The sequence below is a fragment of the Microtus pennsylvanicus genome, chromosome X (genome assembly GCF_037038515.1).
Source record: "Microtus pennsylvanicus isolate mMicPen1 chromosome X, mMicPen1.hap1, whole genome shotgun sequence".
Lineage (NCBI taxonomy): Eukaryota > Metazoa > Chordata > Mammalia > Rodentia > Cricetidae > Microtus > Microtus pennsylvanicus.
In genome coordinates, this window is record NC_134601.1 from 28847489 (window position 1) to 28919577 (window position 72089).

At 41.0% G+C, this 72089-nt stretch overlaps 2 protein-coding genes across 2 annotated transcripts; both read right to left on the reverse strand.

Moving 5' to 3' along the window:
- Nucleotides 1-15316: 15316 nt before the first annotated feature.
- LOC142841346 (protein BEX2-like) lies at nucleotides 15317-16899 on the reverse strand. The gene is made up of 3 exons (XM_075958184.1): nucleotides 16767-16899; nucleotides 16366-16444; nucleotides 15317-15953 (listed from the first exon to the last, which is right to left on the reverse strand). The coding sequence occupies exon 3, from the start codon at nucleotides 15946-15948 to the stop codon at nucleotides 15562-15564; it is 387 nt and encodes a 128-aa protein (XP_075814299.1). The 5' UTR covers nucleotides 15949-15953; nucleotides 16366-16444; nucleotides 16767-16899; the 3' UTR covers nucleotides 15317-15561.
- A 5192-nt stretch (nucleotides 16900-22091) lies between these two features.
- On the reverse strand, nucleotides 22092-36307 carry Nxf3 (nuclear RNA export factor 3). The gene is made up of 19 exons (XM_075958498.1): nucleotides 36304-36307; nucleotides 32106-32280; nucleotides 31769-31919; nucleotides 30089-30172; nucleotides 29896-30006; nucleotides 29523-29622; nucleotides 29262-29350; nucleotides 28757-28866; nucleotides 27216-27252; nucleotides 26841-26909; nucleotides 26716-26771; nucleotides 26464-26571; nucleotides 26278-26336; nucleotides 25924-26039; nucleotides 25781-25823; nucleotides 25110-25182; nucleotides 24452-24625; nucleotides 23818-23878; nucleotides 22092-22361 (listed from the first exon to the last, which is right to left on the reverse strand). Exons 1-19 carry the CDS (start codon nucleotides 36305-36307, stop codon nucleotides 22092-22094), a joined length of 1890 nt encoding a protein of 629 aa, XP_075814613.1.
- Between the last annotated feature and the right edge of the window lie 35782 nt (nucleotides 36308-72089).

Below are 72089 nucleotides of genomic sequence, written 5' to 3' on the forward strand. Positions count from 1 at the left end.
CCTAAATCTATCAGCCCTGATAAGCAGCTATGTGACATCATAAACTTCCTTAAATTTCAAACCTTTTTCAATCAATTACTCTTCAATACAGCTAAAGCTGCCTTCTGCTATAACCACAGCCTCTACACAGGTGTCTTTTGTGACTGTCATGTGGGATACAGTAATAATCATAGAATTTCCAGTATGTATGTATTTACAATTTTTAAAATTTTGATTAAAATCTAATTATAGCACCTTTTCCTATCACTTTCCTCCCTCCAACTCTGTCCATGCCCCCTTCCTCCTATCTCTCTCCTGTCTCCCCACCCTCTCAAATTAATGGCCTCTCCAGGATATAGTCATATATTTATGAATTGTAAAGCTTTTTGTTTTATTCTGTTTTGAGACAGGCTTTCTTTGTGTAACAGCCCTAGCTGTCATGGAACTCACTCTGTAAACCAGGATGACCTCAAACTCACAGAGACCTGCCTGCCTCTGCCTCCTGAGTGCTGGGTTTAAAGACATCTGACACCACCGCCCAGCTTCATTGTAAGGTTTTTAATACACATTCCCAAACTATCTTCCTGAAAAGCTACATGAATTCTCACTTACCATTGTACTGGAAAGTGCTCTTTTTTTTTTCTTTCAGAATCATAACCTTCAGTAGTTGCTCAATAACAGCATGAGGAGTAACACTATCTCTGTTCAGGCTGTGACTTCTGATGTATTTTAATATCTGTATATGCATAAGTCACAGATGTATGATGAAGGAACCTGAGCAACATAAAGCACTTCCAATATAAATGGTAAGACAATGTTAGCTATTCTAACTGGCTTCTGTAGGTCACATATGGAATCCCAGCACTCAAGAGGCTGGGGCAGGAAGATCAACATGAGTTAGAGACCAATGTGTTCTAGGTAGTAAGTTCAAGGTCAGCTTATCCTAAGGAGTGACATTGTGTAGAAAGAAAACAAAAAGGGAGAAAGAAAAAATACGAGCTGTTAACAATGCTTTTCAAATCTGATACTTGATAATGTTTTTGTTCTCATTTGCATTTTCTAGATTATTGATTTATATGGAGTGAATGATTAACTGATCGTATCCATCCAAACTTCCTTACTTAAGGCCCCAACTCCCCTTAGGATGATATTAGAAGCCAATAGGTCTTTAGAAAGTAACCAGGGTTAGATCAGGTCATGAGCACGAGACTTTCATGATGTGATTACTAAGTCGTAAAAAATAGAAGAAAACAGGAAATGGCTTTCTCTGCCTATAAGTGTAGGGCAAGAACGGAGCCAGTGAACAGAAACAAGGAAGAAATCTTTCACCTGAACTGGCAGGTGCCATGTTGGCACCACGCTTAACCCTCAGCATCTAGAGCCATAGGAAATTTCTGTTACTTTAGTAAGAAAATTCTGTTACATTAATGACCCAATCTATGGGATTGCAGCCTGAGTCAAGCCTGAAACTGACTTTTTTTGTTTTAATAGGCTGCTTGTTAGTTCCTGGCTGCTCACCCCAAAATAATTACACAGAAACCATATTATTTGCAATACTGTTTGGCTAATAGCTTAAGCATATTTTTGGCTAACTCTTATATCCTAAACTAGTCCATCTCCATTCATCTGTGTATGGTCACTTGGCTGTGGCTTACCGGGTAAAGTTCCAACATCTGTCTCTTGCAGAGCTACATGGCATCTTGCTGACTTGTCCTTCTATCTCCCAGCATTCAGTTTAGTTTTCCCTGCCTACCTATATTCTGCCCTGCTCAAGCCTAAGACAGTTTCTTTATTAACAAATGGTATTCACTAAATACAGAGGGGGAATCTCACATCACCTCCCCTTTTCTGTTTAAATAAAAAGGAAGATTTTAACTTTAACATAGTAAAAATACACATAAAAAGACAGGTATCAAGGAAGAATTGTATTTATAATATTTATATCTACTTTATCTTTTATTATATCTAAGGAAAACTATAAAACTCTACTGTGTCCCAGAGGCTTTGGATTGTTGTGTTTTCATTTTCATCTAGTTTCCATAAATTCTTGATTGATTTCTTGATTATTATAGACAAATTCATAATTCAGCGATGAGTTGTTTAATGTACATGAGTTTGTATGCATACTAGAGATTTGCATGCTGTTGCTTTTGTTTTATTACATTATGGCCATATAATATACAAAGAATGATTTTAAACTTTCTAAACTTAAGATTTGTTTAGTCTCCCAAGATTTGGCCTACTTTAGAGAAACTTCCATGGGCTTCTGAGTAGATTGTCTATTTTCTTTAATATTTGGGTGGAATATTCTGTAGATATCTGTTAAATTCAGATGATGTATACCATCAATGAATTCTGATGTTTCTCTGTTTACTTTTTTGTCCAAATGACCTGTCTATTGAAGAAAGGCATACTATTAATGGGTTGGTGTTAATCTGTGTACTTAACTCCAGTGCTACATTTTTTATGAAACTGGGTGTAGGGCTGGAGAGATGGCTCAGTGGTTAAGAGCATTGCCTGCTCTTCCAAAGGTCCTGAGTTCAATTCCCAGCAACCACATGGCGGCTCACAACCATCTGTAACGAGGTCTGATGACCTCTTCTGGCCTGCAGGCATACACAAAGACAGAATATTGTATGCATAATAAATAAATAAATATTTTTAAAAAAAGAAAAAAGAAACTGGGTGTACCAGAATTTGGTGCATGCATGTTTAGGAAAGCAATGCTTCCTTGACTAATCCCCCCCCCCAATTAGAATAAAGTATCCCCATTTACCCCATCTGATTGAATTCAATATAAAGTCTGTTTTGATCAGATATTAGGATATCAATGCCTGATTGCTTTCTGGTCCTGTTTTATTGGAGTACTATTGCCCATCATTTTACTCTAAGGTTGTACCTATCTTTAAAACTAAGATGCATTTCGTATAAGTGGAAGATAGGCAAATTTTGTTTCTCTATCCATTCAGTCATTCTGTTTCTTTTCATTGGAGAAGCGAAGCCTTCAATATTTAAAGTTATATTAAAAGCTGTATATTGATTAGAGTCGTTGTGTTGCTGAAATTTGGTAGTGTTTGTATTCTCAGTGGTACTTTATGTTAGTATGGCTTTGATTTTCTTTTTACAGTCTCTTCCTTGGCTTTGTTTGTTCTCTCTCTAACCTGAAATATTGCTTCCCATATTTGCTTTAGTGTTATCTGTTGAATATAATTTTTAGACTGTTTATATCAAGGTAATATTTGCTTTCTCTTTAAACTCTGACAGATAGATTTCCTGGGAATATCAGTCTAGGTTGGTCATCATGCTCATTTAGGACTTGGATTGTTTCTGGCTCTTCTGGCTTTCAAGTTTCCTGAAATCAGCTGCTATTATGATAAGTTTTTCTTTATGTACGATCTATGCTTTTTTTCTTATGGTTTTCAGTGCACTTTCTTTGTTATGCATACAATGGGGATTTTCTATTTGAGTCTTGTTTACTTTTTGTTCTGTATGCCTCTTGTATTTGCATGGGTGCATCTTTCCTTGGTTTGAGAAAATTTTCTTCTCCTTGTTGGTCTTTTTGAAAATAAAGTCAAAAAAAATTTAAAAAAAGGAAAATAAAGTCAAGGGGGTGGGGTACAAAAAAAAAGAAAAGAAAAGAAGGTTCATGTTGTTAACTTGGGAGTCTTCTCCCTTATTATTTCTATAATCTGAACTTTTATTACCTTTCCTTGTGTCCCATATTTATTGTTTGCTCCTTTCCTGTATTTTAAAAAATATTGTTAATATTCATTGAATATTTTGTATAGATCTTCTAGTTTATCTTTCAGTCCTAATATTTCATCTTCTTTATATTTTATTTTATTTTATCTTATTTTTTACATACTAATCCCATTCCCCCCTCCCTCCCCTACCTCTCCTCCACCTCCCCCCTACCCCACCCCGTCTACTCCCATGTAGAGTCCATTAATTCTGTCACATCACCAAGTTGAGGCAAGGCCAAGGCCCTCCCCCTCATGTCTATGCTGAGCAAGGTTTCTCTTTATAGAAAATGGGCTCCAAAAAGCCAGACCATTCATTAGGGATTGTTCTTGATCCCTCTGCCAGTGGTCCCACAAACTTTCTAAGCCTCCCACTCTCACCTGCTTTTAGGGGGGTGAGATGACTATTTTGTCTTCTAGTTGATCCATTGAACTTGTAAGGTGTTGTCTTTAGTTTTCTAATTGTTTCACTGGGTTTTACAATTGCATCCTCATTTCAGCTTGAGTCATCTTCAGTGTTCTTATTTCTGTATTGAGTTCTATTTTCAAATCCTGCTTTCTTTTCACCATTTCCACCAGCCTTATGTTTGAGCATTGCTCAGGTGTTTATTCTTGGGGTCTGAGATAGCGATTTCCAAAAGAGCAGGACTGAGCCAGCAACCTGGGCCAAAACAGGCTTCGGACAGTGAACTCCATGAGAGCAGGAACGGATCCAGACCAGGGTCATTTGCGGAATCGGGTGTTTATTCTCCTTCAATTCTTTTTCCTTAATTTCATTTAACTGTTGTGTCTTCTTTAAATTCCTTGAATTCTTTTATGACATGTATGATCATTCTTTTAAATTCTGTGTCCTAGAGTTCATCAAGGAAATTTCATTGATAAACATGTCTATATGACTTATGGTTTGAGGACAGGAGATACTTACTGCCTTGATCTTTTGTATTGTTTGCATTTTTCTATGTGATTTGGGTATGTGAACTTTGTTTGATAGTTCTTTGTCTGACATTAATAGAGCAGACTGGAGCAAAATACCCAATGTGTGGCCTGGAGTAGGTCTGCAGGATGGATGTGGCTTATTTGGAATGAAGTCAGGTGGACACTGGAGGCTGCTCTGGTATGTATGATGTTCATCCTGGTTTAAGTCTGAGGAGTAGTTTGGGGGCTGGGGAAGGTGTGTCAAGGGCAGAATCATACTGATTGACCTGTCCAGACTCTGCTAAGGTTTGTGCAAGGTCTGACTGGGCAAAGAGGTTTTATGCAAAATGGTAGGGGCATGTAGCTGGGTGGCAGACAGGGAGGGTCCAAGCAGAAGCCTAGAAGTTAGGGGTCATGATGGGAGCAGTGGCCAAAGTAGGCCAGGACACTGAATGTGGTACCTGGGAGCATGAGTGAATGTACAGAGGTTAGGATCAGGCTGACTTTATCAAACCAAACACGACTGAATGAAAAAAATAATGTCAATGTAATGATTGCTAATGATATTCTGCTATACTCATAGATTGGTACCTAGCCCATTTGTAATCAGAGAGGTTTCATCCAGCAACTGATCAAAACAGATACAGACCCACATCCAAACATTAGGCAGACCTTGGTGAATCCTGAAGAAGGGGGCTGAGAGAGAAAGGATTGTAGGAGCCAGAGGAATCAAGAACACCCCAAGAAAACCCACAAAATCAGGGAGCCTGCATGCGACTGACCTAGGCACTCTGCCTATATGGGACAGTTGTGTAACTTGGTCATATTGTGGGATTTCTAACAGTGGAAACAGGGATGTCTCTGACTCTTTTAATGGCTTTTGGGACCCTACTCCTCATACTGGGTCACCTTGCCCAATTTTAATACAAGGGGAGGTGTTTAGTTTTACTACAACTTGATATGCCATGCTTTGTTGATATCCATTTTGTTAACCTCCCTTTCCTGGACAGAAACAGAGGAGTGGATTTGGGGTAAAAAAAGGATAGGGGCCGGGGGAAGAACTGGGAGTAAAAGAGGGAGGGGAAACTGTAGTCAGGATATAAAATGAATACATACATACATACATATATACATAGATGATAGATATAAAAATGTGGTTTTCAGAGACATAGACTATCTAACAAAAACCTTGTGCCACACATGGGAAACATCCCTTTAGTTGTTGCCTCCAGGAGTCCAAGAGACTCCTATAACAATATAGGTTATTACCATTGTTGTTTGCTGTTCAAGTTCCCAAAGCTTAAAGGTAAAACCTATTGCTGAAGGCACCACATACTTTAGAAATGGGACTTGAAGGAGTCTAACTAAAACTGACCTGTAATCCCTCTTCCTGAAGACTGGATCTCATAGTATCTAAATGTACTATCTGAGCTGCTGGTGCAGGAGAATTGTCTGTATTCTGTCAATCATGTTATAAATAAACGCTGATTGGCCAGGCAGGAAATATAGGTGGGAAAACAAGACAGGAAGTAGAAATGATGTAATGAGAACAGGAGAATTCTGGGAAGGAGGAAGTTGATTCCTCCCACTCCTGCCCAGACCACGGAGGCAGCACGATGTGATCTGCCCCACTGAAAAAAGGTACTGAGCCACATGGCTAACATAGATCAGAAAAATGTGTTAATCAAGATGTGAGATTTAGTCAGTGAGAGGCTAGAGCTAATGGGTCAATCAGCTTATAATTTATGGAGACCTATATGTGATTTTTCTTTGGGGCTAAATAGTTGTGGGGTACTGGGCGGGACAAAAACCCCAACAAACAAGCCAGTCCTCATGTTACAAGCTGCCAAAGAGAAAGGCATTCAGCAGTCATACCCAAGGGTAAAGCCAATAAACCACAAAATGAACTGTATGGCAAGATTCCCCCAATGGTGTAATATTGTCACTTAGAACTTGGTGGTGATCAACAGCTGTTTAATTTGACTTAAGACTTGTAAAACAGGAAGGGACTCTTCTCTGACATTGTAAACCTAGCCAATTGTGTGGCAGTGGATGGTGAGTGAGATCTTGGACCCTAGAGAGTATTCTACTATGAACACTTTCCTAAACCAATATAAGCTTTACCTGCATTCTAAACATGTTATTTTTGTCCACAAATAAATGTGTCTTCCTCCTATCAAAGAATCTTCATTTTTACAGAAGATGGAGATCCATAAGTGGTAAAAATGCAGAAAATAAATGACTGTGGGGAGCCAAGCCCCTGTTGATACATCTATAACACAACCCTATACCTAAGGTAAAGGAAGCATCACAGAAGAACGAAGGGAAACATTTCAAGAACCAGAGGACTAGGGTTTCTGCAGCTAGATAGTGTCTTCTATATATGACAGGGAAACTGGACCCATGGAATCTCAACAATATGTTCACCTAAAGAAGGCCTGCATATTGACTACATCATTGTAAATGGGAAAAATACCATAGCCCCTCATGCATAAATGAAGAGCGATAAGCTATGAGACAAAGAAAATCTATTTTCCTTAGAAGTGAGAGTACTGATAGTTATATAATACCAAGTAGTCAGCCTTAAATGCATATGAGCAAAACTAGATTGACTCTCTGTATATATATATATATATATATATATATATATATATATATATATATATGCATATACATGTAATTTGAAAAGGGGCAGTCAATTATATGAGGGAATGGAAGGACATGAAAAGAGCTGGTTAACAGGAAGAAGGATAGAAAAGTACTACTCATATATGATATTCTGAAAAAAACCATTTAAATGAAAAATGTAAAGATAATCTCAAGGAAGAAGTACATAATAAAATAACAAAATAGAAATTTTTCAGCAATAAAATTATATTTGCCACAGAAGAAACTTGTATATTTAGCAAATTTAGGATTTTACTACTAACATTTTAATATTTTATCTTTAATGTAGTTTTATGTTTTAAAATGAATATATATCATTCATATTGTGACAAATTTTAAGAATTGAGGCTGGTGGTTGCTCAATGGAAATATATTTTGAGCCACATGTCCAATTTTTAGTTTTGTGGTATAAACAGTCTTTTAAAGGAATAAATATTCAAATGAAATTAATTTTAATAATAACCAGAAGCTGGGTGGCTCAGAGACCTAGGTTGGAACCAAACACAATTGCCAAAAATGTCAATGAAATGATTCCTATAATATTCTTCTGTGTTAATAGATCGGTGCCTAGCCCAGTCATCATTGGAGAGGTTTCCTCCAGCAACTGATAGGAGAAGATGCAGAGACTCACAGCCCAGTATTAGACAAAGCTAGGGAAACCCAAAGGCAGAGGTAGGATTGTAGAAACCAGAGGGGCCAAGGACACCCGGAGAGAGGAGAGCACAGCCTACAGAATTAACTAAGCAAGATCCATAGGGGCTCACAGAGACTGAAGGGGCAACCACAGACCCTGTATGCATCTGAGCTAGGTCCTCTGCATATGTTATGCTTGTGGAACTCCTAAAAGTGGGAGCAGGGGCTGCCTCTGACTGTTGCTTGCTCGTGGAACCGTTTCCTCTCCTACTGGGTTGTCTTAGCTAGCCTTGATATGGAGGGTTTTGTGCCTAATGTTATTGTATTTTGCTATGCCATATTTGGTTGATGTTCCTGGGAGGCCTGCTCTTTTCTGAAGGGAAACAGAGGAGCAGTAAATCTGGGGAAGAGGAGAGGTGGGGGAAGAGACTGGGAGGAGGGGAGGCAGAGGAGACTACAGTTGTGATGTACTATATGAGAGAAGAATAAAGAAAACTTCTGACAAAATTTCCAAAATGGCATGATATTTAACAAGTATTTAATGATCAACAAGATATTAATGACTTTTGAAGTTTTGTGTGCATTTTACACTTTTGGCACATCTTTAATTACATTACACACAGTTTGAATTCTCACTAGTCACACATGACTTATGGTTACTGTAGACTTGAGGGGTAAATATCTTGAATACTGAAACAGTCTCAATCATTTGTTACCTTACTTTGGAATTATAGTTGATATGACCTAGACCTAAAAATCTCAATTTTCCTAAGCAGTTCATTAATTATTCAAATAATATACATCACTCTGTGAGACAAATTATTACACCTGGGATCAATAAATACTTTTTAAATCCCATAAACTTTTTTAACTTTCAAACATTAAGCATTCATTTTAGTGAATGAAATACTTTTGTTTTCATTTTGCATGTTTTACACCACTCCAAGCTAACATTTACTAGAACTTGGTATATGTTATGCATCGCAATGACCATTCTCTGGGTTACAGCTAAGTAAATGCGGCAAAAGGAGGGTTATGCAACCTTGTTCAATATTTGAGCTACGGTTTGCCTCCTCACTCCAAAGTCTACGCTTGTTCAAACATTTCTTCAAAGGGTTGTTCTGTCTGTGTAATCTCATCCCCCGCCTCGCCCTGCCCCATATATACACTTTGTCCATGTACCATGTGCTGTTTCTTGTGGTCATTTCTCCAAGACTGCAGCAAACATCTGGTGTCCTCCAGTCTGCCTTGATCTAGTTTCCCCTTAGATTCTCTTTTATGCCTATCCTAGATCTCCTTTACAAATGATGTTTCAGTTTCTTACTTCTTCTCTCATTTTTCTACCATGGCATTGTGCCTGTTTTCATCACCTTTATGTGGAAGGCTGCTGAAATGATGGTGCACTCCGGCTAGATAACCGTGTGCATCTCCTCTCAATTCTGCATTAAAGGACGCCATATTGCTAGCATGAAGTCAGCTGGCACAGTATTTACATAGTGGAGATAGCTTAACAGTACAAATGCTTTACTCAAAGCTCCGTCCTTAACTTTTATCATTACTTACTGTTTTGCATCTCTTGAATTTTTTTTCATGACTAAAGATGGGTATAATATATTTAAAAACACATCTTTCTATATGCCTATATACTTGTTCTCATGGTGGCATAAATATTACATTTTTATTCAAGCTTTTTTTTTTTGAGACAGGGTTTCTCTATGTACTCCTGGCTGTCCTGAAACTCACTCGGTAGAACAGGCTGACCTTGAACTCACAGACTTCTCCCATCTCCTGCCTCTGCCTCCCAAGTGCTGCAACCCTCCCACTGCCACTGTAGCCAACACTTTTACATAGACTTCTTCTGTTAATTACAATGTTTCTAAGTATGTGTGGTACATTTTATTCCTCTGAAACTCAAGTCAATTTTATTCTCCAGTTCTATTGGAACATCTTACTATAAATTTCTCACTGACTGTAACTCTTAGTTCTATTTAAACCTGTACTTTAGTACCTTGAATATTCACTCATTAATGTTTTTTTCTTAATGAGTTTTGCTTCTCAGGCCAGCTGGATATTATGGTCCAAAACCAGGAATTGTTTTGTTTTCCTGCCCTGTGTTTCCATCTTCTCTTCTCTTTGCTGTCTCTTGCTCTACATTTCTGGCATCCATTTTACAATTTCCTCACTAACATCTAACGTTTGCCATTCAGCTTTTACCTGTTTCAATCTCAAGCCACTTAAAATAGCTACAATAAGCCTGCTGCTGTTGCCATCATCATCATCATCATTTTTTTTCTCTAAAACCCTTCTATAACTATGCCTACAAGGCAATAAAGATGACATCGATTAAATATTTAATTTTCCCAATTTTTTCAGATTTGCACTAACAGAGATTTTACTGATAAGTTATTTATCAGCAGAAATGGAAAATAATGTATGTTGTCAGATTCACCAATTTATAGTCCTAAGAGGGCATTCCCATTTCTAAGAACAGAGATCCCCTAGAGATTATAGCCTCCATTTATTCATATTAATATCCAAAATCTGAGCTTCTTGAGAAAAACCCCAAAGGTCTTTTTGCTAAGATGCCATAGCTTACTCAATCAAATCAGATGATTAAAGGGCTTCAAATTCCTGCTCTTTCGTTTTTCATCCTATGGTTTCACTCTAGCATAGAATAAAATATAACTTTTCATTGTAGATGTTTACCACAAGTGTGACAGGTAGTCTCACAACAGATGCCTGAATATTTCTAAATTCAGTCTTCTGTGTCTTCTAGCATTTTTCTTCTTTAAGGGATAAACAGGTTATTTTAAGAAATATTGTTAAATGTAAGTTTTTATCAAACATTGACAAAATAAGATGATATTATAAAATAAATGAATTTTTTGTTTGGTTGATTTGATTTTTGGTTTTTAGAGAAAGGGTTTCTGTGTAACCCTAGCTGTCCTGGCACTCACTCACTCTAGACCAGACTGGCCTCAAACTCAGAGATCTGTGTGCCTCTGCCTTCCAAATGCTTGGATTAAAGGCGTGTGCCCCCAATACTGGGTCAAAAGAATGTTTTTTTTAAATTATTCTGTTATTTATGTGAAAGCCCTCACTGACCCTAAGTATATAATTAATTTTCATCGCATATAAGAGATTGGCTTTTCTTCTAGCATTTGCTAGACTTTCTGAGCCTATAGCTCCAGGTTTATATTAAATTGGAAACAGCTTTTTTAAGTTACTTTTTTTTTAAAAAAAAGCTATGAATTAGTAGAAATATTTACACAGGTTGCTCCTAATATTTTACAACCTGATAAGGCAAAAAAATATTCCTTAGACTCCCATAATTTATATCAATTTAAATAGTTTGGGGTTAAATTTTATGAGACTACTGAGAATTTGAATACAGATTGTACATTGTTAATTTTAATATGCAAAAATATTTTTAGCTGTTTTATTTTATTTTAATAAACAACATTCTCTTTTGGCTGGAGAGATTGCCTTGCAGTAATGGGGACCTGCATTTTATCCTCAGAGCCAATGTTTTATAAAATATGGAAGTTTGACATGGCGTCAAGTGCTTATAAACCTAGCACTGGGAAGGTAGAGATCAATCTCCGGAGGCTGCTGGCATCTCCCTCGACTCTGCCTTTTTCTCCCCGTATTCATTTTGGATTTTTCTCCCTAGCTATATTTTGCTCTGCTATAGGTCAAAGCAGCTTCTTTACTAACCAATTAACTAACTAAAACATATTCACAGCATATGAAGGGACATCCCACATCAGAGAGATCCTGTCCTAAAAAAAAAAAAGTTAAGAATATTGACTGCTCTTCTGGATGACTTGAGCTCAATTCCCAGCACCCACAAGCAACTTACAACTGTCTATAATTCCAGTTCCAAGGGACCCAATGCCCTCTTCTGGCCTCCTCAGATACCAGGTACAGCCATAGTGAACAGATATATCTGCAGGCAAAACACCCATTCACATAAAATAAGTAAAATTAAAAATGAAGAAGTGAACATTATATGAAGAACAACACTTAAGGTTGTCCTCTGGTTTCCACAGGCATGCATATATACATCTTCACACACCTGTACACACACATAGACATGCACAACTCCCACACACATTCATAAAAAGAAAACCATAATGTTTTATTTCCTATTCGGTATCTAATTTCAAACATAGCATGTAAAACAATCTGACTTTATGATCCCAAAGATCTGAAGTCATGAGTCCAGGGTGATTCATCTGAGTCCTCTGCCTCAAGATCTTTTACAAAGTTGTAATCAAGATATAGACCGGGCCTAGTATTTTACTGCTCATTTTGGAAAGTTCCACCTCAGTATATATACTCCAGTTATATACACCTGACTGGAGTATATAAGAGAGCCACATGAGTAAACCATAGGGAAAAAGCCAGTAAGCAGCTCTCATCCATGGCCTCTGCATCTGATTCTGCCTCCAGGTTTCTGCCCTGAGTTCCTGCTCTGACTTCCCCCAGGAGTGGACTTATAAATTATAAGATGAAATAAAATCTGTCACCCTCAAGTTATGTTTGGTCATGGTGTCCTATTACAGCAGTAGAAATGCTAACTAAGGCAGTATTTTCACAAATACAGATTTACAATGGAAAGATTGTGTCAACATCTATTCAGATATTGCTGGAGCAATGATGGCTAAGAAAGGTAGGCTTGTAGGAAAAACAAAGGGTTTTGTAATAAGAATATTATTTTTAACCACTGTATAATCCACTAAAAAGCATTTGAAGTTAACTATAGTTCCCCTTTAAGAATGGGGATAATACACATATATATATCAGTAACTTTTTAGACATTAATGAGCAGCAAAATCACCAAAGATGATGTTTGTCAAAAATGAAAGTTCTAGACTCCTATTTAGTAAACCTAGGATGGGACCTTACATTCATGTATAAACTCATAATTTAATATACTCTAAGTGATTTTTGTACCACTAATAGATTAGCATACTGTCAAGAACATTTAGTCATTTATAAATAAGTCCAGTCATTTTAGAAATTGCAAACAATCTCTTCTAGTAAAGGAAGTTATACATTCAGAGTTACTTCTGTCGCTAGGAACTGTACTCAGACAAAAAAAGAGCTCCAGACTCAATCATTATTTTTGTCCTTTTGAACATGCCTGCTCCTAGCCAGGCAGAAATCATAGCATGATCAGCAGAGACTGCATCCTTGATCAGAAAATAGAAAGTATGCAGGACTACTGCCACCTGCTCTTGGAACCTAAAAGGAAGAATTTGCAGGTAGGGCTCTTGTCTAGTAGGTGAGGAGGGCTGAAAACTAGGTAAACCATACCCTTGTGGCCTTGCTTCACTTGCGTCAAAATAATATCATTCTCGATTTGTAAAAAATATTCTTTTTTTGAGGTTTTTTTCCCTTTATTTTTGTGCAAGTGGAAAAGTAAGTTTAAAACTTGAAGTGAAAAAGAAAATCAGGGGAGCTCTGGTTACTGTTCAGACACGGCCAAGGCCAAGAACCACACCATATACAACCAGTCCCGAAAAAGGCAAAGAAATGGCATCAAGAAGCCCCAATCACAAAGATTCGAATCTCTCAAGGGGGCCTACCCCAAATTCCTTTGCCAAAAAGCACAACAAGAAAGTCCTGAAGAAGATGCAGGCAAATAATGCAAAGGCCATGAGTGTGCTAGCAGAGGCCCTCAAGGCCCTGGTGAAGCCCAAGGTGGTTAAACCCAAGATGCCAAAGGGCCCCAGCTACAAACTCAGCTGTCTCGCTTTCATTGCTCACCCCAAGCTTAGGAAGCAGATTAGAAGCTTTATGTCCAGGGGTCATAGGCTCCAAAAACCAAAGCCCAAGGTTCAAACCAAAGCAGAGGCCTCAGCTCCAGCTCAGCCTCCCAAAGGTGCCCAAGCCCCCGTGAAAGCCCCATACAAAAGATCTTAGTCTGCCTATGTGAAGACAGATGGACTGGTGTGAACACCTACATAGTATTTGCAGGTGTGTAAAAAATATTCTTTGGCTTCTCTGTGTGGCTACAAGCCTTAGTTTTTGCTAATGAATATTAAGTGGCCTTGCTTATTTTATAAAGTGATTTAAAGTATTGTATTTCTTCTCCCAAGTACAGAGAAAAATAAACCACCCAGGCTTTATCAGCCTGTATTTCTCACAACAAATTGATTGGATTGAGAAGTGCCCAGAGAATTACTAACATAAACATCTGTTTCTATGAAGGTGAGCAAAACAACAAAAAAGACTTGCCCATAAGGAGGGCAGCACAATCCCATTAGCTGGGGTCAGGGATGGAATGAAGGCAGAAACAGTGATGTTCACTCTCATTCCCTTTCCCCCACTCCCAGCCACAGTGGTGTGAGCTACTCTGCTGCACAACATCCCCCCCACAATAATAGGGGAAACTATTTGCAACCAGGAACCAAAATAAATCCTTTCTCCCTTTGAGTTGTTCATACTGGGTACTTAATAACATGCGTGAAAAGTATAAGATCAATTTTTTTTGCTACTGGTCAGGATCTGGGCAAAGTGTTGACAGGTCCCAGGTCTCTTAACCAAATAATTGGGGGGGAGCTCCCAAATTTGCTAAAGAAGCAAGGTGAATTTTGATCAAAGCAAAGCAATAGTGTAGGTAACAGAGGGATACATTGTCAGCATTGACAGTAAGCCACATGAGTGAAAACACTCAAGGTCCCCATTATAGTTCATGGCTTCCTTTCATGGGATTTAAGAGAAGGTTACTATGAGACATAGTTTAGGTGATTCTCTTACTTTGATTGACAGATCAAGTCATGCATTCATTTTCCCTAATACATATGTCCCTTGTCACCGTGCATCCGATTTTAATATGCATGCCCAGTCATTCATAGGCATACATTGCTAAATAAGGAATTATCCTTAAAAAGTTACTGCAGGATATAATTTTGCCTTAAAGTGCATATATCCCAAACCAGTCTAAGCCAGAAGGATCAGCCCTTCTGTTCTCCACAGCCAGATACCTTGAGAATTCACTTGAATGGAAACAATCTAAGTGTGATTGTTACCTGGGTGTAACACACGATTATTTGTTGAGAGATGGGAGTGTGTGTAGCAGGCCGCAGGTGAGGGGCTGAAGGGGTTCTGCCATTGTTTGCTTCATTCTTTGGAGAGGGTTATGTGTATGCACACAGGAGAAAGGAATAGGTAGCAAAGTGTATTGTTAGACCACGGAAAGCTGGGTATAACCAAAAACAAATGGGGGCCCCAGGGTACTAAAATGTCTCCTGTTTTTCTGCCTCACTTTCACTGAAATGAGTCCCAGTATTAAACCTTTTTACAATTTAATTCCACCACTTTTCCTTTGAGTTTGGCATATATAAGTAGCCTTTAAATAATAAATACTAAGATTGCTTTTTAAATCTGCTTTATTAGTTCCACAATATATACTGAGATTCTTTCCATGCATTAGATAAATTCTGCTAACAACAAAAAAATTAAGACTGAATCAAAAACACAAGTTTCAATTAGAAGCTGGCAGTACGCGGAGACCCATGAGGAACAAGTAACATCAAAAATTTTTACAACCGTACATCACAAACATTAAGTTTTTGAAGCAGGGGTCCCCGTATTATCTTGAGAGAAAAACAGGCATTCAGGGCATAAGGCAAAACTCATCATGATGGTCATGGTGAGGGGGGTCAGTGCTAACTGCCCGCTGAGTATGGCTCAGCTGCCTTTCCCTCAACTTCTCCATGAGATGTCTCACATCCTCCCCAAACCTTTCCCTGTTCTCCTCTCTCATCCTTGCCTGGGGCTCTCCGACCCTGTGCATCAGGTCCCATCTATAGTGCACGACGGGCTGCCTAATGCGGAAGCGCCTGCGATTTCCTCGAGGCGCAGAGTATTCAGCTTCAAGAGGCAGGACCACAGGCTGCACCCTTTTCCTAGCACCCTGCGGCTTTTCTTCCTTTTCCTCCTTGCCCTGATGGTCATTTTCCATGTTGAGATTTTTTCCTCCTTGTTCCTCTTTGGATTCCATTTCTCCTGGAAGACAAGGGAATTGTTCAAAGGTTCAGCACCGAGGACAGAGGCCCATTTTCAACATTCACTATCTTGAATGTCCATATGTTTACTTTGTTTTTCAATTTTATTTTCCTACCTGAAAGGCCCAACACGCCCTCTAGGGGGCCCCCAGTCCCATCCCCTCCCTCTCCACAACCCACCATTTTCCCTGTAGATCTATCTCCAAGGTTTTTGCAGGCATCAAAATGGAGGACGAAGTTAGTGGATGGGGGTGGTGGGTGGTGGGGGAGATGGGACGTATAATGTGAAAGATGGGATGGAAGGTGGGAAGGAATAGATGGGGTATCTGACATTCCAGACTGGGCTTCCCGCACGCTCCTCCAGCCCCTCCTCCCCACCCAGACACACACACACACGCAGCCCCTGAACCGACCTGGGCCTATCCCTTGCCGCGTAGATCTCCTCTCAATTGTCGCTGCCAGATGCTCCGCCGCGACTCTCGGCTAGCAGACCTGCAGACAGGGTGGGATGGGAGCGACTCAGTGTGGAACTCAGTTCCGCACTCTGCACCCCTCCGCCTGCATCCCCACTGCCCGTCCCCTTTACCCCGCCTCCCTCAGCCACCATCAGCCAGTCTCCTTCTTCACTCTCTAGGGCTAGGTTCAGCGCTCTCCTCCACAGGCCCACCCGACCGCCCAGGGGCGCCCCTTCCCGGGCTCAGCCACGGTTCTCTTTGCGGTGCAGAAAGCCGCGGTGCCGCTGCACGGTCCTCCGGTGCGCTCCGTTGCACCCGGAGGCTGTCGCCCTCAGGGCCGCTGCATGCGGGCCCCTTACCTGCTCCGCTCGCCCAGGGCCCGTTGCCAGCCCGCCGTGCGCAGGGAAGCACGGAGCTGGTGTCCAGACGCGAGTGACGACTGCACCCAAGGCTGCGTCTTTCTGCAGCCCCGGGTCACGTGAGGGCCCCGCGTCACAGCCAAGCTCGCTCCCCAGCTCAGGAGGCCAGTTCGACAAGAGGCTCCGCCCAGCTTCCCTCTGTGAGCATGCAAGTCACGCCTCAGCCATCACTCATCCAGATCCTCGCCAATCTGAGGACCCACAAGTGGCATCACCGTCTGGAGGCTGGATTTCTCCCTTCCCTGTTTCCAGGGAGAGTCTGCACCTTCCACCACACCCACAATCTGGCAATCTGCTTTCTCCCTTCTTTACATCTGTATAGATCCTTTCTATTAATTTCTCTTTATTTTCTTTTTAAATATTAATGAGTATCAGCCACAACTGGTGCCTCAGTCTTGAAATCCTGGCACTAGGGACAGTGAACTAGGAGATTCAACATGAATTGGGACCAGTGTTGGGATCACTGTAGACTACATAGTGAATTTCAAGTCAGTTTGGGCCACAGGATGAGACCGTTTCTCAAAACAACACATGTTCATACCTCAATTTTGAAAAGCAAGAAACTTTATTTTTGAACTAAACGTTTGAAACTGACACAGTAACAAACAAACAAATATAAACAAAACATTATGCCCACCTGTGCTGGATAAAATATATTTATTCTGATTGCCACAAACTATTTTTATTTACTTTTTAATTTTTTTCCAATATTTACATAGAGCGAGCTGTTCTCGAACTCAGGACCTCGGGAACAGCAGTCGGCGCTCTTAGCCTCTCAGCCACCTCTGTGGCTGCTCAAACTATTTTTAGAACATTCTAGTTTGCTTGAATTTTTCCCTGGAAAAAAATTTTAAAATAGTGAATCTCCCTGTACACAATCTGTGTTTCTAGAATCAGTTAAGTGAATCGTCCAGGGGCCTGGAGAGATGGCTCAGTGGTTAAGAGCTTTGCTGGCTCTTCCAAAGGTCCTGAGTTCAATTCCCAGCAACCACTTGGTGGCTCACAACCATCTGTAATGGCCTGCAGGCATACATGCAGGCAGAACACTGAATACATAATAAATAAATAAAATAAAAAAGAAACAAGTTCAGTTGTTAGAGCATAGCAATTTTATGTCAACAATCTTTTTCCCTTCTGGAACCAGTTCTGTTCTGTTCTATCCTACAGTTACCGTCATTTTTAACTGTAGAAAGGCTCTTGCTAGCAACTGAAAATTAATGACTATTACTATGGATAGCTTTAGGGACCTAATCGAAGGGGACAAGCTGTGAGAGTACCAAGGCAGGCTGAGGGATAGAAGGTAGATCATCTCTGCTCTGCAAAGAGGCTAGGAGGGTGTTGGTTTCCCTAGCAGCAAGTTCCAGAGCCCCCAGTTTCCTATGTTCAGGTTCCCGCTGTATATTTCCAAGCCACACAGAGAATTCCCCTTTGAATTCTCGTCTCCAACTCTTCCACAAGTCCATCCCCAGTGAATTATCTTCTTGCATAGATTAGAGGTCTGTGCCCATACTGGAAACCACAAAGGTATCCTAAACTTTTGTAGACTTCATCTAAAGTACATGAGTGTCTGTTGAATGAGGGGAAACGGTGATGCCAAGACTGCCTGCTTTTGTTTGCACCCAGCTTGGGTAGAATCCACTCTGTGCTCTGGTTGTCAACTCTTCAGGGGCATTGGAGGTGTGGGCTCCTGGAATCCTTATCATAACTGCTTCACTTCCAGACCACTGAGCAGGAAGATCTCTGTGAGTTTGAGGCCAGACTGGTAAACACAGCATGTTCCAGGCCAGCTGGAGCTACATAGTGGGATACTGTCCAAAAAAAACTTAAAATGGCTAGAAATAATAAAATTAAGGCAAAAATTAATGAAATAGAAACTAAAACAGCAATGCATACAGCCAAAGAGTTGGATCTTCAAGATTAACAATACTCACAACATCTTAGCCAAACTAATAAAAGAGAGGGAAAACTCAAGTAAATAAAATCAGAGATGAGACAGGAGTTGTTAAAACAGAACTCAATGAAGTCCAGACTATGGGAAACTTTGAAGAGTTTTAGCCTAAAATGATGAAAAACCTCAAAACAATGAATAAATTTCTAAACTCCTATGTCCTGTTGAAATTAAAACCAGGTGATATAACCAAATTAAAAAGACACACAAAAAGCAACAAAATTGAGAAAGTAATTAAAAGTCCCTCCACAAAGCAAATCCCAGAACTTGAAAGACTGACTGTTGAATTCTATCAAATGTTAAAGGAAGGTCTACTACCAACACTCCTTAAGCTATTCTACAAAATAGAAATGGAAGGAACACAGCGAAACAAACTCTGTGAAGCCAGTTATTATACCGACATCAAATATGGATAAAGACATAACAGAAATAGAAAGCTATAAGCCAGTGTCCCAGATGAACACAGAAGCAAATTTTCTCAACCAATAGGATTAAATGCATTCCGATGAAAAGGTTCATGAGCTCCCACTCCTAACTAAGGAACTATGGACAGTTGATGGCTTGTGGGGGAGAGATGATCAGTTTTTTAACAGTGTGACTTCTGGTAGGACAACCACACTCTGGTGAATGCCTCCATAATGAGAGGATATGTCCAACACAGATCAGAGTTAGTGAACTACTAGATGTTTAAAGAGGACACAAAGATGGGAGTATATTACAATATTAATTTAGAAATGAAAAGTAAAGAGTGCTATTTTCAGAAAAAAGATGATTTGTACATGTGTATGTGTAGTCTTATATTTCTATAGTAATGCATTAGTCTACTAAAACTGTTCTAGTAAAATACTGTACACTGAATGGCTTAAAGTCACAAAAATGTCCTAAAATAAGTTGGAATAGGCAAAACAAATCAAAACAATAAAGGCTATTTATGCTAAACCTTTAGCCAACATTATATTAAATGGGGCAAAAGAGAGCATTTCCTCTAAAATTTGGAAGAATACAGGGTGCCTGCTCTCTCTACTCTTAATTCAATATATTTCTTGAAGTCTTAGCTAGAAGAATAAGGCAAGAGAAAGATATAAAGGGGTTCAAAATGAAAGGAAGAAGTCAGATTATCTCAAACCACAGATATAGAACATAATTGTATAGTTAAGAGTCTCATATTTATATTAAAATGAATGCAACTGGAGATCATATGTTAAGTGAAACAAGACACACTCGAAGAGATTGATGCTATAGGTTCTCTTTCATATGTAGGTTGTCGCGTTTGATGTTCCTGTGTGTGTGTGTGTGTGTGTGTGTGTGTGTGTGTTGTTCGTGCGCGTGCGTGTGTGTACCATCAAACTGGAAATGGGGCCATGAAAGGGGAAAAGGGTATTAAGGAAGAGGTGGGCCATGATAGAACACTCATGATGTGAAAACAAAAATGAGATTGCTAGGGGTAGAAAGGTCCAAGATGGAGGGGGAGTGAGAAGGAGGGAGAGGAGTGTCTACTAAACCCCCATGTTTGAAATTGCTGTAAGGAGACCATATAGCTTTATGGTAATTAAAACATTTAAAAAGAAAATCTTACAAGGTCTTTTTAACACTTTAGCTTGGGATTTGTGTCCTTCAGATTATGAGAAAATGAATTTCCGTAGATTTAAATTACCCAGTGTGCAGTACATATTTTTAAAGCTTTAGACAACTAAAGGCACCCAAATAAAGATGCACATGTGTGCACACCTACACACATACACAAATGATCCTTTTCTTTTTTTTTTAGCATAGCTTTTTATTGCTCCTTAGGGGCTTTCACATCATGTACTCCATTTTCATTCATTTCCCAGTTCCTCCATATCTGTTTTTCACGCTTGTAGAATTCCCCCACAAAGGGAAACTTAAAAATAAATAATAAATGATCCAAATAAGAATATTAATTAAAAACAAACAAATATAAACAAAAAGAAAAGCTAACAACAAAACCCACTTTGCTCTTTCATCTTTCCTGCCTCTCCATCGCCTTTTCATTTGTCTCAGTGTTATTGAGAGCTGTGTCTCATGCAGTATTCCCTTTTGTCCAAACAGCTTTGCTTGCAAATTTTCATTACATAATGTGTTGTTGGTCTGGTTCAAGATCTCTGGCCTCTGGTACACCATCAATACTGAACCCTCACCAAAATTCCTCCCAGATAGCCTGCTGTTATCCCACCTCATGGAGATCCTGCAGATGTGGTTCGTGGGTCCAGTCTCTTCATGTATACCAGCAGGTCATATTATGGGGTATGTGTTCAGGAATGCCCATTCAAAGCCCTGGAGGTGGGCCTGGGTGGTAGCCAAGATAGTAGGTCTCGGCCTAAGGGACCACCGCCTTCAGGCTAGGGGCAGAGCAAGCTCTCCCATGCCTGTGGTGAGGGATGGGAACAGCTCTTGGGTAATGGGGGCCTGGCTCTCACTGGGCCAGTGAGGGTAGAGCCAACTCCTCATGGTCTTTGTACTTCAACACAAGGTTCGCATGTGCCCCTATCTTCACACGGGAAATGGATATCAATGCAGACCCCAGCTATCGTACAACCAAGAACCCAGACAAGGCTATCAGCAGCAGCTTGGGCCCAGATGTCACCATGGACCCTGGGTGGCAGCACGGACCTCTCAGATTGGCATGAGCCCAGCAGTAGCATCATCACCAGACTTCAACAAAGCCCTAGGTGGCCAGACCCCAGAGAGGGGCATGATCTTCAATGGTAACAGGAGCCATGAACATTAACACAGATCATGGAGCCACAGACCCAGACATGGCCCCTCAGCCACAACCAGGACCCAGATGACACCATGGCCCTGAGTGGTAGAACAGGCACGGTCCTGGCAGTGGCATGTCCCTTAGACTCCCACATGACCTAGAACCCAGGCATCCATGTGGCCTTTGGTAGCAACACGGGAGCAACATGGGCCATGAACATCAATACAAACCCCACCACAGACCCAGACATGACTCTCGGCAGCAGCCTGGGTGCTGACATCACCATGGCCTCAGGTAGCAGCATGATGCTTGGATACCAGTAGACTTTAGGCATTTGCATGGCCTTTGGTGGTAATAGGAGCCACAGACATCAACACACACCCTTGCTATGGTGCAGCCATGGACCCAGCATGGTCCTCACTAGATGTATCCATGGCCCTGGGAGGCAGTGCAAGCCACCTAGATCAGGATGGCCCCATAGCGGCATGACCCTCAGATACCAGCATGGCCTCAGATGTCGGCCCAGATCCTGAGCATCCTCATGCATGACCTTTGCAGCAACAGGTGCCACAGACATCAATACAAATCTTAGCTGCTACAGGGCCACAGACACAGATATGGCCCTTGGCAGCAGCCCAAGACTGGATGTCACCGTGGCCACAAGTGACAAGCAAGCTTCCCACATCAGCCCATTCTTCACCATCTTTCCCTCTTCAGATCTGCCTCTCTCCACAGTCCATGAGCCATTCTGGCTCTCTGGCTCTCCCACACCCCACCATATATTTATGGTCAACTGCAGTTTCTCTTCCCGGCCCAGGGCAGGCAGCCCCAGGCACTCATGTAGGTGTTCTTCACCTGCCTGGTCCTAATGGAGGGGGGCAGGCCCGCAGTTTCTCTTCCTACATGCCACCTGGGGCCACCTGTCCTGTAAGGGAAGGAGAAACCAAAGGCCTGCCCGGTTCTATTAGGACTAGACAGATGAAGGACATTATTTTTTCTTAAAATATTAATCTTTATTTTCCTTTTCTAAATTATCTCAGTGTTTGTGGCTACTTTTGTACTTTAAGTGGTTGAATATATTTTATAGATTTTCTGAATATGACTGTTTTTAATAAAAATACAAAGCTAATAATTTCCTTACTCTTACCTCTTTTTATACCAAGAATTTTTGTAGTATGACAGTAACATATATGGGAATCAGTTTTCTTCACAGGCTTTTATGTGTCTTTTAATATATCCTACCAATTATGTTGTTTTTAATTTTGAATAAATTTGTATTGCTAATAACAGAATATTGATATCTGCATGAAATACTTGATTAGTACTTTAGGCACTTAGAACATCAGTACTCAGTTTTAACAGGGCTAGAGAGTATGTTCAACAGAGGAAGCTCTATCGTCTACAGAAGCAGAACCATACAGCCGAAGATTGAGACTAGGACTTCAGTCTCTACAACAGTTCTTCCTTGGAGGTCCTCATTCTTGTAATATGGTCTGCCTCCAGTGAACTTTGAAGGGATTTAACATAACTAGCAACATCGATAGTATCTTCTGAGTATGCCACAATTATCACAATCTTTTAGCAACTAAGATTGCCTCCACTGGGCCTACACAAGACCGGACCTCTTGCTCAGTCACAGAATCGGGACCTATCCCTCTCTGCTAAACTATCAGCTACTGATGGATTCTAGAGGAAAAGTAGTCATTGTCTTTAACTATGTACCCACAAGTGAGCCCAGTGAACAGTTCCAAACACATGGTCACATAAATGGCCCGGTTTATATTCAGAGGGGCCCTGTGCCAAACAAAAACCATGAGTGTGAGACAAGGACGTACAGGAAAGATGGAAGGGTAAGAAGGAGAAAGGACAATATGCAAGTGAGAGTAAAGCAGACTATATTACAGAAACATGAAATGCGCAACAAATTTAATAACATTTATAATGAAAGAAACAATGATCCAGAAATCCATGGCAAATACACAAGCAGCAGGTCATTTAGATACATGAGAGTTAGCTTTACAAACTCCACCTTAGCTCCCAGGGTGCCTTAGCTCCCAGATGTCCCAATTCATTTACATGGAAATTACAGTGCTAAAACAAAATAACAACAAAGATTTGAAGAGATAAGATAGTGACACCTAGGAACTTCTTCTTGGTGTGTTGTTCTTAGAATCCTGGACCTGTCTGCATGAAGGTATGCTCGGGGCTTTAGCTGTAGAAAACTGAAGGACGCGATTGGGAGACCAGCAGATGCAAGAATACCAGCATCATTTCCAAGCCACCTGGCCTTTTCTCGCTTGGCCTGAATTCCCACACCTCACCTGGAGCCAGGCAAGGTTTTGACTAGCTTTGCTGGGATTCCACTGCTCATCATCAAGGCACCTGTGATAGAGTATGACCAGACAGTATGCATCAAGACACAAGAATAGATACACTGACAACACAAAGGCGTGTCCTGATCTATGCGACAGAAACATGCCTCTACATATACTTCAAGATATTCGGCAAGATGACACTTGTGCCATAATATAAGCAAATTCCTGAAAATCCAAATGTGTCTCATTCATGAACAGGGTCCATGGATTTCAGGGAGTTATCAAATAGCTATTTAAAATAGCTAGTTAGGGGCTGGAGAGATGGCTCAGAGGTTAAGAGCATTGCCTGCTCTTCCAAAGGTCCTGAGTTCAATTCCCAGCAACCACATGGTGGCTCACAACCATCTGTAATGGGGTCGGGTGCCCTCTTCTGGCCTGTGGGCATACACACAGACAGAACACTGTATACATAATAAATAAATAAATATTTAAAAAAAATAGCTAGTTAGCCCACTGTTTAACTGAGAAGAAAGTGATCCGTAAGATAGTGAATGAAATAAAGAAGAAAAGCTTGTATGTTTCCATAACTCATTATCCCACCCCTACCTCACACTACTTCATTGTATACACCAACACTCACGTCTGAGAGCACTCAACATTCATCCCAGCTTGTGTAGAGAATGTCTGCTCCATCTTCTGTTGATCCTGAAAGAGGGCAGGCAAACAGCCGGAAGAAGATGTGGCCACGGCAATGGAGGCACTGGGAAGCCCTTCGACATCCCTCACAAGCAGCTTGTCGTTGATGATACAAAGGCTGAAGGGAAAACATTCCCTGAGATGGATGGGAAAACAGACAAAATAAGCTTCTCACTGAGCCGCAATTGGGCCGTTCCCATATTCCTGCTTTGCACTGCTTTTCTTCCCTGCTTATCAACAATACTCCCAGAGAGGGAGCACACTGTTGCAGACTGTCTATATCAATAGAACAGGAGATTCAACATTAATCCAATAACGGTTTTATCAGCAAAAAAAAAGGTGGACAACATAATCAACATTTTTAGAAGACAGAGTTACAAATGGAAATGTGATCTGACCAAATTCACAGAATAAGTGAGTGGTACAGCAAGAACAAGCCTGGTAGTCTGAACCCAGAGTCTACACTTTCAGCCACTACACTAGACTACTCCTTGACTCTCCCCATTGCCCTTCCACATATTGGTCATACCCTGAGGACTCCACCACCACATTGCACAGCCCAAGACTCGGGTGAGAGTGCCGATCCACAACACAGCACTTACTCAGAACTGTTGCCATAGGTAGCAATGAAGGTCCGCGTGAAGGCGTGAACACAACCCTGAGAACTGCCCTCTGCTTCAAGGACAAGAAAGAATAATGTGCCTTTAGAGTTGTCAATGCTTTAGACCCTCACAGGGCATTCTCCAGTCAGGGTCTTACACAAAAAGAAGCCAAGAACCACTCAATATTTGGCTTGGAGTCAGGAATGGCTTACAAGAATGGAGGGGGCTGGCAGCAATGGAAAAGATCCACTCCCATTGATGGGACCCCTACCCCATGCTGGACTATGTGAACACCACTTTCTGTGTTCACTTGGTCTCTGCTTCGCATCTCCCTTACAGGGGTGGGGAGTAGGGGGGCAGTTTAATAAGCAACATTTGCAAACATGGAAATGCAGAGGTTAAGCAACTGGCCCAAAGTCAGAGTAAGGATCTGGAATGAGAGCCACCAACCCCACAGCTCCCGTGCCCTCCCTCACCCAGGAGCTGTGGGGTAGACAGGCACAGCCCTTGGTCAGGGTCAGACCGGGATGGTCTATGGGCAGGGTGCTGTGGGCAGGAGAGCACAAGGGAGGAAAGGCACACAATGAGGGGAGCTGGGGGAGTTCTCAGGGGTCCACATCTAGGGCAGGGAGTGGGATAGGGTCTGGAGAGCGGATTCTGCAGACACTCACCTTCTTTGAACAATCCACTGACAGAGAAGCACAGCATGGTTTCCTGGAAGGGAAATGCATGAGCTCAGCGTCCTGCATAACTTTCTCCCCATCCTCAGCTTTCTGAGTATGTGCTGTGGCCCACAGAAGGAGCAGGGGCTTACTGTCTGGAAACATATGTCCACCACAAAGGAGGTGAGGTCATGCTGAGTTTTGGGCAATGTATGAAGAAAGCAAATAATCTCATATTTTTTATGCTTCAGCAGCTGCTGCTGCATATCTGTAAAAAGAAGAGAAAAAAATGTCCTTGGAGTCGCACATGCTTTTTGGACACTCACACACCATTTCCCAGTCAGAGTCATGGCCTAAGGGGTCTAGGAATAAGCAGCTATTGGTTTGGAATCAAGACAGAGTGTCAGAAATGGGGAGGGCAACAACAGGAACCTTAGCCTCTGGCATCTGTGATTGTGCCCTCTAGCCCTCTTTACACTGTCTCGTCTTGCCCGTCACACACTTACAAGGATCTTTGAGAACCTTCATATCTCTGCTGTGCTTGAAGTACCCGCACAAGTTGCTCCTAGGAGAAAAGAAGGAAACAGAACTGGTGGTCCAGCGAGTGTAAGGGCTCCAAGGGACTGCCTGTATCTGCTGGAGGGTGGGATGCAGTGCTCTAGGTCATAGCTTGAGCTGATTGTGCTACTTACGAGGATGAGTCCATGTTACTGAAAAGGACGGTCAAAGAGAAGCAAGCCTCAGCATGGTAGGCATTAAGAAGTTCCTGCCGATCTCCATTGTCATAGATGAAGAAATACCTGTTGGGGGCGGAGTCATAGGATAGGCTAATCACATCAGTTTGGGCCTCAAATGAGAGTTCAAAGTTTTATCAAGTAGAGCTATAATTTTGTAGCCTCACTTCCCACATGACTCCCTTTTGTCAGGTTCCCGGAGGTACTTACTGCTGCAGGAACTGTAGGACCGGAGTCTTTACAGCCTCAGATCCAAAAAAACTCCCCTGAAATAAAAGCAAACAGGATGTGGGTTCTGAACCATTTTATACACAAACTCAAACCTCTCTCCTCACCTTGCAAGTTGGTAAACTCTTGTGGTCCTCGAGGCCACAGAGAGTTGGTTTAGGAGATTCCTGTCCTTCCTGTGGGAGGCAAGAAAACTCAATGTAGAGCTGGCAGATGACGCTGGATGATGAGGGAAAGGGATGTGTTTGCAGATGGGGAAGTCAGGTGTGAAGAGGACCCTGGAAATGTCACTGATAGACGTTAGGCTGGAATCATGACTTGCCTTTGGCAAGTTCTCCCGTGAATCTGAATCACTTCTCCATATCGCTTTGAAGGGACAGGTTCAAAAACCTTAACTTAAGCAAGACCTATTAGCTTTCAGAGCATTTTGGATGTACTGCCAGGCCCAGTTAGAGAAACTAATAATCAAGGAATACACTTACCAGGCTTAATAACTTGGGGAACAATTCCAGAATTGAACTACCAAAAAAAAAATGCAACCTGGTTAAGAACTATGTAGTGTATATGTATGTACAATCATTGCATGGTGTCTCATTAATATATGTTAGATAACATGTCTGATTAATACATTAACTTGTAATGTATTTATCCATCTTCTGACATATAAATATAGGAACACAGATATAACCATTTAAAACTAATTGAAAGTGAAAAGACAGTCCTTGTGGCAATGACCAAGAAGAAAGAGCATTGTCTTTCCCTGCTGCTCTCCTCTCTCTTCTTCTTATTGGGTAGCTCCTGCACTCCCTGCTCTAATTCCTTTCTTCAGGCTCCCAAGAAGCCACGTTGGAGAAGCAGAGCTCCAAGGACTCATTTCCCCTCCTCACAGTCTCCATGGGAAGCTCTGCAGGGAGCAAGGCATGGGATGAGAGCCCAGGACTCTGTCACCTTGCTCGTGCCCACCATTCTAGGGAGTCTGGGGCAGGGAGGTGAGAAAGGCATGGCTCAGGACGCAGTAAGAGAAAAGCATGGGGATAGTAACAGGAAGGAACTGAAAGTAGGTCAGGTAGATGTGGGGGAGACACAGAGAGTAGAGGCAAAGGAGAAAAAGGAAGCCACACAAACGGAATGGAGGATGTTTTGTCTGGCCTGGTACTAAAGGTCAGGGGTCACTGGTAATAGAGGGGAAAAGGGCTCCTCTGCAGCAATCTTTTACCTCATCTTCTCCAGACTGTGCCCGGGACCCAAAGCAAGAATGAAAGCGAAGACTTCACAGTATTAGGTACTGTTGAATGCAGGCTCATATTTTCTCCTATGCGGGGCTCATTCTGGGAGCAATGAGCCTCTTTGAGGCAAAGGGACATTCCCCAGTAGCAGCTGGCTCTTATAGTCACTATGTTCTCTCCTGGAGGTCCTCTCTACTTGTGTGTGTCTGAGTATGGGTCTAACCTAGGGAATCAACTTGCTTATGCCAGGCTATGCAGGGATCCTCTTTAACATTAGGTAGGATGATGAGCAAGGTAGGTAGGTAGATAAGGAAGACAGAAGAGATGGAGACGTCTTTGGTTCTCCACAGGTTCCTCTTGACCCAGGGAGCCCTCTGCTGTCTGACATTGGCCCACTTCTAGATCTTTAGTTCAGGGAACCCATGTTTCTTTCCAAGAGGACTAAGCCACCCCAACAGTGGTCCAAAGTAGGTAATGTTATCATCATTCAGAACCCCTGACCTCATCCTGGGGTAACAGAGCCTTCAGGGCAGCCTGGAACAGATGAAGGGACTTTATAAGAGTAAGAAAAAGGGAGCTCCGGTTAGGATAGGGGAGGAGCCCAGTGTCATCTTTCTAAAGCACCGGAGTGCCCGCAGGAGGAGACTAAGTGCTCAGACATAGGAATCACACCCCAGATTACGTGAGTGGAGGAGGAGGAGTAGCGTGGGGACAGCTGAAGATATAGACAGAGTTGAGGGTGAGGTCTGTGGTCCTCCCAAAAGACCAGAGCTGCTCGTCTTGAAGATACAACTGACTTTATGTTACTGGACTTATCCGGGATGGTAGTACTCAGAGAGCTTTGGTCTGCACGTATCTCTTCTGGATCCACATCTTGCCCCTTGACTACCGTCCCTGCAGACTTCATCTGCAATTATGGGAATAAATACATGGATCAAGAGAAGAAAAGCAAAGGATTCTTGAACCCTCAGCTCTTTCCCTTGGTCCCTTACCAGTAAATCCACTTCCCTGCCTCTTGTCAAAGCTCCAATGACCACTTCTCCTTTCTTATAATATCTCAGTATTATGTCTCACCTCATTTCCAGATTCATCCAGGCTGTCAACAGTAGGGGCCGCTGCCTTAGTATCAGGGAAGCCAAACATCTGATAGGGTTTACTGTCACTCTGGTTCAAGGGCAACATCTAAAGTAATAGAAAAAAATAGAGTGAAAGGAAACAACAGTGAATATTTGAGATCAAACTAAGTACTAGCTAATCTCTACCAAACTTACCCTCCAAGCAGCATCAAGTGTAAGGTCTTACCTGCGTCGTGTCCTCTTCATAAAAATCCAGGGATGGAGCTATGCACCTTCTAAGATTCAGTGACAAGTCAGTAGGATGAGTCAACAAGTCTTCAGGAATCAAGAACAGAGAATCAGAAGGCGAAGAGGCAGTTGGCTGACACAGAGCTGATACAGAGGAGTTGCCAGCACCAACCTCTCCTTAATTTACAATTCCTAAATTTCCACACCAGCCAGCCCCTTCTACCCTTATTTCCTCTAGACTTACTGCTGCCAATCACACCTTGCACAAATGGGAGTCTCGGCATATTAAGACATTGCTGAGAAGTAGCACCCTGTTGGTTCACAGCCAGCTTCAGAATCACAGAGGGAGTTCCATGACTCTGAAGCAGAAGTGATATAAGGGACAAGAGATGGGGGAAAGGCACAGGCCCAGCTGTGGGTATATAAAATGTCTTAATCCTACATTACCTTCATTCGGTCCATCTTCTCTGACTTCAGCTCTGTCACCAAGTGGGGTTCATCACAGGGGCTGATGAAGATTCTTATCTGCGGAGAACAAATGAGAGTTTGGTTTGACACTGAGAACTGAGACGCCCCGGAATCATACAAGATATTGACCCTGGCTTGCAATTGGTCACAGTCACACTCTTGACACATACCTTATTATTAGACTCATCCCAAATCTTGTCACTGATATTTTTTAGTTCAAAGGCAATGTCGGGATTATCAACAAAAAACTGGGCGTGCATTTTCTCATAGTGAAACTGTGTGGATAAGGGTGAGAGAAATAGAATATGGGCAAATGTCATGGTTCATAGAGCCATCATTTGTCCTGATTCCTCTTACCTCTACTGGAGTGAAAGGGATACTGCACTGGCTCTGAATCAAACCCAGCAGCCACTTCTTATCGTATTTTATGCCAGAGGGAATCTAGAATCAAACATAAAAAAGAATAGGAGAAAATATTGGCACATTGGAATTTATTTGTTTATTTCATGCATGAAAGGTAATTACATAATACACTCTTTAATGAGCAAATATATTAATGTGGCAAAAGTACAGTTATTGGAACAAATAAACTAGATTTAAACACTCATGCTTCTACCAGGTGTTTCAGTATTAAATAATTAATGTCTTAAAACTCTATGTTTCGAGTACTTACTTTCAGAACTCTTTTGAGATAATAAAGACGCTGTAACAAAATATCATTATCTGAATATACATTATAGACACCAATATGATACAGGCATAGAAGTCTCATTTTATCTATGTACGGTGGAAATACTGTAAAAAGGATGAAAACAGACTGGCCAGAATTGAAATTATCTAACTAATTCATGATAAACCTCTATAAACTTAAATACTTATCCTTGCTACATTCTCTGGCCTATGGAAAGTGCTGTCTGTAAAGAGAAAGAAAATAAAACCTATAGTTTGCATCAAGTATTCGGTTTTTGCTCTAAACTTTTATATTTTTTTTATTTCACTGTTACTTATTTTACATTAATAGAGGGTCTTGTGGCATTGCTCAAGCTGGTCTCAATGAGTAATCCTCTGGCCTTAGTCTCCTGAGCAGCTGGGATTACATGTATGTGGCACATTGGAATTTAAAGTCAAAGTTAATCGAACAAAGGAGTTCAGCTCATAACATAACACACGAGTTGTTTACATAAAAATCTAGAAAATATGGACAAATCTATTGTGGTAGAAAACTAACCAAGAGTTGATTGAAAAAAAAATGATATGGGGAAAGAATGGAAGAGAACAATTATAAAGGGAAGCAAGGATGCTTGATGTGTTTGATGGGCATGTTGACTGGGAAAATGGTTTCACAGATGTGAGCCAAGTAGTGTTAAGCTATATACTTTAAATGCATGTGATTTATTATTTGTTAATTTTACTTAAAGAAAGCCGTAAAATGGAAGGACTCAAATATGTTTGCTTTTAGGCTTTAAGGCAATTTCTAAAGATGGAACAAATTTTATTATTTCCTTTATATCACCTGTGGATTTCCTGAATCTACTTGCCTTTCATTCAGGTAGTTTCCTTCAATAAAAACTCCAGATATGAGAATCAACTTTTTAAATTTCAATAGCTAATTTACTTTTTATTAATTCTCTGATTTTTGAGATTTATAATATGATTTCATTTATAAAGCCATAATAAGAGATCTTACCTATGGCAGAACTAGCCTTCTTTAATAGGGACCCCAAAGACACTTTGCCAACTACCTCTTCAATACACACATACAATTTTAGCATAACTGGGGCATCTAGTGTAGAGCTGTTATATCTTCTCACACGGATTTCTTCCTTTGCTTACACACGACTCCCTGACTTCTCCCTACCGTCACCCTGGTCTGTGTTCATTGCCTGTCTGATTTGCCCCTTAATTGATTCAGCATGTGGACTCCTCTGTCAACTCCACTGTATCAAAAAAAAGCACCCAATAACTCTACTCAATTTCAATACAACCCCTCTTGATTGCCTTCTTTTGAGTATTAGATCCATTTTCTGGGGTACTTACTATGACCTTGAACCAGTTCTTTGAGGTGTCATCTTGCTTGTCCTCCATTTTTCTCCCTGGAGGTATTGGCCATCCCTCCCTGTTAATATACATTTGGTTTCGTTTGTGTAAGTTGATTCTCTGATGACGGGGTGGAATACCATATGGAGTGCTGTCAGGAAACAAAGTAAAAGTAGTCCACATATACTTAGAAATTCTCCAATAGACCATTTGCTCCACTTGTACCAAGGCTACAGAAAGATTGCTCAACCACTTGGAGATATAAATGACATATTTAACTACAGTGTTATGCATTCACTAGCCTGGTATATTCCAATCATACTGACTGGTCACTTACTATCTTCTTCTAGTATTTATGGGAGGATCACTCATTGCTGGCTCTCCACCTTGCTGCTGAGAGAATGAAGTACGCATTGTAGCACTGATGTGTTCAGTAGAGTTGAAAAATGTCCTTCGGAAAATTCCCCGACATCTCATTCCTCTTTGATAAGGGTTAGTTTCAGAACTGTGCCCTTAAATTAAAATCAAGACATTAATGTATAGTACCCCCCCCCAAAAAAAAGGTACTGGGGAAATATAATGGCAAATGAAGGATGTTAGCTGTTATAATATCCCACCCCCAAATATCTGTAATCAGTGTGAAAAATACTGAAAGCCTTCATTGTGCTTCCACCTCCTGGGAGATGAGAGGCAGGGAGCTAAAGAGAAAACAAACACAGCAGTCAAGGTCTGGGCTCAACAATTGCTCTGTGATGTTCCTGACTGTCCTGCCCTTCTCAGGCAGAGTGATCTGAGACAAATTATGTTTCATTCCTCAATCCTGACCCTCTCTTCTGTTTGAAGAATAACAAAAATTATCTTGAAAGGTTTTTTTTTATGGTTCAAGGATCACAGGCAAACTCCCTGCCTGAAAGAAGAGCTAGACAAATGATACATAAAGCAGAACAAAATATCCAGGCTGTGTCTTGCTCAAATATTATCATGAGGACTAGGAAAAGAGAAGGGAAGAAGTTAAAGAAAATATGGCAAGCATGGCTAACACATTAGTTGAGATGTTTCAAGTTCAAATAAAAAACAGAAATAGAATAGAAGGACTGTGTACACTGAGAAAAAAATATCTCATAAATTTCAAGAACTTGTTGTTCTTGTGGTGAATGGGAGTTCAGTTCCCAGCACCCACATGGTGGCTCACAGCCATCTGTAACTCCAGTTCCAGGGAATCTGATGTGTTCCCCTGATCTCCTCAAGTACCAGGCACATATATGGTGCACAGGCATAAATGCAAACAGAACACTCTTACATTAAGTAAATAAATCTTAAAAAGTTCAACTAAAACAGAAGTAGTCTGTGAGACGGCTCAGCAGGTAGAGGGCTTGCCACCTCGCCTGAGCACTGGAGCTCAGGTCCCTAGACACACATTGTGCATGAAGAGCACTGTTTTCCTCAAGTTTCCTGTTGTTCTGAGGCCTCCAAACATGTACCCATGCAATACACTGAATGAATGAATGAATGAATGTTTTAAAAATCAGAAACATCCCTTTGGGGTCTGGAAGCACACACTTATAATACTAGCCCCTAGGAGGCAGAGATAAGAAGACTTCCGTAAGTTCAAGGTCAAGCTGGTCTTCAAAGAGACTTCCAGGCAAGAAAGAAAAGTCAGTGACATTGATAAATTTATAGGCAAACCTGAGTATTTAGTATATAATACAATACTTCTTCTGGAATGCATATGCCTATCTCAGATAACTACGATGAAAAAAGACTAGAAGAAGAAAAGGGAAAATAATAAAGAAGATATGGGTTTCCTACCTCACATACAGTGAAAGCACATGACAAATCGGGTAAAGAGTGACAATGGTGCAAGGATCATGTATTGTCTGAGGACAGGTAAAAATAAAGGTATGCCGGGTAGTGGTGGTAACTCAACATATAATAAAAAATAAAAGAATAAAAGTAAATAAAGATAAATGTATAAAAAGAACATATCTGTACCAAATTAAACCTATTATTTTATTAAAAGTAAGTTAAATATTCCAAATCAAAGGGCAGACAGAGTCTGACTATGTAAAAAAAAAAATTCCATCTGCCAGGTATAGTGGAAAATGTTTGAAAGTCACCACTTGGAAGGTAGAGACAGTAGAATCAGGAACGCAAGCCCAGCTTTAGCTACTTAGGGAGTACAAGGCCAGACTTGCCTACATAATGAGACCCTGTCTGAGAACAAATGAAAGGAAGGATTCTGTCAAATGTACTTTCAAACACATAAAATTTAATTCTATATAAAAGTTTTAAATAAAAAAGGCAAAACATTCTCACTTATATGTGGAAGCTTAAAAGGTGGAACTCCTAGAAGCAGCAAGTATCATGTGATTAGCAGAGGATGGAAACCGTGGAAGGAGGGGTGAATAAAGAATAGTTCATGTGTACAAGTGGGAGGAATAGGTCCTAATATTCTTTTCTTCAGATTTGTGTATGTGCAGACTCAACTAATCTGGCCTTCTAGGGGCTCACAGAGACTTAACTGACAATCATGGAGTCTACACAAAACTTACCTAGGCCCTCTGCATATGTTATAACTGAGTAGCTTGATGTTCTTGTGGGACTCTTAACAGTTGGAGCAGGGGCTGTTTCTGACTCTTTTGCCTGCTTTTGGGACTCCTTTCCTCCTGCTGGGTTGCCTCTTTCAGTCTTAATACAAAGGTTTGTGCTTAGTCGTATTGTGTGTGTGTGTGTACATATGTGTGTATATATATATATAATATTTTAAAATAACAAAACAAATATAATTTTGTACTATCCAACTGCAGGTTTATATTGGAAATAGAAAAAGTAAATTTTACAGAATGATATTTGGGTTGGGTGGTAGTGGCATACACCTTTAATCCCAGCACTTGGGAGGCAGAGACAGGTGGATCTCAGTGAGTTTGAGGCCAGCCTGGTCTGCATAGTGAGTTCCAGGACAGCCAGGACTGTTACATACAGAAACCCTGTCTTGAAAAAAGTGAAAGAAAGAGAAAGAGGGAGGAAGGGATGGAGCGAGGAAGGAAGGAAAGAGAGAACGAAAGAAATAGAGAAGAGAGAGAGAGAGAGAGAGAGAGAGAGAGAGAGAGAGAGAGAGAAAGAAAGAAAGAAAGAAAGAAAGAAAGAAAGAAAGAAAGAAAGAAAGAAAGAAAGAAAGAAAGAAAGAAATTCTATGGGACAGGGATATAGTTCAGTTGATAGATTGCCTTCCTCACATGAATAAGACTGTAGGTTCCTTGGCCAGCACAGCATAGACTAGGGGTAAGGGTAATGGCACTCTCTTGTAGCATTTAAGAGTAGAAGACAGAAGTGTCAGAAGTTCAAGGTCATCCTTGCCTACATAAAAACTTCAAGATCAGCAGAGGCTGTGTGAGACACAGCATGAGAGAAAGGGAGGAGGAACGAAATAGTAAGAAAGGACATTTCATAGTGATAAAGTTTCAATTTTAAAAAAAGTATTTTAAAAAGTTTCAATCAAACAAGAAGATGGGCCTGGAGAGATGGCTCAGAGGTTAAGAACACTGGCTGCTCTTCCAGAGGTCCTGAGTTCAATTCCCAGCAACCACTTGGTGGCTCACAACCATCTATAATGGGATATGGTGCTCTCTTCTGGCTTGAAGGCATATATGCAGGAGGAACACTGTATGCTTAATAAATAAAGTCTTAAAAATAAAACAAGAAGGTGGTATTAAAGTCTGCACTTGCATGCATATCTTAATATAAAGAAATAAAATTGACTGGAGAGAAAAATAAGTGGACAAATACAAAATTTGGGGAAATTTTCAACATTTAACAACAGATAAATCTACCAGAAAATAGTTCATGTGTATAAGGAAGATTTAAACAATTTCAGAAACAAAATAGGCAAAAAGCAAAAGCATCATTTTAGCCCAAGACTTCAAGGAAAGCCTGAAATGTCATTTATGTACAAAGGTAAGACATGATTTTATATATTATATATACATAGATAACAAATGTATTTAATTGACATGGAACCCTACACACATGTAAGACATTTCAGAACTGTTCACACAACATAAAGCAAGTATCTAGAAACTTCTATAAGGATAATGCAATGTTCAGAATGACTGAAGTAGATTCAATCCATGGTTGCTTCCTTGTTCCTTTATTAACACTAGTATGAATATGAAGAATATTAATTTCCACCAAACCCTTCTCTAGGTCATATTTTCTATTTCTCAAATCCTAGACTGGAGATGACCTAAAGCTCAGATTTTTTTCTTCTGAATGGCTTTGGGGGTGAGGGAGTGGTAAGCAGGGGACTGCACTTCACCTCCACAAGAGGCTTTCTATAAAGAAACATGACAATCACCTCGGTACTCATTTGATCCTTGTCTTCTGGAGAGTGGAAACTAAACAACTTGTGGGTCCCTCCACCCCACCCCCACTCTGTTCCTAAAGAGGTCACCTAAGGGCCATAAAGGAAGAGGAAAGCGCAGTATCACCCCTGCCCTAAGAAAACCTGGGCAAACACCCCATGCTGTTCAACTTACCCATGGTAGGTCCTGAAGTACCTTGTCACAAATGTCCTCACTGTGTTCTTCTTAGGAGACTCTGTGTGGCCTAGAGCTGAAAAACTGAGGAAAGCTGTTGAGAGAGAGAAAGGCAGGCTCCAAACGTCAGCTGCAAGATGGAAGTCCTTACAGGAAGTTTTATTCAGTAGGGCATAGAGAGGAGGTCCCTGGGGTTGGGCAGAGTAGACCAATGTCCTGTTCTTACTGCCTCCTAAAGGTCTGACCAATCAAAACTCTGAGAGTGCTTCAATTTGAGCCACCACAAACCAGAGGCCAAGTAGAGTGTGACAGCTTGGGCCTCTGGTACTTGTTGCTACAAATGCAGAGAACTTGGCATACCCAGCTCTGTACTGGTTACATTGTACTGTGCTCTTTAGTTTTTGAGAGCTCCGAGTGCCCCCATGTGAACCACACACGTTCTTCCGTACTTGTAACATCAGATTGCTGATATGCTCTCCCCTCCCCCACTCCTCAAGAAATTATCTCATCTCAGAATCACCAGCCTCTGAAGCTGTGGAGGCTTAATGGGGTACAAGTTTTGTCTGGAGACATTTAGCTATTACCTTGGGAAACAGTAGAATTAAGATCTACTGCATAGGGTGAGCCTTCCATGTGACACCCTTTGCTTCCTTAAGCTAGAACAAAGTAACAAAATGTTCTGAAAACCATCATGTAGTTGGAATTTACCTTCAGCTCACTCCTCCAGAGGGAGAACACACACACTCATAGAGAGGGGCAAAGGAAAAGGGGAGAAGGGAGAAGCGCAAAGAGAGGAGAGAGGGGAGGGAGATAAAGGAACAAGCGAAGTTTATTGGATCATTGTGATGCACTATCTTAACAAGACTGGAGTGACGGTAGTCAAAGGGGATAAGTGTCTCACTGATTAGAGACAGAAATGTCGTTCCAAGCATGTCAAGCCTCTGTACAAGAAGGGGAAAGGAAAGGGGGTCTGTACTCAGTGCATCCACAGAACTTTCTTGAAACTCTTCACCTCAAACTTTTTGACAGCCCATCCTAGGTCTGTATGCTCTGAGAAATGAAGTCCAGCCACTGAACAAATCCCCCGCCTTTGTCTCTGTCTGTCTGTCTGTCTGTCTGTCTGTCTGTCTGTCTGTCTGTGTCTGTCTGTCTGTCTGTCTGTCTGTCTCTCTCTCTCTCTCTCTCTCTCTCTCTCTCTCTCTCTCTCTCTCTCTGTGTGTGTGTGTGTGTGTTTACAAATATATAAATAGAACCTGCTGCGGCTGCTGCTGTTGTATTCATGGCTTCAGAACTGACCACTTGGTGCATGACAAGCAATTAGTGGGCTCCTCCATGGAGAGGATGACTCTCCTTCTCTTAGCAGCCATCAGTCGCCTACGGTTTCCTGTCCAGGGTGTGCGTCCATGAGATGTGCCCCCTTCTGCATTAGCATGCTTATTGAGAATGCCATTCTTCAGATCTTACTTACACAGCCATTTCTAAGAGAGCCGGTCTCATAGCAGACTTCCTTCTACCCAGGCCCTTACAATTAAACTGCCCAAAGTAACTCCATTTTGCCTTAGATTTGGCTAACTTCACCCAATTGTTCCTAGTCCTTTGTTGAGCACATCCTCTGAGCACCTACAGCTTTCCGAGGTCCGCTGTTTTGCAACTTAAAACAAATCGTTTTAATCAGCTTACTAGAAACTTTTGAAGCTTTTGAAACCCCTCCCCATTGCCTCTGATATGATACAGTTGTGGCTTGAGGTTTAAAAATCCTACCCTGTCTTTCTTTGGGCAGAGACTTCTTTGTAGCATGAGTCTGCTCTTGGTCACTGGCCTAAATAAAGGACTCATACTTGGTCTTATATCCATTGTGGTTTGTAGCTTTCTTTCATGACCTGTAACACAGACTTTCAGCCCTCTCTTCATCAGTGTTTCCTGGGTGATAAGTGCAGAAGCTGTAACGTACATGTATCCACTGGGACTGGGCTCACCATGATATGCTCATTTCTACTACATTGTGTTCAGTTGTAGTATTCTGTTATGATCTCATTCTAAAATTTATATGGAACCAGAAAAAAACTGGATTACCAAAGCAATTCTCAGCAAAAATCATATTGCAGGGGTTACTAGTCCAGACTTCAAGAGATGTTACAGAATTATAGTGACAAAATTAATATGGTCCTGGTACAAAACAGACATGTAGATCAATGCAACAAACTAGAACACCCAAACTCATAACTACAGTTATCTGATGTTTGTCAGAGGCAATAAAACACACACTTGGAGAAAAGACAGTATCTTCAACAAATGGTGCTGAGAAAGCAGGTTGTCCACATACAAAAGAATGAAATTAGGCTTATGTCTATCACCTTGTACAAAAAGTAGATATAAGTGGACCAAAGACCTTATCTTAAAATATGAAACACTGAAATGCATACATAATGCTGCTAGAAAAGAAAGCATAGGCAGTGCCTACAAGGTATAGGTGTAGAAAAGGACTTTCTGAATGGTACTCCATTAGTCACAGAATTAAGGTCAGCAATTGACAAATGAGACCTCATAAAACTAAAAAGCTTCTGAACATCTATGGAAACAAACAATTAAGTGAAGAAGAAAACCACAGACTGGAAAAGAATCTTTGCCAGCTCTACATCTTTCAGAGAATTAATATTCAAAATATATACAGAACTCGAAGAGTCAAGGAAACAAAAGACCCAATTGAAAAACGGACTAGGGCTTTAAACAAAGGGTTCACTAGAGAAAATAAAAAATGGCTAATCAATATCTCAAATATGTTCACCATTCTTAGCATTTGGGGAAATGGATTTTTTTTTTTTTAAAAGTTGAGATTTCATTTTAACCCAGCCGGAATGGCTAAGCAACAAACCAATTGACAAAAAAAAAAAAAATTGAGGTTGTGGGGAAAGGGCAATCTTCATTCACGTTGGTGGGGATGCAGATTTGTGCAGCCGCTCTAGAATCCAGTATGAACAACACCCAAATTCATTTCTTCGCAAGAGGTAAGAAATGCAAACAAAACCTAAAAGTGCTTCAGCAGATGAATGGATAATGAAAATGTGCTGGCACCTTTTAAAAAACCTTACTCTACCTTTCTTTGAGCAGGGAGTTGTTTGTGGCAAGAGCCTGCTGTCAGTCACTGGCTTAAATAAAGGACTCATACTTGGCACACACAGACACACACACACACACACACACTACATATACACAAGGAATACTGTTCAGCTATAAAGAAAAATGAACTCACAAAATTTGCAGATAAAAAGGTTGACCTAGGAAAGATTATACTAAGTGAAGTGGCCCAGAAAGCAAACACCTCATATCCCCTCTCATCTATGGCTCCTAGCTCTGTATCTTCAAATGTGAGAATATAACATGGAGGAACCACATAAATAAAGAAGTATAAAGGGACCATTAGAGACCATGATAGGGAAATATCAGAATACAGATTATATGAAACAGGAAATAGGAAAATAGGAAAGGCTCTCCAATTTAGGATTGAGTGGGTGGCCAATACAGGAGGAGGGAGGAGGGGCAAATAACACAAGATTGTTGGATAAAGCCTCAAGGAAACATTATTTTATGTTCCTCTAAATCATACACAATACATGTAAGTGCATATTTACACACACACACACACACACACACACACACTAAAGGAAGTTAAACCACAGAGCTGACAAGGCTCCCCACAATAACTATAGACTAACAAAAACTCCAGTACCAGGTATAAGAAATCTCCTTTCAAATCATTCATCAGAGATGATGAACCCCAAAACAATACAGACTATGCCAACTGCCCTCATCTGCATCTCAGCGGTTGAGGATGGGCCCCAACTGCTGAACGTATATACACTTATGAAACAGGACTCAGATTATTTGAACTGAATCTAACCTGAGAGCCTCCTTCTTGTGATCCAGCTTCAATGGAAAATGCTTTGCAAGCTGCCAAGGGAAAAAAATCAGTTAATAGACTTCTCAGGCATGGAATCTATAACCCATAACAATGTCCAGTAAGTGGCATTCATATCTTGGTGGTAGCCAACAGGTGTCTAATTAAACTTAAGACCAACTCAAGGGGAGGAAAATCATGCCTGGTACTAGACACCTAGTCAACTTCAACAGCTAGTGAGATCATATGTCTTAGAAGAGACTCTATTACCACCATTTTGCTAGACTAGTATAATTCTTAACTACATTCTAAATCTTATCCTTAGACCCACAGATAAGTGGAGTTACCATCCCCCATCAAAATCTTCTCTTTACATCAAATGTGTAAAGTTTTTGTCAATTTATTATATTCAAGTATATCCTTCAAAAGAAAAAAAAATAAGAGAAAGAGTGAAATTATTTCACACCTTTAATCTACAACATCTGCACAACCTATAAAATAGTGTCAATAACATTCCCCAGTTGTTTACTTACTGTGGTATTCTAAATGGGTGCAAATTGCTATGTATAGTCTACTATAGTATACTAAAATGTATAGTCTAAATGAAGTAAGATTAAATGAACCCCAAAGGTTCATGTGGTAAAGCCTTATTGTTTTTCTTAATACAGGAAAACACTATTGGTGAGTGGTACAACCTTTAGGAAATGGGACTTAGTGGGTGGTTCTTGCATGCTTGGGAATAAACCCTCCAAGGGGTTTTAGGATACTAGGATCTTTTCTCCATTTGTTTCCTGACTGATAAGATGAAGACATTGATCCAACATAGGCTTCCTTGCTGGGGATCGTACTCTTGCACCCTATAAAGATTTGTCACTTGTATTGGTTTAATAAAATGCTGATTGGCCAGTAACCAGGCAGGAAGTACAGGCAGGGTGACCAGACTAGGAGAATTCTGGGAAGAGGAAAGGCAGAGAGAGTCAGTCACCACCCAGATGAAGAGGAAGAAAGATAAGAATGCCTCATTGAGAAAAGGTACCAAACCATGTGGCTAAACATAGATAAGAATTATGGATTAATTTAAGTTGTAAGAACTAGTTAATAATAAGCCTGAGCTAATAGGCCAAACAGTTTATAATTAATATAAGCCTCTGTGTGTTTTTCTGGGACAGAACAGCTGCAGGACCAGACAGGACAGAAACTTCCATCTACACTTCCTGCCATTGCCATCCAGCACTTACACCAGAGGCCCAAAGCAATTAATCTGCTCCATCATGGGGGTCGGGAATCTCATGCTCGTTTGTTCTTTTTATTTTGGCCAGTGGTGAATCTCTAGTTGTCTCTAGCCACCACAAAAATAAATGAAGCCTCTTTGGTGAGGAACTATACTTTTTTGTGGATATGAGGATAAGTATTTAGAATGCAGTTAGAAATTGTTCTAGTTTAGTAAAGTGTCAATAGTGACTTCTCCTCTAGGGTCTACAACGTTTCCAGCCATGGATTCTTTGCTAGGTTTACATGCATGGGCTCTCTCCTGTTGTGAAGGCATTCTGTCCAATTAGACAACTGTTGGTTATTTCCAATATAGTAATGCCACTATTGAACCATCAGGAATATGTTTCTTGGCTAGTCGTTGTGGTTTACAGGTTTTACGTCTGGGTTATCGATCGCTTTTCTTCCTTGCAAAGCATGTTCAGATACTCTGAGAGCTACTAGTCCTCAGGAAGGAGACTTCCAGGTTAGTTACAGCTCTATTACTTCAAGTCCTGTGTCTAAACTGTGTGGTTTCTTCAGCAATGGGTCTTACCTTCAGGTTATTGAAGATGACCAAGGGCAATGGCAATTGCCTACATTGCTTGGAGAATCTCTTAGACTTCCCTGGTCAACAATTAGAAGGGAGGTTTCGCTTGCCTGGTAGTAGGGTTTTTGTTAGTCTATGGTTCTTGGGCAAGCACTATCATCCATGTGGTGTAACACCATGTTTGTGTGTGTGTGTGTGTGTGTGTGTGTGTGTGTGTGTGTAGCGCAAAGTCTGCTCAACGCGCCATGTGCTAAGGTATGGTTTGCGAGTTAGGCAACAAGCTGGAGATTGAAACACACACAGGCACACTGACAGAGACATGGGTAATAACAAGTATGCTCCAAGAATGCCCCTTTATTGTATTCCAGGGCAGCTTATATAGGGTCTCCTTGACTAATGGCCATGCCCTAACTCTCAGCTGCAAGCCCACTAGAAACCACTCCCCTGCCATCAGAACTCCTGTAGGTTTGGTGCTCAGAGCAGTTGCAAAACAAGTTGTTTGCTCAGAGCAGCTGCAAGCATAGGAAAACAAGTTGTTTACTCTGGCAGACAGGGGGTCACAGGAAATTCAGGACCTGGGGAGGTTCACAGTCCCAAACATGTGTGTGTTTGTTATGTTGGGTGTAAGTGTGCTAGGTGTGTGTGTGTGTGTGTGTGTACGCGTGCATGCATGCACGCACACAAGCATGTGTGTATGTGATGTGTCCCTATGGCCTTTTCAAACATTTTTATTGTTATTTATTTCTCCTTCCTTCCTCAGACCCTGTATTACTTTCCAATCTCCTCCCCAGTTAAAATTCTCCCATTTTCCTATTTACCCCTGCATAGTGTTTGTGCCTGAACCCCTTTCTGGGGCTCCTTCTCCTCCCTCCCCATGATTTTGTTGTACTTTTCAGGTTTCTATGGTTACTTTAGGTTGCACACTCTAAACATTCAAAGTGACTTATTTTTTATTAATGACAGCTTTGGACTTGCTGCATTCATCTCTCCTAGGAAAAATTTAATGAGAGCAAATCAGAGGATGAACGGTACTTACTGACAGCCTCTGTCAGATGCAATCTTTCTACCTTTTTCAAAGTCACCCCAAAACCACCTGGCACAAATCCATGCCCTCTAAGACACCCCAATACCATCCTACTGAGACATTCTGTTATTCTCTATGGTGTGCATTTTTCCTCTTCCAATGAATAAGTTCTCAACTTTCTTGACTACAGGTGTGTTCTTGATGATTATGTGTCTGGAGAGTTTGTTCTGAATTGGTTGGCCACCCTTGGGTGGCCACACAGGCTTTCCTAAATCTTTTTTTTCTTTGCTTCCAAAAGACCTGGACCCCATGCTTATCAAAAATCCTTAGTGGCAGAGACTGTTACAGAAAGTTACATGAAATTTCAGGTAGATTATCTATGATATAGTATGGAGCATGAGGTAAAAGGAATGATTAGGAAAAGACAGCAAATAGTTGCCGTGGTGAAAGGATCCATCTCTCTGATACCACAGCCTCTGAGATATAAAGCTTGGTCATGAATCCAAAGTCACCTACATTAAGAGAAAATAACAAAAGACACTAACATATAAAATGAATTTATTTACGTTTTTAACCCAAATTAAGGAAAATCATTTGGTTATCTCAAGACTACTCCCTTGCAAGGCCCCAACTCTTCACTCTAGTCAGGGTGAACTGCCTGTCCCCATCCCCACTTCCCAGCCACTCCCATCAGTCCTGAGCCCAGCTCCTCTTTTAAGAAGCCCTGATAATTTCAGTATCACCTTCCTTCTTTTATGTATTAAAGTGACTTGCAAAGAATATTACAACTTCCTCAGGGACCAAACAAGATGTCTCTGGTCACTTTTTCACCCCATTGACTACTGGAGGTACAAAGTGGGAAAGATGTTCAGTGAACACCTATGTGACCAGCCAATTTAAGACAGAAAAGGAGCTCATCCTGCAAGAGTTCAGACTTTGGGGCTCAGGGAAATCTCCTTATAGCTCAATATAGAAGGAGCGACGGGCTGTGTTCCCTCTTGGCTCCCACATGCCTGGCTAGCTTATGCCCCGAAATAACAACACACAAATTGTATTCTTTTAAACACTGCTTGGTCCATTAGTTCTAGCCTCTTACTGGCTAACTCTCACATCTTGATTAACCCATTTCTATTAATGAGTGTAGCACCACGAGGTAGTGGCTTACCAGGAAGATTCTAACCTGCATCCATCTCAGAGAGGAGAGCTATAGCATCTGTCTCATTGCCTTATTCCTCCCAGCATCTGTTCTGTCTTCCCCGCCTACCTATGTTCTGACCTATCAGGCCAAGCAGTTTTCTTTATTAATTAACCAATGAAACAACAGATAAACAGATGACCCTCCTCCATCAGCTCAACTATCCCTTCCTGTAGAGCTCCAATAAGACCCAGATCATATACGCCCCTGATGTGATCATAAAAGGCTCCAAGAAAGCACAGGAATGAAAAAGTGGAAGTGGTAATGATTTCTCCACAGCCCAAACAATTATACTATATATTGCAGAGATAACACAATTCCATTTATAGAGATCGGTGTGTTTGTCAGTTAATCCTTACATTTCCAAATACTCACCCAAAGTACAGTGGTGTTATTGAAGTTAAGAAGCAATATCCCACTGGGTGGGGATGGCACAAACCTTTAATCCCAGGACTTGGGAGGCAGAGGCAGAGGCAGGTGGATCTCTGTGGGCTCGAGGACAGTCTGACCTACAGAGTGAGTTTCAGGACAGCCAGGGCTACACAGAGAAACCCTGTCTCAAAAAACAAATTAAACAAACAAATAAAATAAGTATCATCCCTATCAAATGTCAAATCAGAGAGCTGAGAAGGAAGCAAGTCAGATTTTTGATGATGGACTGAATATTGTGTTTGTGTCTATGAATATCTCACCATAAACCCTTAAAAATCTTCTTTGAAGTAGAGCTGGGATTTCATTTTACCACATCAAAGGAGTAAAGAGAGACTACCATTATCAGATATTTGTTTCTTTGACTCTATGGCCTAGACTTGGATACAAGAAAAAACATTCCCCTTTCCGAAACCTGACTGGAGCAAGGAAAAATGACTTGTAACACTGGTGAGTGTACAACTGCTCTGGGGATCAATGTAACAACACCTAGAAAACATCTGGCAAAGAAGCTAATATAATGGCCCTACAATTACACTATTGGTATTCAGTCTAGAAAACAGAAATAACATTCACTACCGCACTATTTGTTTTATTAAATATGCAGGAAGATGATTGCTGGTAAATTACCTTTAACAAGCTATTAGAATCCATTCACTCATATACAATGATGGAGAATGGAGTAGATCTTCAGCCACTCAATAAATGGAGCAGTTCTCCAATTACACAGCAGCTGGGGACTTGAGGTTCACCTTTTTCCTGCACACCTACAAAGACCCATGTGTGCACATATTCACCCACAAATATTTGCATCCCCCAAGTATGCCAATATGTACACACATACACATGAAGTATAAGTCATAACTAAGAATTCCAGTAGAATTTTTACTTCTGGAAGTAGGGAAAGGGCCATGAAAAGAGGGTAGACTTAAGGATTCTGTGGTGGTTGAAATAATTTGTCATAATCCATGCTCGTAGCTACTGCAGTATTTGCTATAGCTTTGATTTTTTGTAACATTTCAGCCTTAACAAACAATACTGACACGATCTTTATGACTTTAAAGTAATCTATGAATTTTAGAAACAATAAAAAGAAGAGATATACAAAAACATATTTGGAATTTCACCAGGTACCAAGACAAAACCCCAACTTTGGGGAGGAATGGCCATCACATGGATACTACATGCATAACTGATTTCTGAGGCACTGAGCAGAACCCAGAGAGTGCGGTTATTGCTTTCTTACACGTAATCTCATAAATAATACTAGAGTTACTATAAATAAAATCTAGGATATATTTTAAATCTTGAACCCAGTAGCTAAACCTTACAAGTAAATGCCCTCAAAATAACAGCCTTGAAAATGCTTTCCAAGTAATTAAATTGGGAATTATTCTAAAGCTTGTCCCACAGTGCCCCGAGGGCTCTGCAACTCACATTGCTCTGGTCTCCAGGCATTTCCCTGGAGTATTGCTCAATTCCCATTATGATGAACCATATATTTAAATAAAACAATTACAGCAGTTTAAAACACATTCTCAACTGAGTGTGGTGTCATTTTCTGAAATTCCCATGCACAGGAGGCTAAGGGAAGAAGATGGCAAATTCTAGCTCAGCATAGCCTATGTGATGAGACTCTGTTTACAAAAAGACACAAGGATAATAGCTTCAATTCATAACAAATGCAAGGTCAATAGTAGTGTGAGAAGTCTGCCTATGTTGTTTGGGAATTACAGTTAAAATAGTAAGATGACGTGTTTCAAATATAAAACACATTTATTAACAAAAAGATGACAAAAGAGAATTCACTTAAAGTTATGCACAAACCAAAAAGAAATCTTAACGATACTAAGTGCACAAGAAGTAGTGAAGTATAAATGATAATTGAGATAAATCATATGAAACAAGAAGGCAACACAAAGATAAGTGTGCATAATGTGTCTATAAATTTGAATATGTGTGTGTGGATATAAATATGTAAACATACAGATATAAGTTAAGTTTCCATCCAAGAATTAATCGATTTGAGTACTATGTACCAATCTACTCAGAGGCCACATTTCAGATGAACATCAGCAGGGGAAGTAATACAAAATAATTTCACTTTATAGATACGTATTTGTATAAGAGTCCCTGCTACTCTTGACATGGGCAAAATCCAGGAATGAAATCCTTAATTTGGGATTGTTTCATAGAGTCAGCAATCTGAGAAGCTGCCTAAAGATCTGCCCTCAATCTTATCTTCAGCCAGCAGACTATACAGAAAGGAGAAGAGCAAGTCAATAATTCCAAAGCTCAGACTTGCCACTCTGATCAGAAGGTCACTCTGATCTCTGATATAATAGGATATAGTGTTGGTGTTTTTCTCCTCCCCCTCTGTTCTCTGTAATGGGGGTAGAAGTGAGGGAGGTAGGGAGTGAGGGGTTCACAAACACCACAGTCACCGAGCATCCCTCCTGAGCCAGCTGTTTGGATGACATTCAGGTTGAAGATTAACTCAGAGCAAACAAACCATTTTTCAGTGTGCGTGTGGATTCCTTCCTATAGAACAAATACAAATGTGTTTTTATAATATAGAATTTACAGTGTCCTTATCATTGTGTCCCTGTCATTTGTTATAGCATGGCCTTTTCCCCCTGTGTATATTATAGTCACCCCATCATCATCTTGAAGTTGCCATGTGGCAATGGTGATTGACACTAGTAGGAGGAGGAGGCGAGGGTCATGGGACTCTCACCTGGGATTCCAGCTATTCCTGACTTCCACCATCCCCCTGCTGCAAGAGATCAAGATCTGCTCGAGTATATAGGATGTGAAAGGTTAACTAAAGGACAGATGCCATGGTGCAGCTTCCTTGAGGTTGTCATCTGCATTTCGATAGGCCTTTATGGTGATGCGAAGTGTTCTGGGGTCACCCATACACCTTAAAGTAATGTTTATCCCTGCTCTACAGACACGTCCAAAAAACATGTTAATTTTCCAAGATGGGTGGGTCATTACTTTGGCCTATTGTTAGCTCTGTATCTTGAGTGACCAACAGATGTTTGCTTCTTGCTATATCCTCTTACTCTTTACAATGTACTGTATTTGGGAAACTATCGAGACAATTTGGAGAGAACAAACTTACTATTGGACTGACACAAGTAAACGTTCATGAGTAGCTAGACACTAGTTTAAAGCAGCTAGGACATTTTACTTGCTACTCTTGTAATAGGACACAGACGAATACATAACCAAGCTCAATTTTTAAATGTGAGAATAAGTATGGATTTTTGACAAAGAGTGGAGTTGGAGGGTAGAGGGATTCTTGTTAAACTGACTTAACAGGGTTCCTGATAAAACTGAGACAATATGATGGAGAAACAAGGGTGAGGATAGAGGAAATGAATCATACATTAAAAACGACCAGATTGTGGGGAGTTGGAACGAACAAAGTTCTATGTCAAGCACAATGCCACGTCTGCTCTTCCCGCTGTTCGCTATGCACTATGGTATGGTACACACCTGTATTAGGTAACAACAGTTCACGAGTCCCAGGCAAGGGACTGGAGATTGAAACACACACACACACACACACACACACACACACACACACACACACACACACACAGAGGCAGAGACAGACGGAGACAGAGACACGGGGACACAGGTCATCCTTGAATTCTCCAAGAATGTCCCCTTTATTGTGTTCCAGGGCAGCTTAAATAGGGATCCTTAACTGCCAGCCACGCCCCAGCCAAACCCACCAGAAACCACTCCCAGGCCATTAGGAACTCCTGAGGGTCTCTTGCTCAGAGCAGTTGCAAACACAGGAAAACAAGTTGTTTTGCTCAGAGCAGCTGCAAGCATTGGAAACAAGTTGTTTACCGGAAATTCAGGGTCTGGGTGTCCACAGCCCCCCCCCTGCCCCAGTTCTGTGCTGAAACTTACTCTGGAAGGCCAACGATAGGACACAAAGATAATATATAGTAAAAGAAAAGAAGATGCAGAAGAACTGGTGAAAATTTGGTTAGGGAGATAATTTTTGTCACAAATATATACCTGCTGATTTTTAAATAGATAACGAAGTACAGAGTTTGAGTAAAGAAGGTTAAAACAATTGTCTTTGATATAGTGCTTGTATGTACATACATGTGTGCTTCTATGGCTGAAATATATATAGCAAAATATATATGATCCATGCGTTCTTGGATCTCAACTGTGTCTCCCTAGACATACTTTCATGGGTGTGGTTTTCTGTCTCTTAGTCAGAACTCAGGCTTGGAGGTTAGAGACATAAAAATATGATGGGAATAGGATTGCTTCTCCTGGGTGGAAAGTTCCATAGAACCACACCAGAGTCCTTATCTCTTCCCTGTCACTCCTACAGAGTGTCCAAATGAGACACTCTGGATGTGACCAACAAAAGGTCATATACATATTATACACACACACACATATACATATGTGTGTATAATATATTTGGTTTTCTTTATTAAAAATTAAAACTCCTGGTTTTTGAAATTAGGACTCACAAAAATACTTAGGGGAGTATATACAGCCAGTTCTGCTTCTAAAGTTCCCACGTGTATTAAAAGCATGAACATTAGCTCCTGTTGCTAATGGCATCATATATTTTATTCACTGCCCATCTGCTTTCCTGCTGTTCCTCATAATGTTAGCTAATATGGCCACATTGCAGATTTGGTCCCTTCTAGAAAGAAATCCATTAACATACAAAATCACATCCTTGTCAATGTTACCCACTCATTCTCCCCACCCCCTCTTAATATCCGGTCTCCAGGACACTCTAGACAAAGCTGCCCAGACCAGTTTCCCTGCATCATTCTCTGAGCTCAGAGGCAGGCTGTTGCATAGCAACAGAGGCTCAGAGTCAAATATAGACCCTGGAAGGAAAAGTGGCCCCAGGTAACGTCAGTTCTATTAGCAAAGTGTACAAAGCATACCTCCAAAGCCTCCAAAGCAGCTCACACCCTGTTCCTACCAAAGCCCCTCACTCCATGTTCCTAACGCAGTATGCCTAGCAATTTCTGTTCTTGGTGACGTGTACCATTTTTTTTGAGCCCTCCACTTTGCAAAAACCTCAGAATCACTCACAGAAAGGGTTACATTTGAATAAAATTTGTATTCAGTATAAGCATAGTGGTATTCCACCTTCGGTGCCACTCAGTAAAGGAGTGGTCTTAATCCCATTGTTGTTTATGGATCATAGAACTGTGTCTCTACAATGGCGAGAACCAGGTTTGCCTTTCCTCAAGAATAATTACTGAAGCTAGCACAGGGCTGTGATTCTGAAGATCTGCCTTCTGCTTCTACTTTACAGAAGCATGTGAAAGCGTAGCTCCTAGACCAGCCTCTCAATTAGATGATTGATGGTCCAGGTTCTTATTTAAAATTGAGAGATCTTGGTTTAAGAGCCACCTGTTGTCCACCGAGTTGGAACAAGAGGTTCTTTCCTGACTCAATGGAGTCTTGAAAGTAGCCCTGCTTTCCTGTGCCTTTTAAGGGTCAACCCTCTCATGACCACCTTCAATGTTTCCATATGAAGACAACCAGTTTCCAAAGGCACACACACACATAGCTGTTTCATCCTCTGACTGGAACCATCTGGAATTCCAGATGGTTCCAAGGAGATGTGTTGTAGTATGAGCGGCGGGGCTATGTCCCCAGCACCCCTGCCGCCTGGCTAGTTTATGCCCCAAAATCATTACACAGAAACTGTATTCTTTTAAACACTGCCTGGCCCATTAGTTTCAGTTTCTTATTGGCTAGCTCTTAGATATCGATCTAACCCATTTCTAATAATCTGTGTAGCTCCACTAACTCGCTTACCAGGAAAGATCTTAACCTGCTTCTGTCTGGAGTGGCAGAATCATGGCAACTCACTGATTCAGCTTCTTTCTCCCAGCATTCTGTTCTGTTTTCCCTGACTACCTAACATTCTGTCCTCTTAAAGGGCCAAGGCAGTCTCTTTATTTAACCAATGAAATCAACACAAAACAGCAGACTCCCAAATCATTTCCCCCTTTTCTGTTTAAACAAAAAAGAAAGGCTTTAACTTTAACATAGTAAGATTACATATAACAAAACAGTTATCAAGCAAGAATTACAGTTACAATATTTATATCAACCTTATCTTTTATCATAACAATGGAAAACTATAACTATCTATCCATTCTTCAACTCCATCAAAGACTCCAGAAAGATATAATATTACCTAAGTAAACAAGAACTAAGAAACTTCAAACTCTAGAAATGACAAAGACATCTCGCTGCCTGGACAGTCACCCAAAGTTCCTCTGTACTGTTGGGGCATCCATCTTCGGCCTACAGGCACATAGTATCCAGCAGACATTTCCATGAAGCAGGAATTTTCAAAGACAGTTCAGTCACTTTCTGCTGTGTCCTGCAGAATGTCTCGCAGACTCTCATGAATCAGGAACCCCGAAAGACCATCTCACCTTTTGGCAAGTTCAGCAGTCCTCTTTCTGTGGGTTCTTTGTGTCCAGTTCATGCATCAGTCCAGGCAAGAGCAGTTTCTTGGTCAAATGGCTATCAAACTCCATAAGGAGCCTCTTCGATGCCCATCTTCCTCTTGAAGTAGATTGGTGCCGCCAGAAGCAGACATGTCTCATTGTCATGAAAAGTCCTAAGTTATTAAAAATTTTAAATGCCATATTCTGCAGTCTTTGAAAGATATGAAGAATGCCTATCTAACTGAAATATATCTCTATATTTCTCAAAAATCTAACATGACTACAAATTTGACTATTATAGATGATTATCCATTAGCAACCTATATTTCCTAATTATACATTACATTTTTAAATGAACTACACAATCACAATACCTTAATAAAGATCAGAAATACATATACATATAACAAAATTGACCTCAAAATCCATATCAATGCAAATTATTCATATCTATATCATATCCTCCTTTAAATGTAAAAGAACATTTATAAACAATATTTGAGAATATGGGTGCAGTTATTTCTCTTCAAACTGCTTCCTGCTGAATGGGGGCGCTGTTAATCAGATCTTTTATGGGATAACCTGTGTGCTAGTTTCATCTCAGTTGGCAGTTGAGCGAAGCAATTTTTTGAGGGTATTCACAGCAACCTTTCAGGAGGACGTGGTCTATCATACCATATTGGAATAGAAGAAATCCACAGGGTCTCATCCTTTGTGAAAACAAAAGAAGACTCTCTCCAAAGCATCATATACTTAGACCCAAATTCTGAAATCACAATACCCTTATATCCATTCTGGTTTAGCTTGGCAGCCCATGTAATGAAATGTCTCTCTGTACTTAGCTCCTTCACAGTCAAAAATTTTAAAGAAAATACAATGTACATAATCCAGACTCTCTGTGAATTTTCCATTTTTACGTGGCTTATTTTTCTTTATTTCTTTTAATCTCTTAACTATCTGTACTCTGTCTCTTTAAAGACTTTACCCTTTTTTAAGACATTAACTTTATTCTTTATATTCTTTTTCTTCTCTCTCCCAAGCCTACGTACATTCATCCAACAGTGTCTGAATTTGTTTTATTGTGAATCTGTAATTCTTTTTTTACTATCCAGGAGCACTTTACTTTGCTCCTTTAAATCACTAAGTGCTTAAGAATCTAAGCTGTGACAATTCCTAGGTCAAAAACAGGTACTGCCTGCTTGCCCCGCCCAGTCCAACATGGCGGAGCCGCTCGTACCTCTGATCCTTGCACATTGCACCAGTAGCGTGGTGGAGCTGCTTGTGCCTCTGAGCCACAGCACACAATGACTTCCTTTTAGGCACACAGCGAGTCTAGTTGCCATCAAAGACTCTGTCTCCCGCAGGAGCCAGAGATTGCAATGGAGACACAGCCCAGAAAGCCGGCATTTTAGAAAAGCCAGGTTTTCCTACTGCTGAGTCAGGAAAATTTCAAAATGGAGGACGTACCATTTTGTGCTAGCTCTGGGGCTAGAAGCGGCACTCAGTACTTTAATTCTGAGACTGAGCATGCAGCACAGAAATTCTTTCATCCAAGTTACATCTAAATCTGACACGCAGAGCACTGCGCAGTCTGAAAACATGTCTCTGTATGGCGGCAGGAATCCGCCATGCTCTTCCGCCTGCCTAAGCCTGATTCTGCAGTCTGCCCAGGTGTAGGTGGGGAGCGCTGAGTCATCGGCATGGTCTCAGAGCACTCTCCTTCCGATCCCAAGCGGGAACACAAACATCCAGTCCCATAAATCCATTGAAATGCTTTAAAGCCAGAGTTCACGCTGGCAGCACAGCCCCAAGAAGCTACGCTTTAAAATGACACAGCGTTTTTTTCTGCTGCTGTTGCTGAATCAGGAAATCTCTCTACAGCACGCCACCAACAAACAGCAAAAATCTGTGTTAAACTCTCTCTCCCTTATTTTTAAGCCTTCTCAGGTTTTTAAGTGGATTTAGTCCATCACGTCGGGCGCCACTCTGTTGTAGTATGAGCGGAGGGGCTGCGTCCCCTGCACCCCGGCCGCGTGGCTAGTTTATGCCCCAAAATAATTACATGGAAACTGTATTCTTTTAAACACTGCCTGGCCCATTAGTTTCAGTTTCTTATTGGCTAGCTCTTACATATCGGTCTAACCCATTTCTAATAATCTGTGTAGCTCCACTAACTCGCTTACCAGGAAAGATCTTAACCTGCTTCTGTCTGGAGTGGCAGAATCATGGCAACTCACTGATTCAGCTTCTTTCTCCCAACATTCTGTTCTGTTTTCCCTGACTACCTAACATTCTGTCCTCTTAAAGGGCCAAGGCAGTCTCTTTATTTAACCAATGAAATCAACACAAAACAGCAGACTCCCACATCAGAGATGAGATTACTATCTTTGTTACTGGTTATCATAGATCATAACTGACTTATCTGATTAAGGACCACATTTTTCTTTTATCTCTTATAACAAAGCCACCTCTTATCAGGTCTTCCCTATAAGTATCTGCTAGGATACCTATAAGAGTCTCCTAGCATGCCTCTCCATAGCTAAGTAAGTCCCAGGAAGTGCACACTCCCCAAACCACAGGTAGACAACCTTAGTTCTTTAGTATAGAGAACCATGGCAAGTAAATCAGAGGCATGTCCAAGACCCCACACTGAGGTTGCCACTTCCAACTGATAATCTCATATTGTGATGGTACATGCATGTAATAATCCTAGGACTCAGGAGCCCGAGGCAGCAGGATCCTGAACTCAGTATGATCTTGGGGATTTGTGAGGAGTTCTATAAACACTGTACTTTCCAATAAACAAAAATTTTCCCATATGTATTTGTCACACTTTGACTTCACTGATGATAAGTTTGAAAGTAAATTTCTAGCATTGCGATAGAAAAAAAATAGCAACAATTCACTAACCTCTCTAATCTCTAATCTATGCTTATTCTACTTCTTTTCCTCGAGTGATTTCCAGGTACAGAATATAGATGACTATCTGAAATTATGACATTCTGAACTTTGAATTACCACATGATTCAGTATTTCCATTCCCAGTTTTACACTCAAAAGAAACAAAAATATTTGTTCATTTAAAATCTTGCACTTAAAGGCTAGAGTGTCATGGAAAAGATCACTGACCTAGCTCACATGAGGACCTAAGTTGAGGCCCCAGAACTTTAAAAAATGTACATAAAAAGTTTGTAGTAGCATTATTTATAGTTGCCACAAGATAGAAACATTTCAATCTCCCATTTATATGAAATGCTGAGACCAAGTAAGTCATAGAGATCAAAAGCAAATCAGTAGCTGTTCAAAGCCAGGTATGAGTTCAAGATTAACTATTTTCAAGAACTATAGAAATTGGATAATGGTGAAAATGTCTAAAACTTAATTAAAATATGGTTGTATAAATCTACCTAGTTATTTAAAATCATCAAATGTGCTTTTTATAAGTGTGGATTTTATTGTTTATAAAATATTCTCCAGTGAACTTATTAGAAATAGGATACTGTTCTCTTTTTCTTGTTATATCAGAAATGTTTATTTAAAAAGAGGTCTTGTTGTGCGTGTTTTAAATAAGTACAAATGTGTATAAAATGATAGCTATAGCCGGGCGGTGGTTGCAGATGCCTTTAATCCCAGCACTCGGGAGACAAAGGTAGGCAGATCTCTGAGTTCAAGGCCTCCCTGGGCTACACTAGATTGATCCAGTCTCAAAGAGAAACAGAGCTAGGCAGTTGTGGCACAAGCCTTTATTTCCAGCATTTGGGAAGCAGAGACAGGCAGATTTCTGTGAGTTTGAGGCCAACCTGGTCTACAGAATGAATTTCAGGGCAGCCAGGGCTGTTACACAGAGAAATCCAGTCTCTGAAAAAAAAAGGTAGCTATAGCCAAGCTCTACCAAGATTATGTAGTTGTGCTCCTCTAAACTATTGGCTTCCTTCCACATCTCACATGTAACCTCAAATCTCACTCATGTGCAAACTTGTATATATTTCTGTTCATCTCCATACTTTTGTGACTGTGGGAGTGGTCCAAGCATAGATCCACAAGAGGGTACAGAGCCTTCCTTGTGTAATATGATTTCAGGGTCATTACTGTCTTCACGACTCTCCATACCTTCTCATCAGACTCCATTTGCGGATCGAAAGCTTGTGAATTTCATTATGACAGTACTTCATACGAACAGCTTTCTTACACCAAAGTTATCTTCAGGATATACTGAATGATGTGTCCATGGCTCTGATTATAAAGATTTCCATTTTCAGAATTCCTTCCTTTCCTTTAATGGTTTGACTTTAGAAAGGAGACCAAATGGGAAACAAAACGATAAAGTCAAGAAAGGTACCTACACATGCGCGCGCATGTGCGCGCATACACACACACACACACACACACACACACACACACACACACACACGCCTATCTATACAAGGCATGCTTTGCTAACATTATACTAGAACTTTCCCAGTTTTAGTGTTCTCAAAGAGTATGTACTCAGCTCCTCTTACAAACACATTACCTCTAATCATAACCTACACCTTATAACTCTATACAGAATTGAAAAAGGCCCTGTACATACTGTACAGACAATAGCAATATCAGAATATATAATGCATACAGTAGCAACATCAGAACACACAGTACAGACAATAGCAACATCAGAACATACACTACAGACAATAGCAACATCAGAACATACAGTACAGACAACAACAACATCAGAACACATAGTATAGGCAATAGCAACATCAGAACACACAGTACAGACAATAGCAATATCAGAACATACAGTACAGACAACAACATCAGAACACATAGTATAGGCAACAGCAACATCAGAACACACAGTACAGACAATAGCAACATCAGAACACACAGTACAGACAATAGCAATATCAGAACATACAGTACAGACAACAACAACATCAGAACACATAGTATAGGCAACAGCAACATCAGAACACACAGTACAGACAACAACAACATCAGAACACATAGTATAGGCAATAGCAACATCAGAACATACAGTATGGACAACAACAACATCAGAACATACAGTATGGACAGTAGCAATATCAGAACATACAGTATACGCAACAGCAATATCAGAACACTAAGTAACAACAAGGGCTTGTGAAACTGATTTCTCATAGCCACAGGGTGAATTCTAGAAGACAATGGAAGAATATTTATTTGAGTTTTGGATTTTGTCTTGTTTTATTTGGAGTTTTCTATTGTTTGTGTTTGAGATAGGGTCTTTCTGTTTAACTATGTTGGCCTACAGTTCACTGCTTTGTACAGATAGGCGTGGGACTTAACAGTTCTTTAATTTTGTTAGCACATTTAGTCCAGAAAAAATTTAATAATAACACTTGTACAGTATTGTTTATCATATTAGCAACTGCATAAACTATCACAGATATGTGAAGAGATGTGTGCATAACACTTTGGATATATTAACATAAATTATTATAATTTCATAATTTTAAAAGTATTTTTTATTTTAATTCTCTGTAGAAATTGCTTGTTGTTAACAAACAATCAATAATAATTCAATACATAAGGTACAGTTTTCAAATGTTTTCCCCCAGGCTGGAGAGATGGCTCAGTGGTTAAGAGCAGTGCTCTTCTTCTAGAGGTCCCGAGTTCAATTTCTAGCAACCACATGGTGGCTCACAACCATCTGTAATGAGATCTGGTGCCCTCTTCTGGCCTGCAGGTACACATTCAGACAGAACACTGTGTTTATAATAATAAATAAATCTTTAAAAAAGTAAAATAAAATAGTTTCCTCTGGTTGTTACACAATTCTCAATGTCAGTACTCTTACTTTCTTTTTTAATTTTATATCTTTATTTTTTTATTGTATGAATGTTTTGCCTTCATGTATGTCTGCTTGCTACATGTATGTCTGATCTCCATGGAGGTCAGAAGCAGGAATTAGATCCTCTGTAACAGGAGTTACAGGCACCTGTGAGGCACTGTGTAGTGATGTGGGATTCCCCTCTGTATGCTGTGAATATCATTGGCTAATAAAGAAACTGTCTTGGATTTGATTTATTTAGTATTTTTGCATCAATGTTCATGAGTGAGATTCATGTGCTCACTATGTTCACAGCAGCATTGTTTGTCATAGCCAGAGCCTGAAAACAACCTAAAAGCTCCTCTATTGAAGAATGGATAGGAAAGGAAAATGTGGTACACTTACACAATGGAGTATTATACAGCAGAAAAAAATAACGACATCTTGAATTTTGCAGGAAAATGGATGGAGCTAGAAAACATTATTTTGAGTGAGGTAACCCAGACACAGAAAGATGCTTATCACATGTACTCACTCATAGATAGATTTTAAACATAAAGCAAAGAAATCCAGCCTACAAAGCACAATCCCAGAGAACTTAGACAACAATGAGGACACTAAGAAAGACTTATGTAGATCTAATCTACATGGGTAGTAGAAAAAGACAAGATCTCCTCAGTAAATTGGGAGCATGGGGACCTTGGGGTAGAGTTGAAGGGGGTGGGGAGAGGCAGGGAGGGGAGCAGAGAAAAACGTAGTGCTCAATAAAAATCAATTAAAAAAAAAAGAAACTGTCTTGGGCCTGCACAGAGCAGAAGAGGTGTAGGCAGGTAAAGCTAACCTGAATGCTGGGAGAAAGAGGGAAGAATCGAGGAGAAGCCATGGAGCTGTTACTGGAACTTTGTTGGTGCCACGACCTTGTGGTGATACACAGATTAATGGAGATGGGTTAAATTAAGAGGTAAGCATTAGCAAATAAGAAGCTAGAACTAATGGGCCAAGCAGTGATTTAAATAATGTGGTTTGTGTGTCATGATTTCTGGAGTCTGAGTGGCTGGGAAAGGAAGAAGTGGCTTCCTTACAACAGTGTGGGTGCTGTGAACTGAACCCAGGTCCTCTGTAAAAGCAGCCGGTATGCTCTTAACCACTGATCAATCTCTCAAACCCCCCGGACTTTTGTTTTCAATTCCAATATATTTATTAATATTGTGGTTCCTAAACTGTGCATGCCATAATATTAAATAATAATGATAGCTGGGTGGTGGTGGTGCATGCCATTAGTCCCAGCACTTGGGAGGTAGAGACAGGTGGATTGCCGTGAGTTCAAAGCCAGCCTGGTATACCAAGTGAGTTCCAGGTTAGTCTCCAAAAACTACAGAGGAAACCCTGTCTAGAAAACCAAAACAACAAATAATGATGATGATAAACAACATAAGCAAAGACAAAATTGAAAGACGTTTTTAAAATAATTCTAAGGTTATTTGTTGATCAGGAGACACCAAAGTTTTCACCTGACTTAAATAAACTCACCTAAAGTCAGTACTAGAATATGAACCATTTTCATCACAATCCATAACCTGAATGGACGTTAAGAATAAAGCAGGTAGTTTGGATGCTCACCTTACTAGACCTGGATGGAGGTGGGTGGTCCTTGGACTTCCCACAGGGCAAGGAACCCTGATTGCTCATTGGGCTGACTAAGGAGGGGGACTTGACCGGGGGAGGGGGAGAGAAAGGGGAGGCGGCGGAGGGGAGGAGGCAGAAATCTTTAATAAATAATTAATAAATTAAAAAAGAAAAAAATAATAATAAAGCAGGTGACATAAAGTGCATTGACCCAAAGTGGTTCAGTATTTACATTCCTCTCACTTGTCCCAAGCATCAGCCACCTCCTGAAGTCCTATATTCAAGCCTTCTGACACAAAGGGTGGATTTCCTCTCCTGTACCGTGCTTGTCACCAAAAGAGTTTGAAGATGAGGACTTCTGCAGCCACATTAGTAGGCTTAGTACCATCTGACTATGCCTTGGGCCTGAAAGCCCATCTGCTAACATGGAGACTGTTTTTCCCTAGTAATGAGCTACCAAAACCTGTTCCAATCCTGCCACTTATCTAGATGGATAACTTAGGTTCTTCTGAACCCGGGCATGGTCATCTGTAAAATTAAACTCAGGTCAAGAAGTTTCCTATAAATATACCTGAACTACTAAGTATGCTAGTACATTTATTGGTACCTTCTAGGCCCATCCATGTCTTGAGTACAAAAGTCTCCAGATCCCTGCTCCCCACCAAGGCTATGAATAAATCATGGAAGATGGGGCTGAAAGATTTCGAAAAAGCAGAGATAGTTGTTCTGGGCGTGGGAGAACTGACATACTTGTGAACTTGCCACCGCTAGGGTTGCCTGAACAAGACCTGCAACGAGCAAGTCAGTTTAGCATAGGGGAGGTAGGGAATCAAAATCGTCCAGTCCTGACTGAGAAAGAACAGAGAGTTATCTGGGGCAAGGAGGGTCGGTTTTCTTTGAAGATGAGGCTACTAGTTCTTTGAACATACTCCAGTGGATGGTCCCTCACCCAGAAGTAAATGGACAACAAAAATTGAACTCTCTGATTTCTAGAAACAAACAGAGGTTATAAAGTTGAGGGATGGGGTGTTCACGGTGATCTGAGAGGAGTTGGGGGAGGACTGGAAGTCAATATGATCCAAGTATGTTGTAAGAAGTTCTCTAAGAATTAATAAAAGGTTACATTAAAAGTAAGATACATGTTTGTTAGTAACTATTCTGTACATTCTAATGGCAAGAAACAATTATCAAACCAACAGCAATGCTAAACCCTAATACACAGAATTATTACTCTAAAATCCTTTCCCACTTCAAAAAAAAAAACTTCCTTGGACAAAAAGATGGCAAATGGTTGGTTAGTTGTTAGAGACATGTCAAGGCTAAACTGTCACAGCAGGAAACGTGAAACCCCATTAGTATGTACCATATGTTTATGTATCAACATCAAATTTTTCAAAGAAAAATAATAAAGTCTTCAAAATCATGTACAATGCATAAGCAGCTCCCAGTGGCCAAATAAAACAATGTGAGCACGAACTAACGTAATGATTGTGTTTAACTAAGACATATGATCTGTAGAAATATCTGTAAGTACTTAAAGAAATTCCAAGGAAACGCAAAAGAACGTCACTGTGCAATTTCTGGAGCTAAATTCTTTCAGTGAGAGAACTCTTTCCTCTGAAAAGTGGCAATACTGAAAATGGCTAATCATTCCATGTTCTCCTCTGTGCGAATCATTGTCAATGTGATCTAATAATTGAGCAAGAATATTTCTTTTACATTATTTCCACCTAAGGGCTGGAGAGATGGCTCAGTGGTTAAGAGCATTGCCTGCTCTTCCAAAGGTCCTGAGTTCAATTCCAGCAACCACATGGTGGCTCACAACCATCTGTAATGAGGTCTGGTGCCCTCTTCTGGCCTTCAGGCATACACACAGAAAGAATATTGTATACATAATAAATAAATAAATAAATAAATATTTAAAAAAAAGAAATTCCACCTAATAAACAAAGACAAAATTGTTGAATCTTGTGGATCTTAGCAAAATGCAATTTTTTTTGTTGTTGTTTTTCAAGACAGGGTTTCTTTGTAGCTTTGAAGCCTGTCCTGGAACTAGCTCTGTAGACCAGGCTGGTCTCAAACTCACAGAGATCCCCCTGCCTCTGCCTCTTGAGTGCTGGGATTAAAGGTGTGCCTCCTGGCTTCAAAATCATCAGAGAGTACAGAAATCATGAGGAAAAATGCCCATGGGAAATTTTTTCTTTAGATTTATTTATTTAGTATGTACACAACATTCTGCCTCTATGTATGCCCACATGCCAGAAGAGGGCACCAGATCCCATCACAGATGGCCGTGAGGCACCATGTGGTTTCTGGGAATTGAATTCAGGACCTCTGGAAGAGCAGCCAGCGCTCTTAACCACTGAGCTATCTCTCCAGCCCCCCCCCCATGGGAAATTTTATAGTGGGTGGAACAAGCTTTCAGACAACAGCACAACCGGCCATGTGTCTTTTTTTTTCTTTTTTTTTTTTTATGTGTGGAGAGCTGGTATTTTATTTATTCATTCATTTTTTTAATTAATTTATTTATTAAGGATTTCTGCCTCCTCCCCGCAACCGCCTCCCATTTCCCTCCCCCTCCCCCGATCAAGTTCCCCTCCCTCATCTGTTCGAAGAGCAATCAGGGTTCCCTGACCTGTGGGAAGCCCAAGGACCGCCCACCTCTATCCAGGTCTCGTAAGGTGAGCTTCCAAACTGCCTAGGCTCCATGTGTCTTAAAGACACAAGAAAAGAACTAGCTAAGGACAGTGGACTCCTAGGGGAACCACTAGTTGCACAAGCTGTCAGTAAGCTAGCATTTGTGCAAGAGCCCCAGATATTTCCCTGTGTTTCTGAATATTGACAATACTCATTTTCCTTTGCTATAAAATCCAACACAATTTTTTGTGTCGAGGGCTTACTGTGATATCAAAGGTGGGGGGGGGAGGGACAGAGTTCTGCCAACCATCTGCTTCTCTACACAGCTTCTCCAAAGTTACCTGGACGGTGGAGTGTTCTTTCGGAGACCAGCAAAGGCACAGAAAGGAGAAGTCTACAGAGACATTTCCAGTCTGTAGGACTTCCTGGACACCACAGTTCCCATAGAAACATGATGTCATTGTGGTGACTTTAATGATTTTTTAAATGGCAGCTTCCATGGCCAGGTGAGTAGAGCAGGGTTCTTCCTGCAGGTATTTGGAGAGAATGCTTTACTTTGTAAACATAGTTATATAAGAGGAGAAATTAGTCAGGTGTGAAGGTTTACTCTTATAATTCCAGAATGCAGGAAGACCAGGACTTCAAGGCAATCGTTGGCTATATAGTGAGTTTGAGGCCAGCATGTGCTACATGAGACCCTGTCTGAAAAATGAAAGCTCAACCAAAGGAGTACAACTGAGCAAATTCTCCACTCCCAGCCTTACAAACTTCTTTTTATAACAATAACCACATCTTTAATGTTTATCCATGCCAACCATAAAGTCCACATAATAATAAAATTGTAGCAAAAATGGTAAGGGCCAAGTAACACGTGGTAATAATGACAAAAATGTCAAAGCTTGGACTGAGAGGACCCTTCAATGGCAGAATACTCGCCGAGCACACGAGGCCTTGCAGTGGATCTCCAGTATCTGTGAATGCAAACTCTCTGAAAATGGAGTCTGGGGGTGATTTAAGGTCTTGACATGAGAAGGTGGATTTAGGGTTAGCTTTAAATCAATGGTTCTCGGGCTGAATAGGTGGATCAGTGGTTAAGAGCAGTGACTGCTCTCCCAGAGGTCCCGAGTTCAATTCCCAGCAACCACATGGTGGCTCACAACCCTCTGTTATGAAGTCTGGTGCCTTATACTGCCCTGCAGACATACATGGAGACAGAACACTATATACATAATGAATATATAAAATCTTTAAAAAATCAATAGTTCTCATTCTTGTAACAAATTGCACAGAAAGAGGTCATGTTAAGAAGGCAGTTTGGAGTGATGGTGCCACAAAGACAAAAGCTAGGAAAGAAAAGGAAACGAATGGGCCTGCTAAGAACACATCTCAGATGACATTGACTGTGAACAAATATCAGCGTATAGCCACGTTTATTGTTACACAAAGGAGAACAACACCCACCACATGGAAAACAAAGTTAAAACTAGCAAAGGGTTACTGAGATGGGTCCGTGGATGAGAACACCTAAAATCTACTTTCAACTCTGGGGACCCACACTGGAAAGAGAGAACAGACCCCAGAAAGCTGGCCTTTGATCTCCATGTGTACACCCTGCATGTACACATGCACACACAGAGACAGACACACACACACACACACAAATAAATAAATATAAATAAATAAATGTGAAAAATAAAACTTGGAAAATTCCTTATCCACCATACCATTTATTGTTAATTAGCAATGGAGATTGAACTCTGGGCTTTGCAGACACTAAGTACATTTCCATTTTAACTCCACTGCAAACCCACATCCTTCTAGAGCATTAGATTATATAGAGCTCACTTCCAAGATGGACAATGTTGCTGATCTTCATTGTTCAGAATTGACGAAACACTGAGGGGCAGTGAAGATAAGGACGGTGCTCAAGGCTGCAGAGTTACAGAGCAGGAAGCTTGCATTTACAGCGAGAACATCGTGCTCCAGCGCCTGAGGAAGTGTCAAAGATGTGTTGTTAAGGGAGAGAAATGGTCGGTACAATTGAGCATATGTCAGAATGCCGTTAAAATAGTATTTAATATGTTCACATATATATATAGACAATTGACAGTACCTAGTGTTAAAAAGAAAATTTCTGACCTTGGAGAGAGAATACGTACTGCAGGAGAGAGAGAGAGAGAGAGAGAGAGAGAGAGAGAGAGAGAGAGAGAGAGAGAGAGAGAGAGAGAGAGCTCATCTCAGTCTGAAAGCCCACACATTAATCCCTCTTGTCTTGTATCCACCAGAGAATTAGTGGAGCACCTCTAATAGAACAGGGTAGGTCTTGTGCTCAAGAAATACTTAGTTGCTGGGAAATGAAAAAAAAAAAAAAACAAACTATTGTGTGTCAAATAAATTCCTGTTAGTCTTGGATTTTTGTCCCAGTACAGTCAGGACTTGGGTGAAATTCTCGAGTGGTGTGAGTGTCTGGATCGATGCAAAGACCGGTGATAGTGGGACAGGTCCAGCATTTCCTACATAGCTAGTAACTCACAGGCCTACAATTCTGGGGCAGCCTCTAGGCCCACCCAGCACCAATGAGCACCTCAGATGGAGCAAAGATGAGCCCTGTCTTCCCAGGTCCGGGCCTGATTTGGGTTTGCTTGGGGACGTGAGTGAAGACATCTCTCATCAAATTATGAAGACGCAGGGAGAGAAAGCACTTCCTGACTCTAAAGCTGGGGACACAAAGGATGCCAGAGAAGTCTTTCTTCATTACTCTGGACGTCTGTGTTCTCGTTCGGCAAGGAAGAGAGGAATCATTTTTACGGTGCCTGCCTTAGATCTAAAGCTCAGCTGGATCCTGCTGCTGCGTCCAGATAGTTAAAAGCCATCAACGTCCCACTCTGTGGCGACGTGCACGCACCCTGGGAACATTTTCACAGTTACCCTGGGGCCATCTCTGTAGGAAAAGCCTGCCCTGGCCTTTTTCACAGGTGAACAAGCTCAGGCTCATCTCCAGATGTCCGGCAGGGCTGGATGGAGTCCATCCCTTAACCCCCGGGGGAGCCTGAGCACATCCAGGCGCACTCTTATCTCAGTACGTGTGGGATGGAGGAGGCAATCTCGGGTTCAGATGTTCCGATGTTCCTGTGATAGTTTCAGTAGGATTCCTCCCCATTAGTTCAGCAATTCCAGAAAACTCTAAGCCTATGTCTTCCTTCTTCTCTGTGCCCTGGTAGGAGACACTCCGAGTTGCAAACCTTCCTCCAGACCACCAAGTGATGTGCATCACCATTGTTCTTGTTTGTTTGTTTTGCTGTTTTTGGTGGTTTTCATGCGTCAGAGTTCGTTTGTGTAGCCCCAACTGTCCTGGAACTGACTCTGTGAATCAGGCTGGCCTCTAACTCACAGAGATCCTCCTGCCTCTGCATCCCAAGTGCTGGGATTAAAAGCATGTGTCACCACTCTCTGGTCTTCTATTGTTCTTTATAGTTCCTTTTCATTCTGTTTTGTTTGGGGTTTGGAACAAGGTCTCACTATGTGTATCCTGAGTTAACTTTGACGTTGATATTCTCCTGCCTCCACATCCAAAGGGCTAAAATTGCAGCAGCTACTAGCATTCCTAGCTTCATTTTCTCTTGTGTTTTTGTGTGACTGTCAGACTGTGTATGTTTATAAATAATGTGTGTGCAGGGGCATATGGACACCAGAACTTGACATTGCATGTCTTTCTGTATCAGTCTCTGCTTGTGTATGTGGTATGTGTGTGTGTACGTATTCATGTGTGTTATGCTGCGTGTCTAGGTGTGTGAACATCAAAGACTGGTGTTGATTTTATCCTTCTGTTACTCTCCATCACGTATTTTGAGATGAGGTCTCTCACTGAACCCGGAGCTCGCTTATTTGGCTAGACCAGTCTGCCATGGATCATCAGAGATTCACCCGTCTTCTCACCAGCTCCAGGATTATAGGCACACACTGCTGACATGCCCAGGATTTCAGTTTTATGGATTTGAATTCAGGTCCTTATGCTTGCCCTACAAGCACTTTATTGATGAGTCAGCATCCCAGTTCCCTTCCTCCTTCTCCTCTACCTTTTCCTCTTCCTCCTCTTTTAATGGATTGTAATAAGTTTTTAGTTCCTGGGGCTGGAATGATGACTCAGTGATTCAAAGTACTTATTTCTCTTGAAGAGCACCCAGGATTGGTTCTTCACATCCACATAGCAGTTCACACCTGTCCATCACTCTAGTTCCAAGGGCTCCAACACACTATTGGAACCTCCGAGGATACCAGGTACACATGTGCCGCACATTCACGCGTGCAAGCAAAATTTATATGCAAGCACATGCTCAGTGCAAGCGAAAAACACCTAGATACATAAAACTCTAAATTGTCCATGCTTAGATTGTGGACTGAAGTTTAACACAATCTCCCGTATATGTACAAATATAATTGTCTTACAATACTTTTTCAGAAACATTCTTTTAAACCATAAAATATACTATTATACATTGGTACAACACATCCAGAGTACTAACAGTACTGGGTGCTGCTAACAATGTTATTTGATAGTGTCTGTTTCTCCATGCATTAGAAATAATGTGAACTGAGGGCTGATCTCCAAAATATATAAAGAACTCAAGAAACTACACATCCAAGTGTCAAATAATCCAAGTAAAAGATGGGGTACTGATTTAAACAGAATTCTCAACAGAAGAATCTCAAATGGCCAAGATACACTTAAAGAATTGTTCAACATCGTTAACCATCAGGGAAAGGCAAATCAAAATGCCTCTTACAACTGTTAGAATGGCTAAGATGAAAAACACCAGTGACAGCTTATGTTGGAGAGGATGCAGAGTGAGGGGAACACTCCTCCATTGCTGGTGGGAGTACAAGCAGTATGGTGGTTTCTCGGAAAATTGGGAATTGATATACCTCAAGACACAGCTATACCACTCTTGGGCATATACGCAAAAGATGCACACTCATACCACAATGACATTTCCTCAACTCTGCTCATAGCAGCATTATTCGCTGTAGACAGAATGTGGAAACAACCTAGATGCCCCTCAAATGAAGAATGGATAAAAAAAAAAGTGGTACATTTGCACAATGAAGTATTATTCGGTGGTTAAAAAAAAGATTTCATGAAATTTGCAGGCAAATGGATGGGACTAGGAAAAAATCATCCTGAGTGAGATTACCCAGACTCAGAAAGACAAACATGATATGTGCTCACTCATAAGTGGATATTAACTGTAAAATAAAGGATAATCATGTTACAGTCCGCAGCCCCAGAGAGGCTAGGTAACAAGGAGGGTCCAAAGAGGGACACATGGACTTCACTGGGAAGGGAAAACAGAAGACATCTCCGAAGTAAACTAGGGGTTGAGGTGGAAACAGGACAGATAAGGTAGGGTGGCTTGGGGACAGGACGTAAGAAAAGAGTAATAAAAGAGATGTCTTGATGTGGGGGTCACTTCAGGGTTGGGGAGAAACCTGGTGCCAGGGAAACTCCCAGGAATCCACAAAGACAACCCTAGCTAAGACTCCTAGCAATAGTGGGCAGGGTGCCTGAACTGGCCATTTACTGTAATCAGAATGATGACTACCCTAATTGTCATCAGAGAACTTTCATCCAGTTACATGGAACAAATTCAGAGATCCATAGTCAAGCACTGGGCTGAGCTCCAGGAGTCCAGTGGAGGAGAGGAGGGAAGGATTGTACAAGCCAGGAGGGCCAAGGTCATCACAAAGGAATCCACAGAAACAACTAACCAGGACTCATAGGATTCACAGACTCTGGACCAACAGCTAGGGAGCTGACATGAGACCGACCTAGGCACTCTGCATATGTGTGACAGTTGCATAACTTGGCCTATTTGTGGGACTCCTGGCAGTGGGATTAGAGCCTGTCCCTAGCACTTGAACTGGCTTTGGGGAACCTATTCCCCATTGGATTGCCTTGTCCAGCCTTAATATAAAGTGAGGATCTTAGTTCTACTTCAACTTGATATGCCTTGCTTTGTTGACACCCATGGGAGTCCTGCCCCTTTCTTCTGAACAGAAACAGCAGAGGAATGGATGGGGGGCAGAGGAGAGGTGGGAGAAAGGAGCAAGAGGAGAGTAGGAGGGGAGACTACAATCGGGATGTGAAAAAATAGAAAAAGAATTAATTAAAAAAGAATTAATGTGAACAATTGCCATTCTGATCGCGTGTGATTGTATCAGTGTCTCCCACAATTCCTTGCTATGGATGTATCATTTGGTTTTTACAATTCCAGATTATGTGAAGTGTTTGAAAATGCCTATAATAGACCCTTTGGTTGGCAGTTTAAGAGTGTGTGTATTGCTAAAGGAAAGATAAGGGGAACAGAGAAATCTCCCAGGATAATCCCATATGATTCACTTGAATAATTAAAATTCTTCATATGAATTAAATATATTGTCCCAACCCTTTTTGAAATAAATCTAACATTTAAAAAAATATTTCTGGTTCAAAGATCGAAACGAGTCTCAGTGTTCAGTCACACATATCAAACTACACAGTGTAGACTGTGTCTTATGTGCACTCCCCCACAGGGCTACCTCATCTCCAAAAGCCCAAGGGAATGTTTCTGAGTGAACGTGTACAGATAGGACTTGTTAAGGTCACTTTTATTGCAAACGAAATTCATCATAAAAGAGGCATTCTGTCAGTTGCCTGCTTCGCCTAGATGTTCCGATTATGCCTCTCATGCAGTTGTCAGCAGAGCAAAGAGATTCTGCTTTCAAAAAGGGGAGCGGGGGTCGGGAAACGGACAAGGGGAGAGTTGTATGAGAATACTGTTACCACAGTAACGACCAAAGCAAGGAAACCATGACAACCAGAACATTTAATGGAGACCAAGGTGATTTGATGGGAAGAGCAGGGTCCTGCTTACGGGAACATTCTTTGTCAACCAGGCAGACTTCTTCAGCTGATTATCGGCTTTCCGTCCCAACATCTCTAATGAATTTGCTTTTTCAGGTGGGCTGAATGGAAGCAGTGCCTTTCATTTTGTTTTGTTTTGTTTTCTTTTGTTTTGAGAAATACAGGGCCACAGAGGGAGGGCTACAAAGAGGCACTTACAGTTTCTAGAACATCCTGTGAATCACAGTTGTCATAGAAACCTGACGTCAGTATAGCCACCAACACAATATTTTGATTGAGACCTATGTAATGGGGTGAGAAAAGCAGGTGTTTGGGCTCAGCTAAAGGCCCCATGGTGGTGGCCGAACCTCCCTAAAGAGGACTTGGTCCTGAGGCCCCAGGACTTCAGAACCAAGTCAACCGTTTTCCACTCTGGGACTTGGTCCTGAGAGAAGTGGGGTCCTCTTGGGTCCCCGAATAATTCACTGTCATACTTCACGTTGTCCTGGGCCCATTTTCCATTTCCAGGTGGGTGGTACACAGGAAGATGAGACAGGAAATAGCTCCGTTGGCAGCCCAGCATCTCCAGCTGGGTATCAGCACACTTACCAGATGCAGGACACCTATTGGACCATTAGTCACAACCCCTACTTGAGCAGCAGTCGGTGATTCTCTTGTGCATCCCAGATGGCTATTGAGCTATGGTGTTGTTTGCATATTTGAGATTGTAATGTGTATTATTTCATGATACCGTCTCTTAAAATATTCTTATTGCATTTATTTGTGTGGGAAGCAGGTACCTGGGATTGACCTTACTAGTCAGGCTTGACAGCAAGGGCCTTTACTGAATGAGCCACCTCACCAGCCTCCCATTTAAAAAAAAAATATTTTGTAATGATTGCCATGAAGCTATGGGACTTATCAAGTATTAGCTAAAGTTGCCAAAATGTCAGATAACAAAATTAAGCAGTTTTAAAAAGAGTAAAAGCATTCATATTGGTCAGTTACGGTATTAGCCAACTATGTCCTCTAAAATAGCTAGATAGACCTCCACACTATTATCATTAGCTCCCAGTACATAGGGGTTCCTGTTCTGTGGTTTCGAGCCTCCCTGACCTTCCTGATGACCTCTACCTACATAAGCACAGCACTTCTGCTGTTATATGACATTCCCATACTAGGAATCTATTTGAGTAGTTTCATGGAAATTCTTTCATGGTATTTACAGTATTTTCATACTTATCTATCTATTTCTTATAACAATGATATGATCTCATTTATTGATTTTGCCTGATTTTTGTTGTTGTTGTTGTTTTGAGACAGGGTTTCACTGTAGCTTTGGAGCCTGTCCTGGAACTCACTCTATAGACCAGGCTGGCCTCGAACTTACTGAGATCCGCCTGCCTCTGCTTCCCGAGTGCTGGGATTAAAGGCGTGCACCACCACTGCCCGGCCTCTCACCTACCTTTTTATATCTTCCAGATTTTCCCATTGTGTGGACCACTAGCAGAGTCTATAGAATCTACTTTCCAAATCGTTGATCACTCACTTGGAATTTTCTTTTTTATTTAATCCATAAATTACATGGATCCTTGCTACATACAACCTGTATGCTAGAAAAATTACCACGGCTACCACCCCTGGTGAGTTCAAACCCAGATAGCCTTAAACAATGTCTTAGCATATTGAACATGAAACACTTCCCAGTTCTCCAGGTCCCAGTCTGTCTTTCATATTCGTTATATTCATCTAAGCCTGCTCTATGCATCTAGAACCTTGACCATCCTGGTAGAAAAAACAGTGGTTGACGAAGCTACTTGTCCACTGTGTCCCGACTGCTCTCCAAGCCTCTTGCTGGTTTAAGAGATAAAGTCTGTTTAGAATGTGGTCTGCTTCTGCAGTACAGAATCGGCATGGGCACATTTTCCTTTCTCTGTTAATTTTAGATGCACAAGGAAAGTCCTGCAGAGGTGTTTTGATTCCTATGTGCTGATGGATCTTAAAATGCTGTTCTGAATGAGGCCTTGACTCCGCTTTCTGTTTCCTTTTCACCATGAATCCTGCTGTAAAAGCGTCTCTTCCATCTGGAAGCTATAGAGCGGGACACGGGGTCTTTCTACACAGTCCCTCCTCATTTTTACTTATGTGAACTCATGGCTGGGTTAACTATGTGAGTAAACAGAGAAGCCTGCTGTGCATCCAGTAGACTTTATTTAGGAGTGCAGGGAGAAGCGTGCCAGGAAATTCCTTTCAGCTGTGGCCTTTACTGAACTCCAGAAAGTGGAGACATGCTCTGATTGCTAAATGTATGGTCCATTCCAGAGATGCGGCTGCCCTTCTTCTAGGTAACAGATTTCCCTAAGCCACCCACGCCTGGCCTGGAAGCAGCTTCAGAGCCACCCCCATCTTTTTACCGAGTTCCATTGCTTTCAAGGTTCTCTCCTTTCTGTCACTGAGCCATTTTTCAATGGGAATGGTAGTGAGGTTTTGTTTTCCTACCCTTTTCATTGCCCAAACCAGATGAAAAGGGGATATGTATGAAATTAATAGTTACTGTACCACTGATCTATATCCCTAAGCCTTGGGTCATCAACAAAAGGTCTTTAACATAGTCCAGGGTCATACTTTAATTCACTCTGTAACCCAGGCTGCATTTAAATTCACAGCAACCATCAAGTTCCAGCCTCCTGCGTGCTGGGATTGCAAACATCAGCTAACACACCCAGGTTCCTTTAAAGTTTATCTGAGTCAGGGGTTTCCCCTGTGGCCCCAGGCTGGCCTCAAAGCTATGATACTCCTGATTTCTCCTCCTTAGCAGCTGGAACTCCAGGGATGAGCCAATCTGCATGTGCGACTCAAAAGCTGGCCACAATTCCTTAAGTATCACGTGATTTTTCAGCTCATTGTGTGATGTCTACTCACAAACCTTCATAAGGGAGAGCCTGCTGTTAGTCCCACGTTGTAGATGAATACCTGTGGGCCAAAATGAGTTTTTCAGATTTCGGGAACGGGACCCTAAGGATTAGTGTGAAGCAGAGCCTGAGAGAATGTCAACAAATTGTTATCAGTAAAGCATGTGCTCAACCATACGTTTTAGAAGACGATCGACAATCACTGTGCGCTTTGATGCTGAGAAACTATGTTCCTTTTTGTCTTTCCTGTCCTTGTGTTAGTTCTAGTCTGTAGATGTTGCACAGGCCTTAGTTTGGGTTTGGGGGTGTTCTGCTCCACAGTTCCCATCCTCAGAAACTCCCTACTGCCCTGCCACTGCTACCATGGTAATATTATTTTACAGTCATCTTTTTTAGATGTCCTTTTTTGTTTGTTTGTTTTAAGTGTTTTAAGACACTATTGATTTGTCTGTTTTTCTCCTTATAGACCTTGTAGCTTGATTATGGAGTTTGTGATCCAGATGCGTTGTCGCCGCCTCGTGGCAGAATCCTAAACTGCAGCTTGAACACAGTAGGAGGTGTGGTTAAATACCACCTTAAAGAACTTTCTAGAAAATAGAGGGTGTAAGAAGGCATCAGGGTGCACTAGGTATTATTACACAATTGTCAGCCTGTTTCTATGCTTGAAAATGTTTATGTGAGAGCAATCATTTCAACATTTTAAAAAACATTTTTAGATTTCTGAATAAATAGAGACATTAGCAAATACGAAACCTTCACCTTTGTGGCCTGGTTTACATGTAGCAAATATACAAAATTTATACCAAATCTTCATTTTTGTGTAGTCTATGTGTTTCACTGTATGAATAGCACTGCATTGGTGAACATCTAATTCCCTGACCATAGTTTACATAACAAGGAGTAGATTATGTAAGATCCTATTTATATATAAGCAGATATATTTGCATTCCTTTATTAATTCTCTAAATTTCTGAAACACTGGAATAATGCAATATTTTATATTAACATAACATTGAAGTCATTCATTTATGCTTTTACATTTACTGTATAAAAATATCTGATTTTATTCACCCTGGAAACCAAAGAAATTGTTACAAAACTTGTAGGCAAAAGTCTG

Bases quoted from the DNA above. Each gene is read 5' to 3' on its own strand.
- LOC142841346 (XM_075958184.1), bottom strand. From the start codon at position 15,948: ATGGAATCCAAAGAGGAACAAGGAGGAAAAAATCTCAACATGGAAAAT.
- Nxf3 (XM_075958498.1), bottom strand. The intron at 30,173-31,768 runs GTAAGTACCCCA...GTTTGATTCTAG, and splicing joins AGAACTGGTTCAAGGTCATA to ATTCCCTCTGGCATAAAATA. The intron at 23,879-24,451 runs GTGAGTGTTGGT...ACTCTATCACAG, and splicing joins AATGTTGAGTGCTCTCAGAC to GTGCCTTGATGATGAGCAGT.